This window comes from Doryrhamphus excisus, linkage group LG13, assembly GCF_037039965.1.
Source record: "Doryrhamphus excisus strain RoL-2023G ecotype Guam linkage group LG13, RoL_Dexc_Guam_v1.1, whole genome shotgun sequence".
NCBI lineage: Eukaryota > Metazoa > Chordata > Actinopteri > Syngnathiformes > Syngnathidae > Doryrhamphus > Doryrhamphus excisus.
The window spans coordinates 249476-317526 of NC_136369.1; the positions used below are offsets into that span (position 1 = coordinate 249476).

General features: G+C 48.9%; 1 protein-coding gene and 2 long non-coding RNA genes across 3 annotated transcripts; all 3 read right to left on the minus strand.

The window, feature by feature from the left end:
* Positions 1-32925: 32925 nt before the first annotated feature.
* LOC144901610 (uncharacterized) lies at positions 32926-34844 on the minus strand. The gene is made up of 2 exons (XR_013629657.1): positions 34085-34844; positions 32926-34015 (listed from the first exon to the last, which is right to left on the minus strand). It is a non-coding gene; the product is annotated as an uncharacterized LOC144901610 (long non-coding RNA).
* A 1316-nt stretch (positions 34845-36160) lies between these two features.
* LOC144901620 (extended synaptotagmin-1-like) lies at positions 36161-40421 on the minus strand. Its single transcript, XM_078795718.1, has 4 exons — positions 40407-40421; positions 40171-40317; positions 39966-40111; positions 36161-36228 (listed from the first exon to the last, which is right to left on the minus strand). Exons 2-3 carry the CDS (start codon positions 40291-40293, stop codon positions 39998-40000), a joined length of 237 nt encoding a protein of 78 aa, XP_078651844.1. The 5' UTR covers positions 40294-40317; positions 40407-40421; the 3' UTR covers positions 36161-36228; positions 39966-39997.
* Positions 40422-48110: 7689 nt separating this feature from the next.
* Positions 48111-49419, minus strand: LOC144901598 (uncharacterized). The gene is made up of 3 exons (XR_013629649.1): positions 49281-49419; positions 48819-49055; positions 48111-48381 (listed from the first exon to the last, which is right to left on the minus strand). It is a non-coding gene; the product is annotated as an uncharacterized LOC144901598 (long non-coding RNA).
* Between the last annotated feature and the right edge of the window lie 18632 nt (positions 49420-68051).

Here is a 68051-nt window from a genome sequence, read left to right on the forward strand (position 1 = left end):
CTGGCCCTTTAAGGCTGGCCCTTTAAGCTGGCCCTTTAAGGCTGGCCCTTTAAGCTGGCCCTTTAAGGCTGGCCCTTTGAGGCTGGCCCTTTAAGCTGGCCCCTTAAGGCTGGCCCTTTAAGCTGGCCCTCTAAGGCTGGCCCTTTAAGCTGGCCCTCTAAGGCTGGCCCTCTAAGGCTGGCCCTTTAAGGCTTGCCCTTTAAGGCTGGCCCTTTAAGCTGGCCCCTTAAGGCTGGCCCTTTAAGCTGGCCCTCTAAGGCTGGCCCTTTAAGCTGGCCCTTTAAGCTGGCCCTTTAAGGCTGGCCCTTTAAGGCTGGCCCTTTAAGGCTGGCCCTTTAAGGCTGGCCCTTTAAGGCTGGCCCTTTAAGGCTGGCCCTTTAAGTTGGCCCCTTAAGGCTGGCCATCTAAGGCTGGCCCTTTAAGCTGGCCCTTTAAGGCTGGCCTTTTAAGCTGGCCCTTTAAGGCTGGCCTTTTAAGCTGGCCCTTTAAGGCTGGCCCTCTAAGGCTGGCCCTTTAAGACTGGCCCTTTAAGGCTGGCCCTTTAAGCTGGTCCCTTAAGGCTGGCCCTTTAAGGCTGGCCCTTTAAGGCTGGCCCTTTAAGGCTGGCCCCTTAAGGCTGGCCCTTTAAGCTGGCCCTCTAAGGCTGGCCCTTTAAGCTGGCCCTCTAAGGCTGGCCCTTTAAGGCTTGCCCTTTAAGGCTGGCCCTTTAAGCTGGCCCTTTAAGCTGGCCCTCTAAGGCTGGCCCTTTAAGCTGGCCCTTTAAGCTGGCCCCTTAAGGCTGGCCCTTTAAGCTGGCCCTCTAAGGCTGGCCCTTTAAGGCTGGCCCTTTAAGGCTGGCCCTTTAAGGCTGGCCCTTTAAGCTGGCCCTTTAAAGCTGGCCCTTTAAGCTGGCCCTTTAAGGCTGGCCCTTTAAGGCTGGCCCTTTAAGCTGGCCCTTTAAGGCTGGCCCTTTAAGCTGGCCCTTTAAGGCTGGCCCTTTGAGGCTGGCCCTTTAAGGCTGGCCCTTTGAGGCTGGCCCTTTAAGCTGGCCCCTTAAGGCTGGCCCTTTAAGGCTGGCCCTTTAAGGCTGGCCCTTTAAGTTGGCCCCTTAAGGCTGGCCATCTAAGGCTGGCCCTTTAAGCTGGCCCTTTAAGGCTGGCCTTTTAAGCTGGCCCTTTAAGGCTGGCCCTTTAAGCTGGCCCTTTAAGGCTGGCCCTCTAAGGCTGGCCCTTTAAGACTGGCCCTTTAAGGCTGGCCCTTTAAGCTGGTCCCTTAAGGCTGGCCCTTTAAGGCTGGCCCTTTAAGGCTGGCCCCTTAAGGCTGGCCCTTTAAGCTGGCCCTCTAAGGCTGGCCCTTTAAGCTGGCCCTCTAAGGCTGGCCCTTTAAGGCTTGCCCTTTAAGGCTGGCCCTTTAAGCTGGCCCTTTAAGCTGGCCCTCTAAGGCTGGCCCTTTAAGCTGGCCCTTTAAGCTGGCCCCTTAAGGCTGGCCCTTTAAGCTGGCCCTCTAAGGCTGGCCCTTTAAGGCTGGCCCTTTAAGGCTGGCCCTTTAAGGCTGGCCCTTTAAGCTGGCCCTTTAAAGCTGGCCCTTTAAGCTGGCCCTTTAAGGCTGGCCCTTTAAGGCTGGCCCTTTAAGCTGGCCCTTTAAGGCTGGCCCTTTAAGCTGGCCCTTTAAGGCTGGCCCTTTAAGCTGGCCCTCTAAGGCTGGCCCTTTAAGGCTGGCCCTTTGAGGCTGGCCCTTTAAGCTGGCCCCTTAAGGCTGGCCCTTTAAGCTGGCCCTCTAAGGCTGGCCCTTTAAGCTGGCCCTCTAAGGCTGGCCCTTTAAGGCTTGCCCTTTAAGGCTGGCCCTTTAAGCTGGCCCCTTAAGGCTGGCCCTTTAAGCTGGCCCTCTAAGGCTGGCCCTTTAAGCTGGCCCTTTAAGCTGGCCCCTTAAGGCTGGCCCTTTAAGGCCGGCCCTTTAAGCTGGCCCTTTAAGGCTGGCCCTTTAAGCTGGCCCTTTAAGGCTGGCCCTTTAAGCTGGCCCTTTAAGGCTGGCCCTTTAAGGCTGGCCCTTTAAGCTGGCCCTTTAAGGCTGGCCCTTTAAGCTGGCCCTTTAAGGCTGGTCCTTTAAGGCTGGCCCTTTGAGGCTGGCCCTTTAAGCTGGCCCTCTAAGGCTGGCCCTTTAAGCTGGCCCTCTAAGGCTGGCCCTTTAAGCTGGCCCTCTAAGGCTGGCCCTCTAAGGCTGGCCCTTTAAGGCTTGCCCTTTAAGGCTGGCCCTTTAAGCTGGCCCTCTAAGGCTGGCCCTTTAAGCTGGCCCTTTAAGCTGGCCCTTTAAGGCTGGCCCTTTAAGGCTGGCCCTTTAAGGCTGGCCCTTTAAGCTGGTCCCTTAAGGCTGGCCCTTTAAGCTGGCCCTCTAAGGCTGGCCCTCTAAGGCTGGCCCTTTAAGGCTGGCCCTTTAAGCTGGCCCTTTAAGGCTGGCCCTTTAAGCTGGCCCTTTAAGGCTGGCCCTTTAAGGCTGGCCCTTTAAGCTGGCCCTTTAAGGCTGGCCCTTTAAGCTGGCCCTTTAAGGCTGGCCCTTTAAGGCTGGCCCTTTGAGGCTGGCCCTTTAAGCTGGCCCCTTAAGGCTGGCCCTTTAAGCTGGCCCTCTAAGGCTGGCCCTTTAAGCTGGCCCTCTAAGGCTGGCATTCTAAGGCTGGCCCTTTAAGGCTTGCCCTTTAAGGCTGGACCTTTAAGCTGGCCCCTTAAGGCTGGCCCTTTAAGCTGGCCCTTTAAGGCTGGCCCTTTAAGCTGGCCCTTTAAGGCTGGCCCTCTAAGGCTGGCCCTTTAAGACTGGCCCTTTAAGGCTGGCCCTTTAAGCTGGTCCCTTAAGGCTGGCCCTTTAAGCTGGCCCTCTAAGGCTGGCCCTTTAAGCTGGCCCTCTAAGGCTGGCCCTTTAAGGCTGGCCCTTTAAGCTGGCCCTTTAAGGCTGGCCCTTTAAGCTGGCCCTTTAAGGCTGGCCCTATAAGGCTGGCCCTTTAAGCTGGCCCCTTAAGGCTTGCCCTCTAAGGCTGGCCCTTTAACCTGGCCCTTTAAGGCTGGCCCTTTAAGGCTGGCCCTTTAAGCTGGCCCTTTAAAGCTGGCCCTCTAAGGCTGGCCCTTTAAGACTGGCCCTTTAAGGCTGGCCCTTTAAGGCTGGCCCTTTAAGCTGGCCCTCTAAGGCTGGCCCTTTAAGGCTTTCCCTTTAAGGCTGGCCCTTTAAGCTGGCCCTTTAAGGCTGGCCCTTTAAGCTGGCCCTTTAAGGCTGGCCCTTTAAGGCTGGCCCTTTAAGCTGGCCCTTTAAGGCTGGCCCTTTAAGCTGGCCCCTTAAGGCTGGCCCTTTAAGCTGGCCCTCTAAGGCTGGCCCTTTAAGCTGGCCCTCTAAGGCTGGCCCTTTAAGGCTTGCCCTTTAAGGCTGGCCCTTTAAGCTGGCCCCTTAAGGCTGGCCCTTTAAGCAGGTCCTCTACGGCTGGCCCTTTAAGCTGGCCCTCTAAGGCTGGCCCTTTAAGGCTTGCCCTTTAAGGCTGGCCCTTTAAGGCTTGCCCTTTAAGGCTGGCCCTTTAAGCTGGCCCTTTAAGGCTGGCCCTTTAAGCTGGCCCTTTAAGGCTGGCCCTTTAAGCTGGCCCTTTAAGGCTGGCCCTTTAAGCTGGCCCTTTAAGGCTGGCCCTTTAAGGCTGGCCCTTTGAGGCTGGCCCTTTAAGGCTGGCCCTTTAAGCTGGCCCCTTAAGGCTGGCCCTTTAAGCTGGCCCTCTAAGGCTGGCCCTTTAAGCTGGCCCTCTAAGGCTGGCCCTTTAAGCTGGCCCTCTAAGGCTGGCCCTCTAAGGCTGGCCCTTTAAGGCTTGCCCTTTAAGGCTGGACCTTTAAGCTGTCCCCTTAAGGCTGGCCCTTTAAGCTGGCCCTCTAAGGCTGGCCCTTTAAGCTGGCCCTTTAAGGTTGGCCCTTTAAGCTGGCCCTGTAAAGCTGGCCCTCTAAGGCTGGCCCTTTAAGCTGGCCCTTTAAGGCTGGCCCTTTAAGCTGGCCCTCTAAGGCTGGCCCTTTAAGGCTGGCCCTTTAAGCTGGCCCCTTAAGGCTTGCCCTCTAAGGCTGGCCCTTTAAGATGGCCCTTTAAGGCTGGCCCTTTAAGCTGGCCCTTTAAGGCTGGCCCTTTAAGGCCGGCCCTTTAAGCTGGCCCTTTAAGGCTGGCCCTTTAAGCTGGCCCTTTAAGGCTGGCCCTTTAAGCTGGCCCTTTAAGGCTGGCCCTTTAAGGCTGGCCCTTTAAGCTGGCCCCTTAAGGCTGGCCCTTTAAGCAGGTCCTCTACGGCTGGCCCTTTAAGCTGGCCCTCTAAGGCTGGCCCTTTAAGGCTTGCCCTTTAAGGCTGGCCCTTTAAGCTGGCCCCTTAAGGCTGGACCTTTAAGCTGGCCCTCTAAGGCTGGCCCTTTAAGCTGGCCCTTTAAGGCTGGCCCTTTAAGCTGGCCCTTTAAAGCTGGCCCTCTAAGGCTGGCCCTTTAAGACTGGCCCTTTAAGGCTGGCCCTTTAAGGCTGGCCCTTTAAGCTGGCCCCTTAAGGCTTGCCCTTTAAGCTGGCCCTCTAAGGCTGGCCCTTTAAGCTGGCCATCTAAGGCTGGCCCTTTAAGGCTGGCCCTTTAAGCTGGCCCCTTAAGGCTGGCCCTCTAAGGCTGGCCCTTTAAGCTGGCCCTCTAAGGCTGGCCCTTTAAGGCTGGCCCTTTAAGCTGGCCCCTTAAGGCTGGCCCTCTAAGGCTGGCCCTTTAAGCTGGCCCTTTAAGGCTGGCCCTTTAAGCTGGCCCTTTAAGGCTGGCCCTTTAAGGCTGGCCCTTTAAGCTGGCCCTTTAAGGCTGGCCCTTTAAGCTGGCCCTCTAAGGCTGGCCCTTTAAGCTGGCCCTTTAAGCTGGCCCTTTAAGGCTGGCCCTTTAAGGCTGGCCCTTTAAGCTGGTCCCTTAAGGCTGGCCCTTTAAGCTGGCCCTCTAAGGCTGGCCCTTTAAGCTGGCCCTCTAAGGCTGGCCCTTTAAGGCTGGCCCTTTAAGCTGGCCCTTTAAGGCTGGCCCTTTAAGCTGGCCCTTTAAGGCTGGCCCTTTAAGGCTGGCCCTTTAAGCTGGCCCTTTAAGGCTGGCCCTTTAAGCTGGCCCTTTAAGGCTGGCCCTTTAAGGCTGGCCCTTTGAGGCTGGCCCTTTAAGCTGGCCCCTTAAGGCTGGCCCTTTAAGCTGGCCCTCTAAGGCTGGCCCTTTAAGCTGGCCCTCTAAGGCTGGCATTCTAAGGCTGGCCCTTTAAGGCTTGCCCTTTAAGGCTGGACCTTTAAGCTGGCCCCTTAAGGCTGGCCCTTTAAGCTGGCCCTTTAAGGCTGGCCCTTTAAGCTGGCCCTTTAAGGCTGGCCCTCTAAGGCTGGCCCTTTAAGACTGGCCCTTTAAGGCTGGCCCTTTAAGCTGGTCCCTTAAGGCTGGCCCTTTAAGCTGGCCCTCTAAGGCTGGCCCTTTAAGCTGGCCCTCTAAGGCTGGCCCTTTAAGGCTGGCCCTTTAAGCTGGCCCTTTAAGGCTGGCCCTTTAAGCTGGCCCTTTAAGGCTGGCCCTATAAGGCTGGCCCTTTAAGCTGGCCCCTTAAGGCTTGCCCTCTAAGGCTGGCCCTTTAACCTGGCCCTTTAAGGCTGGCCCTTTAAGGCTGGCCCTTTAAGCTGGCCCTTTAAAGCTGGCCCTCTAAGGCTGGCCCTTTAAGACTGGCCCTTTAAGGCTGGCCCTTTAAGGCTGGCCCTTTAAGCTGGCCCCTTAAGGCTTGCCCTTTAAGCTGGCCCTCTAAGGCTGGCCCTTTAAGCTGGCCATCTAAGGCTGGCCCTTTAAGGCTGGCCCTTTAAGCTGGCCCCTTAAGGCTGGCCCTCTAAGGCTGGCCCTTTAAGCTGGCCCTCTAAGGCTGGCCCTTTAAGGCTGGCCCTTTAAGCTGGCCCCTTAAGGCTGGCCCTCTAAGGCTGGCCCTTTAAGCTGGCCCTTTAAGGCTGGCCCTTTAAGCTGGCCCTTTAAGGCTGGCCCTTTAAGGCCGGCCCTTTAAGCTGGCCCTTTAAGGCTGGCCCTTTAAGCTGGCCCTTTAAGGCTGGCCCTCTAAGGCTGGCCCTTTAAGACTGGCCCTTTAAAGCTGGCCCTTTAAGGCTGGCCCTCTAAGGCTGGCCCTTTAAGGCTGGCCCTTTAAGGCTGGCCCTTTAAGGCTGGCCCTCTAAGGCTGGCCCTTTAAGACTGGCCCTTTAAGGCTGGCCCTTTAAGGCTGGCCCTTTAAGCTGGCCCCTTAAGGCTGGCCCTTTAAGCTGGCCCTCTAAGGCTGGCCCTTTAAGGCTGGCCCTTTAAGGCTGGCCCTTTAAGGCTGGCCCTTTAAGTTGGCCCCTTAAGGCTGGCCATCTAAGGCTGGCCCTTTAAGCTGGCCCTTTAAGGCTGGCCTTTTAAGCTGGCCCTTTAAGGCTGGCCTTTTAAGCTGGCCCTTTAAGGCTGGCCCTCTAAGGCTGGCCCTTTAAGACTGGCCCTTTAAGGCTGGCCCTTTAAGCTGGTCCCTTAAGGCTGGCCCTTTAAGGCTGGCCCTTTAAGGCTGGCCCTTTAAGGCTGGCCCTTTAAGCTGGCCCTCTAAGGCTGGCCCTTTAAGCTGGCCCTCTAAGGCTGGCCCTTTAAGGCTTGCCCTTTAAGGCTGGCCCTTTAAGCTGGCCCTTTAAGCTGGCCCTCTAAGGCTGGCCCTTTAAGCTGGCCCTTTAAGCTGGCCCCTTAAGGCTGGCCCTTTAAGCTGGCCCTCTAAGGCTGGCCCTTTAAGGCTGGCCCTTTAAGGCTGGCCCTTTAAGGCTGGCCCTTTAAGCTGGCCCTTTAAAGCTGGCCCTTTAAGCTGGCCCTTTAAGGCTGGCCCTTTAAGGCTGGCCCTTTAAGCTGGCCCTTTAAGGCTGGCCCTTTAAGCTGGCCCTTTAAGGCTGGCCCTTTGAGGCTGGCCCTTTAAGGCTGGCCCTTTGAGGCTGGCCCTTTAAGCTGGCCCCTTAAGGCTGGCCCTTTAAGGCTGGCCCTTTAAGGCTGGCCCTTTAAGTTGGCCCCTTAAGGCTGGCCATCTAAGGCTGGCCCTTTAAGCTGGCCCTTTAAGGCTGGCCTTTTAAGCTGGCCCTTTAAGGCTGGCCCTTTAAGCTGGCCCTTTAAGGCTGGCCCTCTAAGGCTGGCCCTTTAAGACTGGCCCTTTAAGGCTGGCCCTTTAAGCTGGTCCCTTAAGGCTGGCCCTTTAAGGCTGGCCCTTTAAGGCTGGCCCCTTAAGGCTGGCCCTTTAAGCTGGCCCTCTAAGGCTGGCCCTTTAAGCTGGCCCTCTAAGGCTGGCCCTTTAAGGCTTGCCCTTTAAGGCTGGCCCTTTAAGCTGGCCCTTTAAGCTGGCCCTCTAAGGCTGGCCCTTTAAGCTGGCCCTTTAAGCTGGCCCCTTAAGGCTGGCCCTTTAAGCTGGCCCTCTAAGGCTGGCCCTTTAAGGCTGGCCCTTTAAGGCTGGCCCTTTAAGGCTGGCCCTTTAAGCTGGCCCTTTAAAGCTGGCCCTTTAAGCTGGCCCTTTAAGGCTGGCCCTTTAAGGCTGGCCCTTTAAGCTGGCCCTTTAAGGCTGGCCCTTTAAGCTGGCCCTTTAAGGCTGGCCCTTTGAGGCTGGCCCTTTAAGGCTGGCCCTTTGAGGCTGGCCCTTTAAGCTGGCCCCTTAAGGCTGGCCCTTTAAGCTGGCCCTCTAAGGCTGGCCCTTTAAGCTGGCCCTCTAAGGCTGGCCCTTTAAGGCTTGCCCTTTAAGGCTGGCCCTTTAAGCTGGCCCCTTAAGGCTGGCCCTTTAAGCTGGCCCTCTAAGGCTGGCCCTTTAAGCTGGCCCTTTAAGCTGGCCCCTTAAGGCTGGCCCTTTAAGGCCGGCCCTTTAAGCTGGCCCTTTAAGGCTGGCCCTTTAAGCTGGCCCTTTAAGGCTGGCCCTTTAAGCTGGCCCTTTAAGGCTGGCCCTTTAAGGCTGGCCCTTTAAGCTGGCCCTTTAAGGCTGGCCCTTTAAGCTGGCCCTTTAAGGCTGGCCCTTTAAGGCTGGCCCTTTGAGGCTGGCCCTTTAAGCTGGCCCTCTAAGGCTGGCCCTTTAAGCTGGCCCTCTAAGGCTGGCCCTTTAAGCTGGCCCTCTAAGGCTGGCCCTCTAAGGCTGGCCCTTTAAGGCTTGCCCTTTAAGGCTGGCCCTTTAAGCTGGCCCTCTAAGGCTGGCCCTTTAAGCTGGCCCTTTAAGCTGGCCCTTTAAGGCTGGCCCTTTAAGGCTGGCCCTTTAAGGCTGGCCCTTTAAGCTGGTCCCTTAAGGCTGGCCCTTTAAGCTGGCCCTCTAAGGCTGGCCCTCTAAGGCTGGCCCTTTAAGGCTGGCCCTTTAAGCTGGCCCTTTAAGGCTGGCCCTTTAAGCTGGCCCTTTAAGGCTGGCCCTTTAAGGCTGGCCCTTTAAGCTGGCCCTTTAAGGCTGGCCCTTTAAGCTGGCCCTTTAAGGCTGGCCCTTTAAGGCTGGCCCTTTGAGGCTGGCCCTTTAAGCTGGCCCCTTAAGGCTGGCCCTTTAAGCTGGCCCTCTAAGGCTGGCCCTTTAAGCTGGCCCTCTAAGGCTGGCATTCTAAGGCTGGCCCTTTAAGGCTTGCCCTTTAAGGCTGGACCTTTAAGCTGGCCCCTTAAGGCTGGCCCTTTAAGCTGGCCCTTTAAGGCTGGCCCTTTAAGCTGGCCCTTTAAGGCTGGCCCTCTAAGGCTGGCCCTTTAAGACTGGCCCTTTAAGGCTGGCCCTTTAAGCTGGTCCCTTAAGGCTGGCCCTTTAACCTGGCCCTCTAAGGCTGGCCCTTTAAGCTGGCCCTTTAAGCTGGCCCTCTAAGGCTGGCCCTTTAAGGCTGGCCCTTTAAGCTGGCCCTTTAAGGCTGGCCCTTTAAGCTGGCCCTTTAAGGCTGGCCCTATAAGGCTGGCCCTTTAAGCTGGCCCCTTAAGGCTTGCCCTCTAAGGCTGGCCCTTTAACCTGGCCCTTTAAGGCTGGCCCTTTAAGGCTGGCCCTTTAAGCTGGCCCTTTAAAGCTGGCCCTCTAAGGCTGGCCCTTTAAGACTGGCCCTTTAAGGCTGGCCCTTTAAGGCTGGCCCTTTAAGCTGGCCCTCTAAGGCTGGCCCTTTAAGGCTTTCCCTTTAAGGCTGGCCCTTTAAGCTGGCCCTTTAAGGCTGGCCCTTTAAGCTGGCCCTTTAAGGCTGGCCCTTTAAGGCTGGCCCTTTAAGCTGGCCCTTTAAGGCTGGCCCTTTAAGCTGGCCCCTTAAGGCTGGCCCTTTAAGCTGGCCCTCTAAGGCTGGCCCTTTAAGCTGGCCCTCTAAGGCTGGCCCTTTAAGGCTTGCCCTTTAAGGCTGGCCCTTTAAGCTGGCCCCTTAAGGCTGGCCCTTTAAGCAGGTCCTCTACGGCTGGCCCTTTAAGCTGGCCCTCTAAGGCTGGCCCTTTAAGGCTTGCCCTTTAAGGCTGGCCCTTTAAGGCTTGCCCTTTAAGGCTGGCCCTTTAAGCTGGCCCTTTAAGGCTGGCCCTTTAAGCTGGCCCTTTAAGGCTGGCCCTTTAAGCTGGCCCTTTAAGGCTGGCCCTTTAAGCTGGCCCTTTAAGGCTGGCCCTTTAAGGCTGGCCCTTTGAGGCTGGCCCTTTAAGGCTGGCCCTTTAAGCTGGCCCCTTAAGGCTGGCCCTTTAAGCTGGCCCTCTAAGGCTGGCCCTTTAAGCTGGCCCTCTAAGGCTGGCCCTTTAAGCTGGCCCTCTAAGGCTGGCCCTCTAAGGCTGGCCCTTTAAGGCTTGCCCTTTAAGGCTGGACCTTTAAGCTGTCCCCTTAAGGCTGGCCCTTTAAGCTGGCCCTCTAAGGCTGGCCCTTTAAGCTGGCCCTTTAAGGTTGGCCCTTTAAGCTGGCCCTGTAAAGCTGGCCCTCTAAGGCTGGCCCTTTAAGCTGGCCCTTTAAGGCTGGCCCTTTAAGCTGGCCCTCTAAGGCTGGCCCTTTAAGGCTGGCCCTTTAAGCTGGCCCCTTAAGGCTTGCCCTCTAAGGCTGGCCCTTTAAGATGGCCCTTTAAGGCTGGCCCTTTAAGCTGGCCCTTTAAGGCTGGCCCTTTAAGGCCGGCCCTTTAAGCTGGCCCTTTAAGGCTGGCCCTTTAAGCTGGCCCTTTAAGGCTGGCCCTTTAAGCTGGCCCTTTAAGGCTGGCCCTTTAAGGCTGGCCCTTTAAGCTGGCCCCTTAAGGCTGGCCCTTTAAGCAGGTCCTCTACGGCTGGCCCTTTAAGCTGGCCCTCTAAGGCTGGCCCTTTAAGGCTTGCCCTTTAAGGCTGGCCCTTTAAGCTGGCCCCTTAAGGCTGGACCTTTAAGCTGGCCCTCTAAGGCTGGCCCTTTAAGCTGGCCCTTTAAGGCTGGCCCTTTAAGCTGGCCCTTTAAAGCTGGCCCTCTAAGGCTGGCCCTTTAAGACTGGCCCTTTAAGGCTGGCCCTTTAAGGCTGGCCCTTTAAGCTGGCCCCTTAAGGCTTGCCCTTTAAGCTGGCCCTCTAAGGCTGGCCCTTTAAGCTGGCCATCTAAGGCTGGCCCTTTAAGGCTGGCCCTTTAAGCTGGCCCCTTAAGGCTGGCCCTCTAAGGCTGGCCCTTTAAGCTGGCCCTCTAAGGCTGGCCCTTTAAGGCTGGCCCTTTAAGCTGGCCCCTTAAGGCTGGCCCTCTAAGGCTGGCCCTTTAAGCTGGCCCTTTAAGGCTGGCCCTTTAAGCTGGCCCTTTAAGGCTGGCCCTTTAAGGCTGGCCCTTTAAGCTGGCCCTTTAAGGCTGGCCCTTTAAGCTGGCCCTCTAAGGCTGGCCCTTTAAGCTGGCCCTTTAAGCTGGCCCTTTAAGGCTGGCCCTTTAAGGCTGGCCCTTTAAGCTGGTCCCTTAAGGCTGGCCCTTTAAGCTGGCCCTCTAAGGCTGGCCCTTTAAGCTGGCCCTCTAAGGCTGGCCCTTTAAGGCTGGCCCTTTAAGCTGGCCCTTTAAGGCTGGCCCTTTAAGCTGGCCCTTTAAGGCTGGCCCTTTAAGGCTGGCCCTTTAAGCTGGCCCTTTAAGGCTGGCCCTTTAAGCTGGCCCTTTAAGGCTGGCCCTTTAAGGCTGGCCCTTTGAGGCTGGCCCTTTAAGCTGGCCCCTTAAGGCTGGCCCTTTAAGCTGGCCCTCTAAGGCTGGCCCTTTAAGCTGGCCCTCTAAGGCTGGCATTCTAAGGCTGGCCCTTTAAGGCTTGCCCTTTAAGGCTGGACCTTTAAGCTGGCCCCTTAAGGCTGGCCCTTTAAGCTGGCCCTTTAAGGCTGGCCCTTTAAGCTGGCCCTTTAAGGCTGGCCCTCTAAGGCTGGCCCTTTAAGACTGGCCCTTTAAGGCTGGCCCTTTAAGCTGGTCCCTTAAGGCTGGCCCTTTAAGCTGGCCCTCTAAGGCTGGCCCTTTAAGCTGGCCCTCTAAGGCTGGCCCTTTAAGGCTGGCCCTTTAAGCTGGCCCTTTAAGGCTGGCCCTTTAAGCTGGCCCTTTAAGGCTGGCCCTATAAGGCTGGCCCTTTAAGCTGGCCCCTTAAGGCTTGCCCTCTAAGGCTGGCCCTTTAACCTGGCCCTTTAAGGCTGGCCCTTTAAGGCTGGCCCTTTAAGCTGGCCCTTTAAAGCTGGCCCTCTAAGGCTGGCCCTTTAAGACTGGCCCTTTAAGGCTGGCCCTTTAAGGCTGGCCCTTTAAGCTGGCCCCTTAAGGCTTGCCCTTTAAGCTGGCCCTCTAAGGCTGGCCCTTTAAGCTGGCCATCTAAGGCTGGCCCTTTAAGGCTGGCCCTTTAAGCTGGCCCCTTAAGGCTGGCCCTCTAAGGCTGGCCCTTTAAGCTGGCCCTCTAAGGCTGGCCCTTTAAGGCTGGCCCTTTAAGCTGGCCCCTTAAGGCTGGCCCTCTAAGGCTGGCCCTTTAAGCTGGCCCTTTAAGGCTGGCCCTTTAAGCTGGCCCTTTAAGGCTGGCCCTTTAAGGCCGGCCCTTTAAGCTGGCCCTTTAAGGCTGGCCCTTTAAGCTGGCCCTTTAAGGCTGGCCCTCTAAGGCTGGCCCTTTAAGACTGGCCCTTTAAAGCTGGCCCTTTAAGGCTGGCCCTCTAAGGCTGGCCCTTTAAGGCTGGCCCTTTAAGGCTGGCCCTTTAAGGCTGGCCCTCTAAGGCTGGCCCTTTAAGACTGGCCCTTTAAGGCTGGCCCTTTAAGGCTGGCCCTTTAAGCTGGCCCCTTAAGGCTGGCCCTTTAAGCTGGCCCTCTAAGGCTGGCCCTTTAAGCTGGCCCTCTAAGGCTGGCCCTTTAAGGCTGGCCCTTTAAGGCTTGCCCTTTAAGGCTGGCCCTTTAAGCTGGCCCTTTAAAGCTGGCCCTTTAAGCTGGCCCTTTAAGGTAGCCCTTTAAGGCTGGCCCTTTAAGCTGGCCCTTTAAGGCTGGCCCTTTAAGCTGGCCCTTTAAGGCTGGCCCTTTGAGGCTGGCCCTTTAAGCTGGCCCCTTAAGGCTGGCCCTTTAAGCTGGCCCTCTAAGGCTGGCCCTTTAAGCTGGCCCTCTAAGGCTGGCCCTTTAAGGCTTGCCCTTTAAGGCTGGCCCTTTAAGCTGGCCCCTTAAGGCTGGCCCTTTAAGCTGGCCCTCTAAGGCTGGCCCTTTAAGCTGGCCCTTTAAGCTGGCCCCTTAAGGCTGGCCCTTTAAGGCCGGCCCTTTAAGCTGGCCCTTTAAGGCTGGCCCTTTAAGCTGGCCCTTTAAGGCTGGCCCTTTAAGCTGGCCCTTTAAGGCTGGCCCTTTAAGGCTGGCCCTTTAAGCTGGCCCCTTAAGGCTGGCCCTTTAAGCAGGCCCTCTAAGGCTGGCCCTTTAAGCTGGCCCTCTAAGGCTGGCCCTTTAAGGCTGGCCCCTTAAGGCTTGCCCTCTAAGGCTGGCCCTTTAACCTGGCCCTTTAAGGCTGGCCCTTTAAGGCTGGCCCTTTAAGCTGGCCCTTTAAAGCTGGCCCTCTAAGGCTGGCCCTTTAAGACTGGCCCTTTAAGGCTGGCCCTTTAAGGCTGGCCCTTTAAGCTGGCCCTCTAAGGCTGGCCCTTTAAGGCTTTCCCTTTAAGGCTGGCCCTTTAAGCTGGCCCTTTAAGGCTGGCCCTTTAAGCTGGCCCTTTAAGGCTGGCCCTTTAAGGCTGGCCCTTTAAGCTGGCCCTTTAAGGCTGGCCCTTTAAGCTGGCCCCTTAAGGCTGGCCCTTTAAGCTGGCCCTCTAAGGCTGGCCCTTTAAGCTGGCCCTCTAAGGCTGGCCCTTTAAGGCTTGCCCTTTAAGGCTGGCCCTTTAAGCTGGCCCCTTAAGGCTGGCCCTTTAAGCAGGTCCTCTACGGCTGGCCCTTTAAGCTGGCCCTCTAAGGCTGGCCCTTTAAGGCTTGCCCTTTAAGGCTGGCCCTTTAAGGCTTGCCCTTTAAGGCTGGCCCTTTAAGCTGGCCCTTTAAGGCTGGCCCTTTAAGCTGGCCCTTTAAGGCTGGCCCTTTAAGCTGGCCCTTTAAGGCTGGCCCTTTAAGCTGGCCCTTTAAGGCTGGCCCTTTAAGGCTGGCCCTTTGAGGCTGGCCCTTTAAGGCTGGCCCTTTAAGCTGGCCCCTTAAGGCTGGCCCTTTAAGCTGGCCCTCTAAGGCTGGCCCTTTAAGCTGGCCCTCTAAGGCTGGCCCTTTAAGCTGGCCCTCTAAGGCTGGCCCTCTAAGGCTGGCCCTTTAAGGCTTGCCCTTTAAGGCTGGACCTTTAAGCTGTCCCCTTAAGGCTGGCCCTTTAAGCTGGCCCTCTAAGGCTGGCCCTTTAAGCTGGCCCTTTAAGGTTGGCCCTTTAAGCTGGCCCTGTAAAGCTGGCCCTCTAAGGCTGGCCCTTTAAGCTGGCCCTTTAAGGCTGGCCCTTTAAGCTGGCCCTCTAAGGCTGGCCCTTTAAGGCTGGCCCTTTAAGCTGGCCCCTTAAGGCTTGCCCTCTAAGGCTGGCCCTTTAAGATGGCCCTTTAAGGCTGGCCCTTTAAGCTGGCCCTTTAAGGCTGGCCCTTTAAGGCCGGCCCTTTAAGCTGGCCCTTTAAGGCTGGCCCTTTAAGCTGGCCCTTTAAGGCTGGCCCTTTAAGCTGGCCCTTTAAGGCTGGCCCTTTAAGGCTGGCCCTTTAAGCTGGCCCCTTAAGGCTGGCCCTTTAAGCAGGTCCTCTACGGCTGGCCCTTTAAGCTGGCCCTCTAAGGCTGGCCCTTTAAGGCTTGCCCTTTAAGGCTGGCCCTTTAAGCTGGCCCCTTAAGGCTGGACCTTTAAGCTGGCCCTCTAAGGCTGGCCCTTTAAGCTGGCCCTTTAAGGCTGGCCCTTTAAGCTGGCCCTTTAAAGCTGGCCCTCTAAGGCTGGCCCTTTAAGACTGGCCCTTTAAGGCTGGCCCTTTAAGGCTGGCCCTTTAAGCTGGCCCCTTAAGGCTTGCCCTTTAAGCTGGCCCTCTAAGGCTGGCCCTTTAAGCTGGCCATCTAAGGCTGGCCCTTTAAGGCTGGCCCTTTAAGCTGGCCCCTTAAGGCTGGCCCTCTAAGGCTGGCCCTTTAAGCTGGCCCTCTAAGGCTGGCCCTTTAAGGCTGGCCCTTTAAGCTGGCCCCTTAAGGCTGGCCCTCTAAGGCTGGCCCTTTAAGCTGGCCCTTTAAGGCTGGCCCTTTAAGCTGGCCCTTTAAGGCTGGCCCTTTAAGGCTGGCCCTTTAAGCTGGCCCTTTAAGGCTGGCCCTTTAAGCTGGCCCTCTAAGGCTGGCCCTTTAAGCTGGCCCTTTAAGCTGGCCCTTTAAGGCTGGCCCTTTAAGGCTGGCCCTTTAAGCTGGTCCCTTAAGGCTGGCCCTTTAAGCTGGCCCTCTAAGGCTGGCCCTTTAAGCTGGCCCTCTAAGGCTGGCCCTTTAAGGCTGGCCCTTTAAGCTGGCCCTTTAAGGCTGGCCCTTTAAGCTGGCCCTTTAAGGCTGGCCCTTTAAGGCTGGCCCTTTAAGCTGGCCCTTTAAGGCTGGCCCTTTAAGCTGGCCCTTTAAGGCTGGCCCTTTAAGGCTGGCCCTTTGAGGCTGGCCCTTTAAGCTGGCCCCTTAAGGCTGGCCCTTTAAGCTGGCCCTCTAAGGCTGGCCCTTTAAGCTGGCCCTCTAAGGCTGGCATTCTAAGGCTGGCCCTTTAAGGCTTGCCCTTTAAGGCTGGACCTTTAAGCTGGCCCCTTAAGGCTGGCCCTTTAAGCTGGCCCTTTAAGGCTGGCCCTTTAAGCTGGCCCTTTAAGGCTGGCCCTCTAAGGCTGGCCCTTTAAGACTGGCCCTTTAAGGCTGGCCCTTTAAGCTGGTCCCTTAAGGCTGGCCCTTTAAGCTGGCCCTCTAAGGCTGGCCCTTTAAGCTGGCCCTCTAAGGCTGGCCCTTTAAGGCTGGCCCTTTAAGCTGGCCCTTTAAGGCTGGCCCTTTAAGCTGGCCCTTTAAGGCTGGCCCTATAAGGCTGGCCCTTTAAGCTGGCCCCTTAAGGCTTGCCCTCTAAGGCTGGCCCTTTAACCTGGCCCTTTAAGGCTGGCCCTTTAAGGCTGGCCCTTTAAGCTGGCCCTTTAAAGCTGGCCCTCTAAGGCTGGCCCTTTAAGACTGGCCCTTTAAGGCTGGCCCTTTAAGGCTGGCCCTTTAAGCTGGCCCCTTAAGGCTTGCCCTTTAAGCTGGCCCTCTAAGGCTGGCCCTTTAAGCTGGCCATCTAAGGCTGGCCCTTTAAGGCTGGCCCTTTAAGCTGGCCCCTTAAGGCTGGCCCTCTAAGGCTGGCCCTTTAAGCTGGCCCTCTAAGGCTGGCCCTTTAAGGCTGGCCCTTTAAGCTGGCCCCTTAAGGCTGGCCCTCTAAGGCTGGCCCTTTAAGCTGGCCCTTTAAGGCTGGCCCTTTAAGCTGGCCCTTTAAGGCTGGCCCTTTAAGGCCGGCCCTTTAAGCTGGCCCTTTAAGGCTGGCCCTTTAAGCTGGCCCTTTAAGGCTGGCCCTCTAAGGCTGGCCCTTTAAGACTGGCCCTTTAAAGCTGGCCCTTTAAGGCTGGCCCTCTAAGGCTGGCCCTTTAAGGCTGGCCCTTTAAGGCTGGCCCTTTAAGGCTGGCCCTCTAAGGCTGGCCCTTTAAGACTGGCCCTTTAAGGCTGGCCCTTTAAGGCTGGCCCTTTAAGCTGGCCCCTTAAGGCTGGCCCTTTAAGCTGGCCCTCTAAGGCTGGCCCTTTAAGCTGGCCCTCTAAGGCTGGCCCTTTAAGGCTGGCCCTTTAAGGCTTGCCCTTTAAGGCTGGCCCTTTAAGCTGGCCCTTTAAAGCTGGCCCTTTAAGCTGGCCCTTTAAGGCTGGCCCTTTAAGGCTGGCCCTTTAAGCTGGCCCTTTAAGGCTGGCCCTTTAAGCTGGCCCTTTAAGGCTGGCCCTTTGAGGCTGGCCCTTTAAGCTGGCCCCTTAAGGCTGGCCCTTTAAGCTGGCCCTCTAAGGCTGGCCCTTTAAGCTGGCCCTCTAAGGCTGGCCCTTTAAGGCTTGCCCTTTAAGGCTGGCCCTTTAAGCTGGCCCCTTAAGGCTGGCCCTTTAAGCTGGCCCTCTAAGGCTGGCCCTTTAAGCTGGCCCTTTAAGCTGGCCCCTTAAGGCTGGCCCTTTAAGGCCGGCCCTTTAAGCTGGCCCTTTAAGGCTGGCCCTTTAAGCTGGCCCTTTAAGGCTGGCCCTTTAAGCTGGCCCTTTAAGGCTGGCCCTTTAAGGCTGGCCCTTTAAGCTGGCCCCTTAAGGCTGGCCCTTTAAGCAGGCCCTCTAAGGCTGGCCCTTTAAGCTGGCCCTCTAAGGCTGGCCCTTTAAGGCTTGCCCTTTAAGGCTGGCCCTTTAAGCTGGTCCCTTAAGGCTGGCCCTTTAAGCTGGCCCTTTAAGGCTGGCCCTTTAAGGCTGGCCCTTTAAGCTGGCCCTTTAAAGCTGGCCCTTTAAGGCAGGCCCTTTAAGGCTGGCCCTTTAAGCCCTCCCCCTTAAGGCTGGCCCTTTAAGCTGGCCCTTTAAGCTGGCCCTTTAAGGCTGGTCCTCTAAGGCTGGCCCTTTAAGACTGGCCCTTTAAGGCTGGCCCTTTAAGGCTGGCCCTTTAAGCTGGCCCCTTAAGGCTGGCTGTTTAAGCTGGCCCTCTAAGGCTGGCCCTTTAAGCTGGCCCTCTAAGGCTGGCCCTTTAAGGCTGGCCCTTTAAGGATTGCCCTTTAAGGCTGGCCCTTTAAGCTGGCCCTTTAAGGCTGGCCCTTTAAGCTGGCCCTTTAAGGCTGGCCCTTTAAGGCTGGCCCTTTAAGCTGGCCCTTTAAGCTGGCCCCTTAAGGCTGGCCCTTTAAGCTGGCCCTCTAAGGCTGGCCCTTTAAGCTGGCCCTTTAAGGCTGGCCCTCTAAGGCTGGCCCTTTAAGACTGGCCCTTTAAGGCTGGCCCTTTAAGGCTGGCCCTTTAAGCTGGCCCCTTAAGGCTGGCCCTTTAAGCTGGCCCTCTAAGGCTGGCCCTTTAAGCTGGCCCTTTAAGGCTGGCCCTTTAAGCTGGCCCTTTAAGGCTGGCCCTTTAAGGCTGGCCCTTTAAGCTGGCCCTTTAAGGCTGGCCCTTTAAGGCTGGCCCTTTAAGGCTTGCCCTTTAAGGCTGGCCCTTTAAGCTGGCCCTTTAAGGCTGGCCCTTTAAGGCTGGCCCTTTAAGCTGGCCCTTTAAGGCTGGCCCTTTAAGCTGGCCCTTTAAGGCTGGCCCTTTGAGGCTGGCCCTTTAAGCTGGCCCCTTAAGGCTGGCCCTTTAAGCTGGCCCTCTAAGGCTGGCCCTTTAAGCTGGCCCTCTAAGGCTGGCCCTCTAAGGCTGGCCCTTTAAGGCTTGCCCTTTAAGGCTGGCCCTTTAAGCTGGCCCCTTAAGGCTGGCCCTTTAAGCTGGCCCTCTAAGGCTGGCCCTTTAAGCTGGCCCTTTACGCTGGCCCTTTAAGGCTGGCCCTTTAAGGCTGGCCCTTTAAGGCTGGCCCTTTAAGTTGGCCCCTTAAGGCTGGCCATCTAAGGCTGGCCCTTTAAGCTGGCCCTTTAAGCTGGCCCTCTAAGGCTGGCCCTTTAAGCTGGCCCTTTAAGCTGGCCCCTTAAGGCTGGCCCTTTAAGCTGGCCCTCTAAGGCTGGCCCTTTAAGGCTGGCCCTTTAAGGCTGGCCCTTTAAGGCTGGCCCTTTAAGCTGGCCCTTTAAAGCTGGCCCTTTAAGCTGGCCCTTTAAGGCTGGCCCTTTAAGGCTGGCCCTTTAAGCTGGCCCTTTAAGGCTGGCCCTTTAAGCTGGCCCTTTAAGGCTGGCCCTTTGAGGCTGGCCCTTTAAGGCTGGCCCTTTGAGGCTGGCCCTTTAAGATGGCCCCTTAAGGCTGGCCCTTTAAGCTGGCCCTCTAAGGCTGGCCCTTTAAGCTGGCCCTCTAAGGCTGGCCCTTTAAGGCTTGCCCTTTAAGGCTGGCCCTTTAAGCTGGCCCCTTAAGGCTGGCCCTTTAAGCTGGCCCTCTAAGGCTGGCCCTTTAAGCTGGCCCTTTAAGCTGGCCCCTTAAGGCTGGCCCTTTAAGGCCGGCCCTTTAAGCTGGCCCTTTAAGGCTGGCCCTTTAAGCTGGCCCTTTAAGGCTGGCCCTTTAAGCTGGCCCTTTAAGGCTGGCCCTTTAAGGCTGGCCCTTTAAGCTGGCCCTTTAAGGCTGGCCCTTTAAGCTGGCCCTTTAAGGCTGGCCCTTTAAGGCTGGCCCTTTGAGGCTGGCCCTTTAAGCTGGCCCTCTAAGGCTGGCCCTTTAAGCTGGCCCTCTAAGGCTGGCCCTTTAAGCTGGCCCTCTAAGGCTGGCCCTCTAAGGCTGGCCCTTTAAGGCTTGCCCTTTAAGGCTGGCCCTTTAAGCTGGCCCTTTAAGGCTGGCCCTTTAAGCTGGCCCTCTAAGGCTGGCCCTTTAAGCTGGCCCTTTAAGCTGGCCCTTTAAGGCTGGCCCTTTAAGGCTGGCCCTTTAAGCTGGTCCCTTAAGGCTGGCCCTTTAAGCTGGCCCTCTAAGGCTGGCCCTTTAAGCTGGCCCTCTAAGGCTGGCCCTTTAAGGCTGGCCCTTTAAGCTGGCCCTTTAAGGCTGGCCCTTTAAGCTGGCCCTTTAAGGCTGGCCCTTTAAGGCTGGCCCTTTAAGCTGGCCCTTTAAGGCTGGCCCTTTAAGCTGGCCCTTTAAGGCTGGCCCTTTAAGGCTGGCCCTTTGAGGCTGGCCCTTTAAGCTGGCCCCTTAAGGCTGGCCCTTTAAGCTGGCCCTCTAAGGCTGGCCCTTTAAGCTGGCCCTCTAAGGCTGGCATTCTAAGGCTGGCCCTTTAAGGCTTGCCCTTTAAGGCTGGACCTTTAAGCTGGCCCCTTAAGGCTGGCCCTTTAAGCTGGCCCTTTAAGGCTGGCCCTTTAAGCTGGCCCTTTAAGGCTGGCCCTCTAAGGCTGGCCCTTTAAGACTGGCCCTTTAAGGCTGGCCCTTTAAGCTGGTCCCTTAAGGCTGGCCCTTTAAGCTGGCCCTCTAAGGCTGGCCCTTTAAGCTGGCCCTCTAAGGCTGGCCCTTTAAGGCTGGCCCTTTAAGCTGGCCCTTTAAGGCTGGCCCTTTAAGCTGGCCCTTTAAGGCTGGCCCTATAAGGCTGGCCCTTTAAGCTGGCCCCTTAAGGCTTGCCCTCTAAGGCTGGCCCTTTAACCTGGCCCTTTAAGGCTGGCCCTTTAAGGCTGGCCCTTTAAGCTGGCCCTTTAAAGCTGGCCCTCTAAGGCTGGCCCTTTAAGACTGGCCCTTTAAGGCTGGCCCTTTAAGGCTGGCCCTTTAAGCTGGCCCCTTAAGGCTTGCCCTTTAAGCTGGCCCTCTAAGGCTGGCCCTTTAAGCTGGCCATCTAAGGCTGGCCCTTTAAGGCTGGCCCTTTAAGCTGGCCCCTTAAGGCTGGCCCTCTAAGGCTGGCCCTTTAAGCTGGCCCTCTAAGGCTGGCCCTTTAAGGCTGGCCCTTTAAGCTGGCCCCTTAAGGCTGGCCCTCTAAGGCTGGCCCTTTAAGCTGGCCCTTTAAGGCTGGCCCTTTAAGCTGGCCCTTTAAGGCTGGCCCTTTAAGGCCGGCCCTTTAAGCTGGCCCTTTAAGGCTGGCCCTTTAAGCTGGCCCTTTAAGGCTGGCCCTCTAAGGCTGGCCCTTTAAGACTGGCCCTTTAAAGCTGGCCCTTTAAGGCTGGCCCTCTAAGGCTGGCCCTTTAAGGCTGGCCCTTTAAGGCTGGCCCTTTAAGGCTGGCCCTCTAAGGCTGGCCCTTTAAGACTGGCCCTTTAAGGCTGGCCCTTTAAGGCTGGCCCTTTAAGCTGGCCCCTTAAGGCTGGCCCTTTAAGCTGGCCCTCTAAGGCTGGCCCTTTAAGCTGGCCCTCTAAGGCTGGCCCTTTAAGGCTGGCCCTTTAAGGCTTGCCCTTTAAGGCTGGCCCTTTAAGCTGGCCCTTTAAAGCTGGCCCTTTAAGCTGGCCCTTTAAGGTAGCCCTTTAAGGCTGGCCCTTTAAGCTGGCCCTTTAAGGCTGGCCCTTTAAGCTGGCCCTTTAAGGCTGGCCCTTTGAGGCTGGCCCTTTAAGCTGGCCCCTTAAGGCTGGCCCTTTAAGCTGGCCCTCTAAGGCTGGCCCTTTAAGCTGGCCCTCTAAGGCTGGCCCTTTAAGGCTTGCCCTTTAAGGCTGGCCCTTTAAGCTGGCCCCTTAAGGCTGGCCCTTTAAGCTGGCCCTCTAAGGCTGGCCCTTTAAGCTGGCCCTTTAAGCTGGCCCCTTAAGGCTGGCCCTTTAAGGCCGGCCCTTTAAGCTGGCCCTTTAAGGCTGGCCCTTTAAGCTGGCCCTTTAAGGCTGGCCCTTTAAGCTGGCCCTTTAAGGCTGGCCCTTTAAGGCTGGCCCTTTAAGCTGGCCCCTTAAGGCTGGCCCTTTAAGCAGGCCCTCTAAGGCTGGCCCTTTAAGCTGGCCCTCTAAGGCTGGCCCTTTAAGGCTTGCCCTTTAAGGCTGGCCCTTTAAGCTGGCCCCTTAAGGCTGGCCCTTTAAGCTGGCCCTTTAAGGCTGGCCCTTTAAGGCTGGCCCTTTAAGCTGGCCCTTTAAAGCTGGCCCTTTAAGGCAGGCCCTTTAAGGCTGGCCCTTTAAGCCCTCCCCCTTAAGGCTGGCCCTTTAAGCTGGCCCTTTAAGCTGGCCCTTTAAGGCTGGTCCTCTAAGGCTGGCCCTTTAAGACTGGCCCTTTAAGGCTGGCCCTTTAAGGCTGGCCCTTTAAGCTGGCCCCTTAAGGCTGGCCGTTTAAGCTGGCCCTCTAAGGCTGGCCCTTTAAGCTGGCCCTCTAAGGCTGGCCCTTTAAGGCTGGCCCTTTAAGGCTTGCCCTTTAAGGCTGGCCCTTTAAGCTGGCCCTTTAAGGCTGGCCCTTTAAGCTGGCCCTTTAAGGCTGGCCCTTTAAGGCTGGCCCTTTAAGCTGGCCCTTTAAGGCTGGCCCTTTAAGCTGGCCCCTTAAGGCTGGCCCTTTAAGCTGGCCCTCTAAGGCTGGCCCTTTAAGCTGGCCCTTTAAGGCTGGCCCTCTAAGGCTGGCCCTTTAAGACTGGCCCTTTAAGGCTGGCCCTTTAAGGCTGGCCCTTTAAGCTGGCCCCTTAAGGCTGGCCCTTTAAGCTGGCCCTCTAAGGCTGGCCCTTTAAGCTGGCCCTTTAAGGCTGGCCCTTTAAGCTGGTCCCTTAAGGCTGGCCCTTTAAGCTGGCCCTCTAAGGCTGGCCCTTTAAGCTGGCCCTCTAAGGCTGGCCCTTTAAGGCTGGCCCTTTAAGCTGGCCCTTTAAGGCTGGCCCTTTAAGCTGGCCCTTTAAGGCTGGCCCTTTAAGGCTGGCCCTTTAAGCTGGCCCTTTAAGGCTGGCCCTTTAAGCTGGCCCTTTAAGGCTGGCCCTTTAAGGCTGGCCCTTTGAGGCTGGCCCTTTAAGCTGGCCCCTTAAGGCTGGCCCTTTAAGCTGGCCCTCTAAGGCTGGCCCTTTAAGCTGGCCCTCTAAGGCTGGCATTCTAAGGCTGGCCCTTTAAGGCTTGCCCTTTAAGGCTGGACCTTTAAGCTGGCCCCTTAAGGCTGGCCCTTTAAGCTGGCCCTTTAAGGCTGGCCCTTTAAGCTGGCCCTTTAAGGCTGGCCCTCTAAGGCTGGCCCTTTAAGACTGGCCCTTTAAGGCTGGCCCTTTAAGCTGGTCCCTTAAGGCTGGCCCTTTAAGCTGGCCCTCTAAGGCTGGCCCTTTAAGCTGGCCCTCTAAGGCTGGCCCTTTAAGGCTGGCCCTTTAAGCTGGCCCTTTAAGGCTGGCCCTTTAAGCTGGCCCTTTAAGGCTGGCCCTATAAGGCTGGCCCTTTAAGCTGGCCCCTTAAGGCTTGCCCTCTAAGGCTGGCCCTTTAACCTGGCCCTTTAAGGCTGGCCCTTTAAGGCTGGCCCTTTAAGCTGGCCCTTTAAAGCTGGCCCTCTAAGGCTGGCCCTTTAAGACTGGCCCTTTAAGGCTGGCCCTTTAAGGCTGGCCCTTTAAGCTGGCCCCTTAAGGCTTGCCCTTTAAGCTGGCCCTCTAAGGCTGGCCCTTTAAGCTGGCCATCTAAGGCTGGCCCTTTAAGGCTGGCCCTTTAAGCTGGCCCCTTAAGGCTGGCCCTCTAAGGCTGGCCCTTTAAGCTGGCCCTCTAAGGCTGGCCCTTTAAGGCTGGCCCTTTAAGCTGGCCCCTTAAGGCTGGCCCTCTAAGGCTGGCCCTTTAAGCTGGCCCTTTAAGGCTGGCCCTTTAAGCTGGCCCTTTAAGGCTGGCCCTTTAAGGCCGGCCCTTTAAGCTGGCCCTTTAAGGCTGGCCCTTTAAGCTGGCCCTTTAAGGCTGGCCCTCTAAGGCTGGCCCTTTAAGACTGGCCCTTTAAAGCTGGCCCTTTAAGGCTGGCCCTCTAAGGCTGGCCCTTTAAGGCTGGCCCTTTAAGGCTGGCCCTTTAAGGCTGGCCCTCTAAGGCTGGCCCTTTAAGGCTGGCCCTTTAAGACTGGCCCTTTAAGGCTGGCCCTTTAAGCTGGCCCCTTAAGGCTGGCCCTTTAAGCTGGCCCTCTAAGGCTGGCCCTTTAAGCTGGCCCTCTAAGGCTGGCCCTTTAAGGCTGGCCCTTTAAGGCTTGCCCTTTAAGGCTGGCCCTTTAAGCTGGCCTTTTAAAGCTGGCCCTTTAAGCTGGCCCTTTAAGGCTGGCCCTTTAAGGCTGGCCCTTTAAGCTGGCCCTTTAAGGCTGGCCCTTTAAGCTGGCCCTTTAAGGCTGGCCCTTTGAGGCTGGCCCTTTAAGCTGGCCCCTTAAGGCTGGCCCTTTAAGCTGGCCCTCTAAGGCTGGCCCTTTAAGCTGGCCCTCTAAGGCTGGCCCTTTAAGGCTTGCCCTTTAAGGCTGGCCCTTTAAGCTGGCCCCTTAAGGCTGGCCCTTTAAGCTGGCCCTCTAAGGCTGGCCCTTTAAGCTGGCCCTTTAAGCTGGCCCCTTAAGGCTGGCCCTTTAAGGCCGGCCCTTTAAGCTGGCCCTTTAAGGCTGGCCCTTTAAGCTGGCCCTTTAAGGCTGGCCCTTTAAGCTGGCCCTTTAAGGCTGGCCCTTTAAGGCTGGCCCTTTAAGCTGGCCCCTTAAGGCTGGCCCTTTAAGCAGGCCCTCTAAGGCTGGCCCTTTAAGCTGGTCCTCTAAGGCTGGCCCTTTAAGGCTTGCCCTTTAAGGCTGGCCCTTTAAGCTGGTCCCTTAAGGCAGGCCCTTTAAGCTGGCCCTTTAAGGCTGGCCCTTTAAGGCTGGCCCTTTAAGCTGGCCCTTTAAAGCTGGCCCTTTAAGGCAGGCCCTTTAAGGCTGGCCCTTTAAGCCCTCCCCCTTAAGGCTGGCCCTTTAAGCTGGCCCTTTAAGCTGGCCCTTTAAGGCTGGTCCTCTAAGGCTGGCCCTTTAAGACTGGCCCTTTAAGGCTGGCCCTTTAAGGCTGGCCCTTTAAGCTGGCCCCTTAAGGCTGGCTGTTTAAGCTGGCCCTCTAAGGCTGGCCCTTTAAGCTGGCCCTCTAAGGCTGGCCCTTTAAGGCTGGCCCTTTAAGGATTGCCCTTTAAGGCTGGCCCTTTAAGCTGGCCCTTTAAGGCTGGCCCTTTAAGCTGGCCCTTTAAGGCTGGCCCTTTAAGGCTGGCCCTTTAAGCTGGCCCTTTAAGGCTGGCCCTTTAAGCTGGCCCCTTAAGGCTGGCCCTTTAAGCTGGCCCTCTAAGGCTGGCCCTTTAAGCTGGCCCTTTAAGGCTGGCCCTCTAAGGCTGGCCCTTTAAGACTGGCCCTTTAAGGCTGGCCCTTTAAGGCTGGCCCTTTAAGCTGGCCCCTTAAGGCTGGCCCTTTAAGCTGGCCCTCTAAGGCTGGCCCTTTAAGCTGGCCCTTTAAGGCTGGCCCTTTAAGCTGGCCCTTTAAGGCTGGCCCTTTAAGGCTGGCCCTTTAAGCTGGCCCTTTAAGGCTGGCCCTTTAAGGCTGGCCCTTTAAGGCTTGCCCTTTAAGGCTGGCCCTTTAAGCTGGCCCTTTAAGGCTGGCCCTTTAAGGCTGGCCCTTTAAGCTGGCCCTTTAAGGCTGGCCCTTTAAGCTGGCCCTTTAAGGCTGGCCCTTTGAGGCTGGCCCTTTAAGCTGGCCCCTTAAGGCTGGCCCTTTAAGCTGGCCCTCTAAGGCTGGCCCTTTAAGCTGGCCCTCTAAGGCTGGCCCTCTAAGGCTGGCCCTTTAAGGCTTGCCCTTTAAGGCTGGCCCTTTAAGCTGGCCCCTTAAGGCTGGCCCTTTAAGCTGGCCCTCTAAGGCTGGCCCTTTAAGCTGGCCCTTTAAGCTGGCCCTTTAAGGCTGGCCCTTTAAGGCTGGCCCTTTAAGGCTGGCCCTTTAAGGCTGGCCCTTTAAGGCTGGCCCTTTAAGGCTGGCCCTTTAAGTTGGCCCCTTAAGGCTGGCCATCTAAGGCTGGCCCTTTAAGCTGGCCCTTTAAGGCTGGCCTTTTAAGCTGGCCCTTTAAGGCTGGCCCTTTAAGCTGGCCCTTTAAGGCTGGCCCTCTAAGGCTGGCCCTTTAAGACTGGCCCTTTAAGGCTGGCCCTTTAAGCTGGTCCCTTAAGGCTGGCCCTTTAAGGCTGGCCCTTTAAGGCTGGCCCCTTAAGGCTGGCCCTTTAAGCTGGCCCTCTAAGGCTGGCCCTTTAAGCTGGCCCTCTAAGGCTGGCCCTTTAAGGCTTGCCCTTTAAGGCTGGCCCTTTAAGCTGGCCCTTTAAGCTGGCCCTCTAAGGCTGGCCCTTTAAGCTGGCCCTTTAAGGTGGCCCCTTAAGGCTGGCCCTTTAAGCTGGCCCTCTAAGGCTGGCCCTTTAAGGCTGGCCCTTTAAGGCTGGCCCTTTAAGGCTGGCCCTTTAAGCTGGCCCTTTAAAGCTGGCCCTTTAAGCTGGCCCTTTAAGGCTGGCCCTTTAAGGCTGGCCCTTTAAGCTGGCCCTTTAAGGCTGGCCCTTTAAGCTGGCCCTTTAAGGCTGGCCCTTCGAGGCTGGCCCTTTAAGGCTGGCCCTTTGAGGCTGGCCCTTTAAGATGGCCCCTTAAGGCTGGCCCTTTAAGCTGGCCCTCTAAGGCTGGCCCTTTAAGCTGGCCCTCTAAGGCTGGCCCTTTAAGGCTTGCCCTTTAAGGCTGGCCCTTTAAGCTGGCCCCTTAAGGCTGGCCCTTTAAGCTGGCCCTCTAAGGCTGGCCCTTTAAGCTGGCCCTCTAAGCTGGCCCCTTAAGGCTGGCCCTTTAAGGCCGGCCCTTTAAGCTGGCCCTTTAAGGCTGGCCCTTTAAGCTGGCCCTTTAAGGCTGGCCCTTTAAGCTGGCCCTTTAAGGCTGGCCCTTTAAGGCTGGCCCTTTAAGCTGGCCCTTTAAGCTGGCCCTTTAAGGCTGGCCCTTTAAGGCTGGCCCTTTAAGGCTGGCCCTTTGAGGCTGGCCCTTTAAGCTGGCCCTCTAAGGCTGGCCCTTTAAGCTGGCCCTCTAAGGCTGGCCCTTTAAGCTGGCCCTCTAAGGCTGGCCCTCTAAGGCTGGCCCTTTAAGGCTTGCCCTTTAAGGCTGGCCCTTTAAGCTGGCCCTTTAAGGCTGGCCCTTTAAGCTGGCCCTCTAAGGCTGGCCCTTTAAGCTGGCCCTTTAAGCTGGCCCTTTAAGGCTGGCCCTTTAAGGCTGGCCCTTTAAGCTGGTCCCTTAAGGCTGGCCCTTTAAGCTGGCCCTCTAAGGCTGGCCCTTTAAGCTGGCCCTCTAAGGCTGGCCCTTTAAGGCTGGCCCTTTAAGCTGGCCCTTTAAGGCTGGCCCTTTAAGCTGGCCCTTTAAGGCTGGCCCTTTAAGGCTGGCCCTTTAAGCTGGCCCTTTAAGGCTGGCCCTTTAAGCTGGCCCTTTAAGGCTGGCCCTTTAAGGCTGGCCCTTTGAGGCTGGCCCTTTAAGCTGGCCCCTTAAGGCTGGCCCTTTAAGCTGGCCCTCTAAGGCTGGCCCTTTAAGCTGGCCCTCTAAGGCTGGCATTCTAAGGCTGGCCCTTTAAGGCTTGCCCTTTAAGGCTGGACCTTTAAGCTGGCCCCTTAAGGCTGGCCCTTTAAGCTGGCCCTTTAAGGCTGGCCCTTTAAGCTGGCCCTTTAAGGCTGGCCCTCTAAGGCTTGCCCTTTAAGACTGGCCCTTTAAGGCTGGCCCTTTAAGCTGGTCCCTTAAGACTGGCCCTTTAAGCTGGCCCTCTAAGGCTGGCCCTTTAAGCTGGCCCTCTAAGGCTGGCCCTTTAAGGCTGGCCCTTTAAGCTGGCCCTTTAAGGCTGGCCCTTTAAGCTGGCCCTTTAAGGCTGGCCCTATAAGGCTGGCCCTTTAAGCTGGCCCCTTAAGGCTTGCCCTCTAAGGCTGGCCCTTTAACCTGGCCCTTTAAGGCTGGCCCTTTAAGGCTGGCCCTTTAAGCTGGCCCTTTAAAGCTGGCCCTCTAAGGCTGGCCCTTTAAGACTGGCCCTTTAAGGCTGGCCCTTTAAGGCTGGCCCTTTAAGCTGGCCCCTTAAGGCTTGCCCTTTAAGCTGGCCCTCTAAGGCTGGCCCTTTAAGCTGGCCATCTAAGGCTGGCCCTTTAAGGCTGGCCCTTTAAGCTGGCCCCTTAAGGCTGGCCCTCTAAGGCTGGCCCTTTAAGCTGGCCCTCTAAGGCTGGCCCTTTAAGGCTGGCCCTTTAAGCTGGCCCCTTAAGGCTGGCCCTCTAAGGCTGGCCCTTTAAGCTGGCCCTTTAAGGCTGGCCCTTTAAGCTGGCCCTTTAAGGCTGGCCCTTTAAGGCCGGCCCTTTAAGCTGGCCCTTTAAGGCTGGCCCTTTAAGATGGCCCTTTAAGGCTGGCCCTCTAAGGCTGGCCCTTTAAGACTGGCCCTTTAAAGCTGGCCCTTTAAGGCTGGCCCTCTAAGGCTGGCCCTTTAAGGCTGGCCCTTTAAGGCTGGCCCTTTAAGGCTGGCCCTCTAAGGCTGGCCCTTTAAGACTGGCCCTTTAAGGCTGGCCCTTTAAGGCTGGCCCTTTAAGCTGGCCCCTTAAGGCTGGCCCTTTAAGCTGGCCCTCTAAGGCTGGCCCTTTAAGCTGGCCCTCTAAGGCTGGCCCTTTAAGGCTGGCCCTTTAAGGCTTGCCCTTTAAGGCTGGCCCTTTAAGCTGGCCCTTTAAAGCTGGCCCTTTAAGCTGGCCCTTTAAGGTAGCCCTTTAAGGCTGGCCCTTTAAGCTGGCCCTTTAAGGCTGGCCCTTTAAGCTGGCCCTTTAAGGCTGGCCCTTTGAGGCTGGCCCTTTAAGCTGGCCCCTTAAGGCTGGCCCTTTAAGCTGGCCCTCTAAGGCTGGCCCTTTAAGCTGGCCCTCTAAGGCTGGCCCTTTAAGGCTTGCCCTTTAAGGCTGGCCCTTTAAGCTGGCCCCTTAAGGCTGGCCCTTTAAGCTGGCCCTCTAAGGCTGGCCCTTTAAGCTGGCCCTTTAAGCTGGCCCCTTAAGGCTGGCCCTTTAAGGCCGGCCCTTTAAGCTGGCCCTTTAAGGCTGGCCCTTTAAGCTGGCCCTTTAAGGCTGGCCCTTTAAGCTGGCCCTTTAAGGCTGGCCCTTTAAGGCTGGCCCTTTAAGCTGGCCCCTTAAGGCTGGCCCTTTAAGCAGGCCCTCTAAGGCTGGCCCTTTAAGCTGGCCCTCTAAGGCTGGCCCTTTAAGGCTTGCCCTTTAAGGCTGGCCCTTTAAGCTGGCCCCTTAAGGCTGGCCCTTTAAGCTGGCCCTTTAAGGCTGGCCCTTTAAGGCTGGCCCTTTAAGCTGGCCCTTTAAAGCTGGCCCTTTAAGGCAGGCCCTTTAAGGCTGGCCCTTTAAGCCCTCCCCCTTAAGGCTGGCCCTTTAAGCTGGCCCTTTAAGTTGGCCCTTTAAGGCTGGTCCTCTAAGGCTGGCCCTTTAAGACTGGCCCTTTAAGGCTGGCCCTTTAAGGCTGGCCCTTTAAGCTGGCCCCTTAAGGCTGGCTGTTTAAGCTGGCCCTCTAAGGCTGGCCCTTTAAGCTGGCCCTCTAAGGCTGGCCCTTTAAGGCTGGCCCTTTAAGGCTTGCCCTTTAAGGCTGGCCCTTTAAGCTGGCCCTTTAAGGCTGGCCCTTTAAGCTGGCCCTTTAAGGCTGGCCCTTTAAGGCTGGCCCTTTAAGCTGGCCCTTTAAGGCTGGCCCTTTAAGCTGGCCCCTTAAGGCTGGCCCTTTAAGCTGGCCCTCTAAGGCTGGCCCTTTAAGCTGGCCCTTTAAGGCTGGCCCTCTAAGGCTGGCCCTTTAAGACTGGCCCTTTAAGGCTGGCCCTTTAAGGCTGGCCCTTTAAGCTGGCCCCTTAAGGCTGGCCCTTTAAGCTGGCCCTCTAAGGCTGGCCCTTTAAGCTGGCCCTTTAAGGCTGGCCCTTTAAGCTGGCCCTTTAAGGCTGGCCCTTTAAGGCTGGCCCTTTAAGCTGGCCCTTTAAGGCTGGCCCTTTAAGGCTGGCCCTTTAAGGCTTGCCCTTTAAGGCTGGCCCTTTAAGCTGGCCCTTTAAGGCTGGCCCTTTAAGCTGGCCCTTTAAGGCTGGCCCTTTAAGCTGGCCCTTTAAGGCTGGCCCTTTGAGGCTGGCCCTTTAAGCTGGCCCCTTAAGGCTGGCCCTTTAAGCTGGCCCTCTAAGGCTGGCCCTTTAAGCTGGCCCTCTAAGGCTGGCCCTCTAAGGCTGGCCCTTTAAGGCTTGCCCTTTAAGGCTGGCCCTTTAAGCTGGCCCCTTAAGGCTGGCCCTTTAAGCTGGCCCTCTAAGGCTGGCCCTTTAAGCTGGCCCTTTAAGCTGGCCCTTTAAGGCTGGCCCTTTAAGGCTGGCCCTTTAAGGCTGGCCCTTTAAGGCTGGCCCTTTAAGGCTGGCCCTTTGAGGCTGGCCCTTTAAGTTGGCCCCTTAAGGCTGGCCATCTAAGGCTGGCCCTTTAAGCTGGCCCTTTAAGGCTGGCCTTTTAAGCTGGCCCTTTAAGGCTGGCCCTTTAAGCTGGCCCTTTAAGGCTGGCCCTCTAAGGCTGGCCCTTTAAGACTGGCCCTTTAAGGCTGGCCCTTTAAGCTGGTCCCTTAAGGCTGGCCCTTTAAGGCTGGCCCTTTAAGGCTGGCCCCTTAAGGCTGGCCCTTTAAGCTGGCCCTCTAAGGCTGGCCCTTTAAGCTGGCCCTCTAAGGCTGGCCCTTTAAGGCTTGCCCTTTAAGGCTGGCCCTTTAAGCTGGCCCCTTAAGGCTGGCCCTTTAAGATGGCCCTCTAAGGCTGGCCCTTTAAGCTGGCCCCTTAAGGCTGGCCCTTTAAGGCTGGCCCTTTAAGGCTGGCCCTTTAAGGCTGGCCCTTTAAGCTGGCCCATTAAAGCTGGCCCTTTAAGCTGGCCCTTTAAGGCTGGCCCTTTAAGGCTGGCCCTTTAAGCTGGCCCTTTAAGGCTGGCCCTTTAAGCTGGCCCTTTAAGGCTGGCCCTTTGAGGCTGGCCCTTTAAGCTGGCCCTTTAAGGCTGGCCCTTTGAGGCTGGCCCTTTAAGCTGGCCCCTTAAGGCTGGCCCTTTAAGCTGGCCCTCTAAGGCTGGCCCTTTAAGCTGGCCCTCTAAGGCTGGCCCTTTAAGGCTTGCCCTTTAAGGCTGGCCCTTTAAGCTGGCCCCTTAAGGCTGGCCCTTTAAGCTGGCCCTCTAAGGCTGGCCCTTTAAGCTGGCCCCTTAAGGCTGGCCCTTTAAGGCCGGCCCTTTAAGCTGGCCCTTTAAGGCTGGCCCTTTAAGCTGGCCCTTTAAGGCTGGCCCTTTAAGCTGGCCCTTTAAGGCTGGCCCTTTAAGGCTGGCCCTTTAAGCTGGCCCCTTAAGGCTGGCCCTTTAAGCAGGCCCTCTAAGGCTGGCCCTTTAAGCTGGCCCTCTAAGGCTGGCCCTTTAAGGCTGGCCCTTTAAGCTGGCCCCTTAAGGCTGGCCCTTTAAGCTGGCCCTTTAAGGCTGGCCCTTTAAGGCTGGCCCTTTAAGCTGGCCCTTTAAAGCTGGCCCTTTAAGGCAGGCCCTTTAAGGCTGGCCCTTTAAGCCCTCCCCCTTAAGGCTGGCCCTTTAAGCTGGCCCTTTAAGCTGGCCCTTTAAGGCTGGTCCTCTAAGGCTGGCCCTTTAAGACTGGCCCTTTAAGGCTGGCCCTTTAAGGCTGGCCCTTTAAGCTGGCCCCTTAAGGCTGGCTGTTTAAGCTGGCCCTCTAAGGCTGGCTGTTTAAGCTGGCCCTCTAAGGCTGGCCCTTTAAGCTGGCCCTCTAAGGCTGGCCCTTTAAGGCTGGCCCTTTAAGGCTTGCCCTTTAAGGCTGGCCCTTTAAGCTGGCCCTTTAAGGCTGGCCCTTTAAGCTGGCCCTTTAAGGCTGGCCCTTTAAGGCTGGCCCTTTAAGCTGGCCCTTTAAGGCTGGCCCTTTAAGCTGGCCCCTTAAGGCTGGCCCTTTAAGCTGGCCCTCTAAGGCTGGCCCTTTAAGCTGGCCCTTTAAGGCTGGCCCTCTAAGGCTGGCCCTTTAAGACTGGCCCTTTAAGGCTGGCCCTTTAAGGCTGGCCCTTTAAGCTGGCCCCTTAAGGCTGGCCCTTTAAGCTGGCCCTCTAAGGCTGGCCCTTTAGGCTGGCCCTTTAAGCTGGCCCTTTAAGGCTGGCCCTTTAAGCTGGCCCTTTAAGGCTGGCCCTTTAAGGCTGGCCCTTTAAGCTGGCCCTTTAAGGCTGGCCCTTTAAGCTGGCCCTTTAAGCTGGCCCTTTAAGGCTGGCCCTTTAAGCTGGCCCCTTAAGGCTGGCCCTTTAAGCTGGCCCTGTAAAGCTGGCCCTCTAAGGCTGGCCCTTTAAGCTGGCCCCTTAAGGCTGGCCCTTTAAGCTGGCCCTCTAAGGCTGGCCCTTTAAGCTGGCCCTCTAAGGCTGGCCCTTTAAGGCTGGCCCTTTAAGGCTGGCCCTTTAAGGCTGGCCCTTTAAGCTGGCCCTTTATGGCTGGCCCTTTAAAGCTGGCCCTTTAAGGCTGGCCCTTTAAGGCTGGCCCTTTAAGCTGGCCCTCTAAGGCTGGCCCTCTAAGGCTGGCCCTTTAAGGCTGGCCCTTTAAGCTGGCGCTCTAAGGCTGGCCCTTTAAGGCTGGCCCTCTAAGGCTGGCCCTTTAAGGCTGGCCCTTTAAGGCTGGCCCTTTAAGGCTGGCCCTTTAAGCTGGCCCCTTAAGGCTGGCCCTTTAAGCTGGCCCTCTAAGGCTGGCCCTTTAAGCTGGCCATCTAAGGCTGGCCCTTTAAGCTGGCCCTTTAAGCTGTCCCCTTAAGGCTGGCCCTCTAAGGCTGGCCCTTTAAGCTGGCCCTTTAAGGCTGGCCCTTTAAGGCTGGCCCTTTAAGCTGGCCCCTTAAGGCTGGCCCTTTAAGCTGGCCCTCTAAGGCTGGCCCTTTAAGCTGGCCATCTAAGGCTGGCCCTTTAAGCTGGCCCTTTAAGCTGGCCCCTTAAGGCTGGCCCTCTAAGGCTGGCCCTTTAAGCTGGCCCTTTAAGGCTGGCCCTTTAAGCTGGCCCTCTAAGGCTGGCCCTTTAAGCTGGCCCTTTAAGGCTGGCCCTTTAAGCTGGCCCTCTAAGGCTGGCCCTTTAAGCTGGCCCTTTAAGGCTGGCCCTTTAAGCTGGCCCTCTAAGGCTGGCCCTTTAAGGCTGGCCCTTTAAGCTGGCCCTTTAAGGCTGGCCCTTTAAGCTGGCCCTTTAAGGCTGGCCCTTTAAGCTGGCCCTTTAAGGCTGGCCCTCTAAGGCTGGCCCTTTAGGACTGGCCCTTTAAGGCTGGCCCTTTAAGGCTGGCCCTTTAAGCTGGCCCCTTAAGGCTGGCCCTTTAAGCTGGCCCTCTAAGGCTGGCCCTTTAAGCTGGCCCTCTAAGGCTGGCCCTTTAAGGCTGGCCCTTTAAGGCTTGCCCTTTAAGGCTGGCCCTTTAAGCTGGCCCTTTAAGGCTGGCCCTTTAAGCTGGCCCTTTAAGGCTGGCCCTTTAAGGCTGGCCCTTTAAGCTGGCCCTTTAAGGCTGGCCCTTTAAGCTGGCCCTTTAAGGCTGGCCCTTTAAGGCTGGCCCTTTAAGGCTGGCCCTTTAAGCTGGCCCCTTAAGGCTGGCCCTTTAAGCTGGCCCTCTAAGGCTGGCCCTTTAAGCTGGCCCTCTAAGGCTGGCCCTCTAAGGCTGGCCCTTTAAGGCTTGCCCTTTAAGGCTGGCCCTCTAAGGCTGGCCCTTTAAGCTGGCCCTATAAGGCTGGCCCTTTAAGCTGGCCCTTTAAAGCTGACCCTCTAAGGCTGGCCCTTTAAGCTGGGCCTTTAAGGCTGGCCCTTTAAGGCTGGCCCTTTAAGGCTGGCCCTTTCAGGCCAGAAACATGTAGCAACATGTCAGTCCACTTTACAAAATTTACCGGTAAATAATCCAACACTTATACATCCAATTCAAGATGGCCATCCTTCATAGTTGCAGTAAAAGTTCACTATTGGCATTCATCCCACTCTACTGTCTAGCAATGTGTTTAGCAGTTGAAATATGCATGTGCTGGAAATGGTGTGTTCCTAACGTCCGAGTGTACTCGGAAGATGAAAACTTGAGCTTTGTTGTCCTTCACATTGTCCCGGAACACATTGGGAGCGTTGTCTCCGTCAAAGGCAATATTAGCGACATCTGGTGGAAGAAGGAAGGCAAAGCAATCTCGCTACAACGAGTGAAAGACAGATCGCCATTACAAACAAAAATGCTTTAATTAGTTCATGTCATTAACAGTTCAATTGCTTGGTGGTCATTATATGCACAAGTTAGCGCCAAAATAACCAGTCCGTTTCAATGCGCGCTGTGACATAAGATGCTCATGACGTCAGCGGTCACGTGATGAAATGGTCACCATTTGGAAGCAGTGTGACTCAGGAAGACTTGACACACTTCGAGGCTTCGGGCTCATTTCACCATCTCTACTAAAAACAAATAGTTGATGGAAAAGCAGAAATCATGAAAATAATGCGTGTAACATCTATTCGCCTTCTTACAGTGTGCATGTTCATCGTTTCGTCGCATGCTTGAGCTTCATGGCCAATTTTTACACGGATTTACGCACCACATTTCCCAAAACGGTGGAAACTTTGGGTCTTGGGAGTTAACTCGGAGTTATGAGGGTGTTAGCGGAGCAATGCTGTCACCTAGTGGCGTTATGGCAGTACTGCAGTGATTTCAAATTGTCACTTTGTTCCAACGATTGAGGGAAGGTTGTCATGTAGCTATGATACCTATTAAGTATCCTCCCTGCTGCGTTAGGAACCTTGGGGGCTGGTCTACAATTGGGTGTGGAGGGGGTGAGGGGTTTCCTTGGGGCTACTCCTTTGCCCTCGGCATGGTTCTGGCTCGGTCACCCTTCTATTTTAACCGCACTAGATACAGGCACGGGACCCACCATAGCCCAGCTGTCCTCCACCTTGAACTACTTGACCAACCCATATATTCATACCGTATATAAACCACATAGAGGCCAGCCCTTTGGAGTGGGTCTCTTTAGTTGACTTATTTTTTATTGCATAATATACACAATGCCATTTCATCACACACATGGGTGAGGCGGGCTTGGCTGGGGTTCCAAGCAGCAATTGAAGACAAGGACAATCCTCCATGTCCAAAGCAGGGATGTCAGAGAGCGGGCGGCAGCAAAGATACGTCCAACAGTTGAGAGTCAGTGAAAGGGCTGCTGGAGTACACGACATCCTCGTCTGAGTTTGCAGCAGAGTCGTACAGCATGGGGTCCACGTCGAGATCCAAATGAGTCTCTAGGATGTCATCGCTCAGTCCTGAACCAACCACAAGAAAGACAGAGGAAGCAAAGTGCACAGTACGGGTCAAAGGTCACAACAACTAACCTTACATGAGACGTCACACGTTTGTCTCCATGAAGGTACAGTGCATCCGGAAAGTATTCACAGCGCTTCACTTTTTCTACATTTTGTCATGTTACATTCATGTTTTGAATATATTAAAAATAGAAAACCAAAAAAATCACATTTACATAAGTATTCACAGATCTTTCTACAGCTCAATTGGAGTCCACCTGCAGTAAATTCAGTTGATTGGACATGATTTGGAAATACAATAACTGTCTATATAAGGTCCCACAGTTGACTGTGCATGTCAGAGCACAAACGCCAAGCATGAAGTCAAAAGAACTGTCTGTAGACCTGCGAGACAGGATTGTCTTGAGGCACAAATCTGGGGAAGGATACAGAAACATTTCTGCTGCTTTGAAGGTCCCAATGAGCACAGTGGCCCCCATTATTCGACTAGTCAGGATAGAAGGAAAAATGAATGCAGCAATATATAGAGATATCCTGGATGAAAATATTGTGGGACCTTATATAGACAGTTATTATATTTTCCAAATCATGTCCAATCAACTGAATTTACTGCAGGTGGACTCCAATTACGCTGTAGAAAGATCTCAAGGATGATCAGTGGAAAAAAGATGCACCTGAGCTCAATTTTGAGCTTCATGGCAAAGGCTGTGACTACTTATGTAAATGTGATTTTTTGTTTTCTATTTTTAATAAATTCAAAAAAGTAAAAAAAATACTTTTTCACATTGTCATAATGGAGTATTTTGAGGTAAGAGATTAAATTAATACAATTTGGAATGAGGCTGTAACTTGACAAAATGTGGAAAAAGTGAAGCGCTGTGAATACTTTCCGGATGTACTGTATGTGCCCTGGGATTGGCTGGCCACCGGTCCAGGGTGTACCCCGCCTCTCGCCCCAAATCAGGCTCCAGCATACCCCCACCCTAGTGAGGATAAGAGACATAGAAAATGAATGAATAACTAAACCATGTTGGTGTCATTCAACAGCTGTACTGTAATCTTACCTTGTCTAAGCTGTTGGGACCAAATTCTTGAGCGTCAACATCCTTCAGTATTCTGTTAAATGGATGGAGAATGCTGCACATGTAATTCATGTGGCAGCCAGAATATCTGTATTCATTAGTGCAGTCCAAAAAAGAAAAAGCAAGGCGATGGGGGCAGAAGGCATACCATGGAGCAGTCCAGAGACAAAAGAACTCCCAAAAACAGCTGGAGGAGGTCGCGGTCCACTGGGCAGTACACTGAAAAAAAATTTGGAGTGCCATTTACTTGAGAAAAGCTAGGTAACAATTTGCACGCACAATTCCCAAGCAACTTTTCCTTGGGAAATACTCTGGTCAAATTTACTTTTTTTGAATGAAAGAGGTACTCTTTGCTAGTAAATTTGACCCCAAACTACCTTTGAATCTACTTCAAAATCCATATAAATGTACTCGCTTTTCAGGATTGTTTAACTAGTTTTCCCTGACTTTATTTGGAGCAATTTATAAGTAATATTTACATGATTTAAGATACCACCTACACCACTTTTCTAATATGATTGTGTAGTATTTTTTAAGATGGCCTTCTTTGAATGAAATGATCTTAACACATCTTCTACAAAACATTATTTCAAACCAGAACAGCTTCACTGCATTTGTACTAAAGCTGTATTTACTTCCAGATGACGGTGCACAAAAACGCAACACAGCCACAGGTTGAGGTACCTGTGAAATTAATTCAACATTTCATAACTAAACCAAAGACCTGGGATTTATTCCCTTAATTGGGAATCGTATTATTAGAATGATTATTTTTTGACTTCCACTTTCCTCATGCAGGTATGGACTTCCCACACTAGTGTGCCAGTCGCCTCCTTCTGGACGTTTGGTGTCTACTATACACTCAATTGGAGTCCACCTGCAGTAAATTCAGTTGACTGGACATGATTTGGAAATATAATAACCTTTTTCACATTGTCATAATGGAGTATTTTGAGGTAAGAGATTAAATTAATACAATTTGGAATGAGGCTGTAACTTGACAAAATGTGGAAAAAGTGAAGCGCTGTGAATACTTTCCGGATGCGCTGTATGTGCCCTGGGATTGGCTGGCCACCGGTCCAGGGTGTACCCCGCCTCTCGCCCCAAATCAGGCTCCAGCATACCCCCACCCTAGTGAGGATAAGAGACATAGAAAATGAATGAATAACTAAACCATGTTGGTGTCATTCAACAGCTGTACTGTAATCTTACCTTGTCTAAGCTGTTGGGACCAAATTCTTGAGCGTCAACATCCTTCAGTATTCTGTTAAATGGATGGTCAAATTTATATCTGGCCCTAACGAGCCCTAGCCAGCCCTAAAGAGCCCTGGCCCCAACTCGCCCTAGCCAGCCCTGGCCCCAACTCGCCCTAGCCAGCCCTGGCCCCAACTCGCCCTAACTCGCCCTAGCCAGCCCTAAAGAGCCCTGGCCCCAACTCGCCCTAGCCAGCCCTAACTCGGCCCTAAAACCCTCCTCCAACCATAGCCCTAAAACCCTAACCCAAACATTCAAACGAGATCTATGTTGACTACTTACCCAACGGCGCAGCGCAGACTACTCATGTTTCCTTCGGTTAGCTGGTCCGTTGATACCACCATTCTCTGCCAGTCTGTCTTCTTCCTCTTTTGTTTCAACGCTCCAAGGCGTATTACTGCCCTCCACAGGTTGGGCACAAGTGTAAGAAGGCTGGGGGGGCTGGGGCGAGGGAGTGGGGGGCTGGGGTGTGGGACGGGGGAGGCTGGGCCTAAATGTAGAAGGCTGGGGGGCTCGGGGACTGGGGTGTGGAAGGCTGGGCCCAAATGAGGAAGGCAGGGGGTGAGGGAGGGGGGAGGCTGCTATTTCTACTTGCTATGTACTGCCAACTAGGGGTCACTTTAAAGTAATGCTATTCTACTCGGTAAATACCACCATCTCGTGGTCACTTTAATGGACTGCTGCTTCCAACAATGCAATCTCAATGGGCGACGTTTTTCGCCAGTAACTCCCCAACGAAAGGTCGTATAAACATAGAACCGACTTCTGCCTACACAAATTCAGCTGCAAGCTTTCCGTTGAGACCCCCAAGCCAAACAAACTTGGGTGCCCTCATTCCATCCCAAGACCTGCAAAACATCCTTACCGCCAAAGGACAAAACCCCTGAGACTCCAGCGCTACCCCCTGGGTCAGCACCCAGCGCAAACGCACGAGGAAAGAGAAAAACCTTGACCAAGGTCAGCCACCGGGAGAGGAATCCGGCGATTACGGTGACCAGCTGTCCCTGCTCTTGGATCTGATGGCGCGAGGGGAATCGGTTCCCCCCACTCCCCCACCAACCCGGGCCACAGAGGCCCTTCGGCGTTGGGAGTCAGAATTCGCTTTCTGTTGAGAACCCTAAGAAATTGAAAAATAGAATCCAGGAATATGAACCTGTAAAACCTGTAAAACCTCATCCCAAGACCTGCAAAACATGCTTACCGCCGAAGGACAAAACCCCTGAGACTCCAGCGCTACCGCACGAGTAAAGAGAAAAACCTCGACCAAGGTCAGCCACCGGGAGAGGAATCCGACCATTACGGTGACCAGCTGTCCCTGCTCTTGGATCTGATGGCGCGAGGGGAATTGGTTCCCCCCACTCCCCCACCAACCCGGGCCACAGAGGCCCTTCGGCGTTGGGAGTCAGAATTCGCTTTCCGTTGAGAACCCTAAGAAATTGAAACCTGTGAAACCTGTGAAACCTGTGAAACCTGTGAAACCTGTGAAACCTGTGAAACCTGTGAAACCTGTGAAACCTGTGAAACCTGTGAAACCTGTGAAACCTGTGAAACCTGTAAAACCTGTAAAACCTGTAAAACCTGTAAAACCTGTAAAACCTGTAAAACCTGTAAAACCTGTAAAACCTGTAAAACCTGTAAAACCTGTAAAACCTGTAAAACCTGTAAAACCTGTAAAACCTGTAAATCCTTATCCCAAGACCTGCAAAACATCCTTACCGCCGAAGGACAAAACCCCTGAGACTCCAGCGCTACCGCACGAGTAAAGAGAAAAACCTCGACCAAGGTCAGCCACCGGGAGAGGAATCCGACGATTACGGTGACCAGCTGTCCCTGCTCTTGGATCTGATGGCGCGAGGGGAATCGGTTCCCCCCACTCCCCCACCAACCCAGGCCACAGAGGCCCTTCGGCGTTGGGAGTCAGAATTCGCTTTCCGTTGAGAACCCTAAGAAATTGAAAAATAGAATCCAGGAATATGAACCCTGTGAACCCTGTGAACCCTGTAAAACCTGTAAAACCTGTAAATCCTCATCCCAAGACCTGCAAAACATCCTTACCGCCGAAGGACAAAACCCCTGAGACTCCAGCGCTACCGCACGAGGAAAGAGAAAAACCTCGACCAAGGTCAGCCACCGGGAGAGGAATCCGACGATTACGGTGACCAGCTGTCCCTGCTCTTGGATCTGATGGCGCGAGGGGAATCGGTTCCCCCCACTCCCCCACCAACCCAGGCCACAGAGGCCCTTCGGCATTGGGAGTCAGAATTCGCTTTCCGTTGAGAACCCTAGAGAAATTGAAAAATAGAATCCAGGAATATGAACCGACATTGCTTCAAACAATATTATGTGTGTTAGCCTGTTAAACTATTCAATCTGCAACATTTTACACACACACTGAATGTTGAACCTGAATTTGCCAACAAATAGTTTAACGTCTGTCACCCCCTTGTGACAGCTCTTAGTTTTCCTCAGTTCCTCGTTCATGCCCTTGTTTTGTATTTCCTTCCTGTGTTGCTCTGCTGTGTTTTCAGTTGATGTCCATTATCTCCCGCACCTGTTTCTCATTATTTGTGATGCCTATTTGGTTCAGGTGCGCGCTCCTTTCTTTGTTGGGTCATTGATGTTGTTTTCTCTGTTGAACATGCTAGTGCGTTGGTCTGCTGCATAGTATCAACAATAAATGCCTTTTTACCTGCTATTGGGTCCTCATCTCTGCATCCTGGGGTCGTGCCGTAAAGCTCCCAAGCCGGAACGTGACAACCTCTCTGTGCTAACCACAAAAAAGAAAAATAATTATCTAACCAGATCATTTAACTTTGAGACAGACAACATGTGGTGCTAAAGTTAGCTTTCTGCTTGTTTAAAGCATCGGCAGCTTACCGGAGCAAAGGTAGCTTAACACACAGCCAGTGCAATCCTAGCCTCAAGAGGCTGACACTGCACTTCCTGCAAGCCCTCCAAAATGCACGCCAGGTCCTCAACAACCAACCCCGCTGCAAATTAAAACAACCATGGCTGCGGTCACATGATGCACCGTCACCGGTACACGCCCAGTAATTTTATGCCTACCTTTCACATACGCTGCTGATGGCACGACAGACCAGAGCCCGCCACCGGAGCGCGCCAACACAGCCTCGACAGGTGAACAGCAAGGAACAATGAGCGCCCCGGTGACGCCAAGACCCATCAATAACCCTGGCACCGCCTCGCAATCGAGCCCCAACAGCTGATGCCAATTCAGGTGGAAGCGCAACAACGCTCAACCTACCAAAAATGCTGCACATGTAATTCATGTGGCAGCAAGAATATCTGTATTCATTAGTGCAGTTCATTAATGGAGTGGAGTATTTTGAGGTAAGAGATTAAATTAATACAATTTGGAATGAGGCTGTAACTTGACAAAATGTGGAAAAAGTGAAGCGCTGTGAATACTTTCCGGATGCACTGTATGTGCCCTGGGATTGGCCACCGGTCCAGGGTGTACCCCGCCTCTCGCCCCAAATCAGGCTCCAGCATACCCCAACCCTAGTGAGGATAAGACATAGAAAAGAGTTTCTACCGGAGTGTCCACCAAACTTGACCTAAGAACCCAATGTAGCATGAAAACCAAATAAGACCTGAGACTAGTGTGCTTGGATATACGCAGCGCTCACTTTTGCATCACATCTGCCTCCCGTTTCTGCTGCTCAGTCGAGCGGTCGGAGTCTTTGGAAGTGAATTTAGCCTCATGATCACCACGAGGACATTTGCTCGGAATCAGCATCTGCAACAATTGCATGTGAAGTCTGGTGCGAGTTAAGACTAGAATGAGAGATCGCCTACCTTGAGTTCAGCTCGAAGAAGAATCTGACTCTCTGGGGAGGCGCCATCCAGATGGAACCACTGATCCAGGACCAGTTCTGGTTCCGAGAGCAGCTCTCTGATTGGGACGACTAAGGAACCCATGGGCAACGTCCAGCTGTGAGAGAGCTGGAGAAACAAAGTGTAAAGGTAGTAATACAAGTCAAGTTTGTTGATATCACATGGTGGAAATACTAAAAATAATATTGTTAACTTACCTTGACAACAACATTCTCTTCTCTAGGGTCATGAACCAGGAAGCAGAACGCCTCATTCCACTGAGGTGATGTCGTGCGATCACACACCTACAGCAAAGATGGACGTGTTAGTCCCGGATGCCAATACCCTGGTTATTATTTGGCTAGTTGCCACGCTTAGTAGTCTCACAGTAGTTTTGTGGGATGTTTTTCCAAGAAGCATATCCGCTCCCACTTTTGGCTCTTTTCCACTCTTTTCCACCTGTTGACACGCCACATGGGTCATAATAAAACACAGATCATGCCTCCTCAGTAACTCCTCGACTCACTTACTGGTAAACCATCTGCTTGTTCGATGAAGACAAACAAAAGTCCCACAGATGGAACGGCTTTGTTCTGGTAGGACTGCCTGGAGTAGAACTTGAGAATCTGAAGAGAATGGTTCGATATTAGTATTTTTTATAGTTGAATGAAGCATTAGTACGCTTTTTCTTCTTCTGGAAGCACCCCCCTTATCCAGTTGGTCTGCCTCCGAGGCTGTTGGAAGCCATTCCAGGATCAGGTGAACGCGACCTGACTTGACATCACTGAGCGTGTACTGATACACTGATACATAAAACACACACAATCCTTTGAATGCTTGAACAATTCAATGACAATAATATAAGCCGTTTCCATACCTGATCCGTGTACTGAGAATCAATTATGTCCTTCAGTTTGACCTTCAGCCTGCATGTTGAGAAACATGACAATTATTTCAACCACTTGATAATGGAATGGATTTCTTTTCTCTAATTCATGTTTATTTTTATTTATTTACACTGCAATATTTGATATTTATACATATATATTTAATATCATTTGCGTTCTACATGAATGTTCTAAATGATTCCAACCATATCAAATTCTACAACCTGTCTTTAATATACTGTAAGTGTGTGACATAATTTTTCTTGTGAATCGGACAATAAAGTGTAGATAAAGGAGGATGGCGGTGCTCTTCTCAATACTGGCATCGCTGCGCTGGAGGTAGTAAGCAGTATTATCAAGCAGTTGCAGTATGTGACAGTATCGATAATAACAACACTACTAATGTGTACTGGAAGCAGTACCTTCCCATAAAGTCATCCTTCATGTCCATGTCTTTATCAAACACCTCCAGATGTAACCTGATGGAGCAACAAAACTCATCATTTATCATCTGGTACATGTATTCATAATGTGACGAGTTGCTACTTTACTGTGGCCAGCAAGCTTTCTACAAATGGATTAAGGATTAAATATTCTAAAACAAAAGATGCAGATTGGGCATTGATACTTTTATGTTGAAAGAACTCAATTGTACATCAATAACTCCTGTAACCACAAATCTCACTCTCTCAATTTCTGCGGCAGTTTTTCCTTGTGTATGGAAGGCATCAGCTGTCATTCAATATATAAGAACGTAGATCCTTGTCCGTTTCCAATTTCAAACCAATCTTCGACTTGAAAAAAGGTTTTGACACTGTAAAGCATAGAATAACCTAAACCATGTTGGTGTCATTCAACAGCTGTACTGTAATCTTACCTTGTCTAAGCTGTTGGGACCAAATTCTTGAGCGTCAACATCCTTCAGTATTCTGTTAAATGGATGGAGAATGCTGCACATGTAATTCATGTGGCAGCCAGAATATCTGTATTCATTAGTGCAGTCCAAAAAAGGAAAAGCAAGGCGATGGGGGCAGAAGGCATACCATGGAGCAGTCCAGAGACAAAAGAACTCCCAAAAACAGCTGGAGGAGGTCGCGGTCCACTGGGCAGTACACTGAAAAAAAATTTGGAGTGCCATTTACTTGAGAAAAGCTAGGTAACAATTTGCACGCACAATTCCCAAGCAACTTTTCCTTGGGAAATACTCTGGTCAAATTTACTTTTTTTGAATGAAAGAGGTACTCTTTGCTAGTAAATTTGACCCCAAACTACCTTTGAATCTACTTCAAAATCCATATAAATGTACTCGCTTTTCAGGATTGTTTAACTAGTTTTCCCTGACTTTATTTGGAGCAATTTATAAGTAATATTTACATGATTTAAGATACCACCTACACCACTTTTCTAATATGATTGTGTAGTATTTTTTAAGATGGCCTTCTTTGAATGAAATGATCTTAACACATCTTCTACAAAACATTATTTCAAACCAGAACAGCTTCACTGCATTTGTACTAAAGCTGTATTTACTTCCAGATGACGGTGCACAAAAACGCAACACAGCCACAGGTTGAGGTACCTGTGAAATTAATTCAACATTTCATAACTAAACCAAAGACCTGGGATTTATTCCCTTAATTGGGAATCGTATTATTAGAATGATTATTTTTGACTTCCACTTTCCTCATGCAGGTATGGACTTCCCACACTAGTGTGCCAGTCGCCTCCTTCTGGACGTTTGGTGTCTACTATACACTCAGTTGGAGTCCACCTGCAGTAAATTCAGTTGATTGGACATGATTTGGAAATATAATAACTGTCTATATAAGGTCCCACAGTTGACTGTGCATGTCAGAGCACAAACGCCAAGCATGAAGTCAAAAGAACTGTCTGTAGACCAGCGAGACAGGATTGTCTTGAGGCACAAATCTGGGGAAGGATACAGAAACACTTCAGCTGCTTTGAAGGTCCCAATGAGCACAGTGGCCTCCATCCCTACAGTGAAGCATGGTGGTGGCAGCATCATGCAGCAGCAGCAGGAACTGGCAGACTAGTCAGGATAGAAGGAAAAATGAATGCAACAATATATAGAGATATCCTGGATGAAAATATTGCTGCATTCATTTTTCCTTCTATCCTGGCTAGTCGAATAATGGGGGCCACTGTGCTCATTGGGACCTTCAAAGCAGCAGAAATGTTTCTGTATCCTTCCCCAGATTTGTGCCTCAAGACAATCCTGTCTCGCAGGTCTACAGACAGTTCTTTTGACTTCATGCTTGGCGTTTGTGCTCTGACATGCACAGTCAACTGTGGGACCTTATATAGACAGTTATTATCTCAAGGATGATCAGTGGAAAAAAGATGCACCTGAGCTCAATTTTGAGCTTCATGGCAAAGGCTGTGAATACTTATGTAAATGTGATTTTTTTGTTTTCTATTTTTAATAAATTCAAAAAAGTAAAAAAAAAAACTTTTTCACATTGTCATAATGGAGTATTTTGTGTAGAATTTTGAGGTAAGAGATTAAATTAATACAATTGGGAATGAGGCTGTAACTTGACAAAATGTGGAAAAAGTGAAGCGCTGTGAATACTTTCCGGATGTACTGTATGTGCCCTGGGATTGGCTGGCCACCGGTCCAGGGTGTACCCCGCCTCTCGCCCCAAATCAGGCTCCAGCATACCCCCACCCTAGTGAGGATAAGAGACATAGAAAATGAATGAATAACTAAACCATGTTGGTGTCATTCAACAGCTGTACTGTAATCTTACCTTGTCTAAGCTGTTGGGACCAAATTCTTGAGCGTCAACATCCTTCAGTATTCTGTTAAATGGATGGAGAATGCTGCACATGTAATTCATGTGGCAGCCAGAATATCTGTATTCATTAGTGCAGTCCAAAAAAGGAAAAGCAAGGCGATAGGGGCAGAAGGCATACCATGGAGCAGTCCAGAGACAAAAGAACTCCCAAAAACAGCTGGAGGAGGTCGCGGTCCACTGGGCAGTACACTGAAAAAAAATTTGGAGTGCCATTTACTTGAGAAAAGCTAGGTAACAATTTGCACGCACAATTCCCAAGCAACTTTTCCTTGGGAAATACTCTGGTCAAATTTACTTTTTTTGAATGAAAGAGGTACTCTTTGCTAGTAAATTTGACCCCAAACTACCTTTGAATCTACTTCAAAATCCATATAAATGTACTCGCTTTTCAGGATTGTTTAACTAGTTTTCCCTGACTTTATTTGGAGCAAATTATAAGTAATATTTACATGATTTAAGCTACCACCTACACCACTTTTCTAATATGATTGTGTAGTATTTTTTTAAGATGGCCTTCTTTGAATGAAATGATCTTAACACATCTTCTACAAAACATTATTTCAAACCAGAACAGCTTCACTGCATTTGTAGTAAAGCTGTATTTACTTCCAGATGACTGTGCACAAAAACACAACACAGCCACAGGTTGAGGCACCTGTGAAATGAATTCAACATTTCATAACTAAACCAAAGACCTGGGATTTATTCCCTTAATTGGGAATCGTATTATTAGAATGATTATTTTTTGACTTCCACTTTCCTCATGCAGGTATGGACTTCCCACACTAGTGTGCCAGTCGCCTCCTTCTGGACGTTTGGTGTCTACTATACACTCAATTGGAGTCCACCTGCAGTAAATTCAGTTGACTGGACATGATTTGGAAATACAATAACTGTCTATATAAGGTCCCACAGTTGACTGTGCATGTCAGAGCACAAACGCCAAGCATGAAGTCAAAAGAACTGTCTGTAGACCTGCGAGACAGGATTGTCTTGAGGCACAAATCTGGGGAAGGATACAGAAACATTTCTGCTGCTTTGAAGGTCCCAATGAGCACAGTGGCCCCCATTATTCGACCAGCCAGGATAGAAGTAAAAATGAATGCAGCAATATTTTCATCCAGGATATCTCTATATATTGTTGCATTCATTTTTCCTTCTATCCTGACTAGTCTGCCAGTTCCTGCTGCTGAAAAACATCCCCACAGCATGATGCTGCCACCACCATGCTTCACTGTAGGGATGGAGGCCACTGTGCTCATTGGGACCTTCAAAGCAGCAGAAATGTTTCTGTATCCTTCCCCAGATTTGTGCCTCAAGACAATCCTGTCTCGCAGGTCTACAGACAGTTCTTTTGACTTCATGCTTGGCGTTTGTGCTCTGACATGCACAGTCAACTGTGGGACCTTATATAGACAGTTATTATCTCAAGGATGATCAGTGGAAAAAAGATGCACCTGAGCTCAATTTTGAGCTTCATGGCAAAGGCTGTGAATACTTATGTAAATGTGATTTTTTTGTTTTCTATTTTTAATAAATTCAAAAACGTAAAAAAAAAAACCTTTTTCACATTGTCATAATGGAGTATTTTGAGCTAAGAGATTAAATTAATACAATTGGGAATGAGGCTGTAACATGACAAAATGTGGAAAAAGTGAAGCGCTGTGAATACTTTCCGGATGCACTGTATGTGCCCTGGGATTGGCTGGCCACCGGTCCAGGGTGTACCCCGCCTCTCGCCCCAAATCAGGCTCCAGCATACCCCCACCCTAGTGAGGATAAGAGACATAGAAAATGAATGAATAACTAAACCATGTTGGTGTCATTCAACAGCTGTACTGTAATCTTACCTTGTCTAAGCTGTTGGGACCAAATTCTTGAGCGTCAACATCCTTCAGTATTCTGTTAAATGGATGGAGAATGCTGCACATGTAATTCATGTGGCAGCCAGAATATCTGTATTCATTAGTGCAGTCCAAAAAAGGAAAAGCAAGGCGATGGGGGCAGAAGGCATACCATGGAGCAGTCCAGAGACAAAAGAACTCCCAAAAACAGCTGGAGGAGGTCGCGGTCCACTGGGCAGTACACTGAAAAAAATTTGGAGTGCCATTTACTTGAGAAAAGTTAGGTAACAATTTGCACGCACAATTCCCAAGCAACTTTTCCTTGGGAAATACTCTGGTCAAATTTACTTTTTTTGAATAAAAAGGTACTCTTTGCTAGTAAATTTGACCCCAAACTACCTTTGAATCTACTTCAAAATCCATATAAATGTACTCGCTTTTCAGGATTGTTTAACTAGTTTTCCCTGACTTTATTTGGAGCAAATTATAAGTAATATTTACATGATTTAAGCTACCACCTACACCACTTTTCTAATATGATTGTGTAGTATTTTTTTAAGATGGCCTTCTTTGAATGAAATGATCTTAACACATCTTCTACAAAACATTATTTCAAACCAGAACAGCTTCACTGCATTTGTACTAAAGCTGTATTTACCTCCAGATGGCGGTGCACAAAAACACAACACAGCCACAGGTTGAGGCACCTGTGAAATTAATTCAACATTTCATAACTAAACCAAAGACCTGGGATTTATTCCCTTAATTGGGAATCGTATTATTAGAATGATTATTTTTGACTTCCACTTTCCTCATGCAGGTATGGACTTCCCACACTAGTGTGCCAGTCGCCTCCTTCTGGACGTTTGGTGTCTACTATACACTCAATTGGAGTCCACCTGCAGTAAATTCAGTTGATTGGACATGATTTGGAAATATAATAACTGTCTATATAAGGTCCCACAGTTGACTGTGCATGTCAGAGCACAAACGCCAAGCATGAAGTCAAAAGAACTGTCTGTAGACCTGCGAGACAGGATTGTCTTGAGGCACAAATCTGGGGAAGGATACAGAAACATTTCTGCTGCTTTGAAGGTCCCAATGAGCACAGTGGCCCCCATTATTCGACTAGCCAGGATAGAAGGAAAAGTGAATGCAGTAATATTTTCATCCAGGATATCTCTATATATTGCTGCATTCATTTTTCCTTCTATCCTGACTAGTCTGCCAGTTCCTGCTGCTGAAAAGCATCCCCACAGCATGATGCTGCCACCACCATGCTTCACTGTAGGGATGGAGGCCACTGTGCTCATTGGGACCTTCAAAGCAGCAGAAATGTTTCTGTATCCTTCCCCAGATTTGTGCCTCAAGACAATCCTGTCCCGCAGGTCTACAGACAGTTCTTTTGACTTCATGCTTGGCGTTTGTGCTCTGACATGCACAGTCAACTGTGGGACCTTATAGACAGTTATTATATTTCCAAATCATGTCCAATCAACTGAATTTACTGCAGGTAGACTCCAATTGAGCTGTAGAAAGATCTCAAGGGTGATCAGTGTAAAAAAGATGCACCTGAGCTCAATTTTGAGCTTCATGGCAAAGGCTGTGAATACTTATGTAAATGTGATTTTTTTGTTTTCTATTTTTAATAAATTCAAAAAAGTAAAAAAAAAACTTTTTCACATTGTCATAATGGAGTATTTTGAGGTAAGAGATTAAATTAATACAATTGGGAATGAGGCTGTAACTTGACAAAATGTGGAAAAAGTGAAGCGCTGTGAATACTTTCCGGATGCACTGTATGTGCCCTGGGATTGGCTGGCCACCGGTCCAGGGTGTACCCCGCCTCTCGCCCCAAATCAGGCTCCAGCATACCCCCACCCTAGTGAGGATAAGAGACATAGAAAATGAATGAATAACTAAACCATGTTGGTGTCATTCAACAGCTGTACTGTAATCTTACCTTGTCTAAGCTGTTGGGACCAAATTCTTGAGCGTCAACATCCTTCAGCATTCTGTTAAATGGATGGAGAAATCATTTCAATTATGGCAACTACAAAATCTAAAATCATCACAATGGTTAGTAGTCCAAACGACAAAGCTGCTTGACAATATTTGTTGGGTTTTTTTTTTGTTTTTTTTTTTTTAAACAAAACACTCAAAATCAACTTAGTTCTTAACCCTAAGATGCATGAGTGACTGGACCCTACACTCTTCCATAAGAGTCCATATTTCTTGAAATGTATAAAAGCTAAGTTAAAAATTTGAATGGTATTATATTGAAAACATGTTTTTTTCGGAATAACTGGAATATGAAATGATAAAAAAAAAATTCATTATGAAGATATTTCAAGAAAACAACCTGACTGGGTCATTTTTGACCCACTTATGCATCTATGGGTTAATACACATTTTTCATCTGTGTCTTGAAACCTAACCTAAACAAAACTCTTTTTTCCTCACAACGGGATATCGTTGAGGAACTCCATTATCCAACTCTTTAAATCAATAAAACTTAAAAGGCTAAACTGCCATTTCCAGATTCAAATAACCATATACATATTGTAATGTTACCTTCTGTAGGGGTTGGCCACCTTGACCCCGGCGGCGGCCTCTCTGTGGCGCGTCCTTCACCCCAGGTGTCTAGAGATCGTGTATGTGTATAGGTGAAATTAAAGTTCCAAAATTCACTTCCATGGAATACTTGTCACAAACAAAAACTCCCGCTCCCCGATGGTATCCACAAGACTCAGGTCGCTAGCATACTTCAACAAATGTTTGCGCTACACGCGGTTCCCATGGCTTAGAGGACACTGCTGCTGCCAAAATAATCACATAACATATATAAAAGGGACGAATCCTTACACATTTAATAAACATAAAAATCTCCTGTTCTGCAACCGAAAACAGCTCGCAGTTGATAGCGAGCTAGCTAGCTAGCTAGCTAGCTGGCTGGCTGGCTGGCAGGCTAAAGGTAAGCTAATGCTAACGTCGCGTATGTCACATTATGACACTGACGTAAACATTGAACAGGAACAGGAAAGGTGACAGAAAACAAGTCAGATAAGCATATGACCTACCCATATGGCTCCACATCGATGAATTTCCTTGTTAAACGACTGTCCACGTCGTCTTCCATTGTCTTCCCGTGAAAACATGGCGCCCTCGAACTTCGTCTTGGGAAGTCTGAGCTCAAACGATCCTCTGACGCATGCGCAGAATGGCATGGCACAAGGTGGCCATGTTCACTGTTAGTAGCTGCTGCAATCAATTACAGGTGTGACCGGTGGACCAGCCTCCTGCCATAGAAGGGAGTTCTGTAAAACAAAAAAAGGAGGGAAAGCGCAGTCAATATGCTTTCAAACTATATAGAATTCAGCCTGCTGTCTGCTTTAGTTTTTTGAATATGAGCCTCTGACGTTGAAGGCCGTGTGCTACTTAAGCTAGCTCAATGTATGCCGTTTAAAGGTCACTTAAAGCCATTTAACAATTATAATGTTTTAATAGCGTGTACAAAGAGTACAGAGAGTTTGCGTACTTACTACTCACACTTGTTCAATTTTCTTCAAAGTGCGTAAGAAGCAGGTTGCCCTCAGGCCGTCCCTCTTTTATTTGAAACCGCTCTATAGCGTGCCGGGCGGGGCTTCCGGCCGTCCGTGCTTCATCTGAATGTTGCGACCATCGTTTCCGGAAAGTGCGTCATGGCCCTTTAAGAAAAATGGCATTGTGGGAAGTCTGTGTGCTGTAGTTCTGCGTTTTTGGCACTAGGTGTCTCTGTTCTGCTTGTACACAGTGTGAACGCACTTAAGTGCAAGTATGCAAGTGTATGTTAAAAGTTGGCTTCTGCATGCATGTGCTTCTAGCATATAAGACCATTCACTCGGGAAAGAGACGCCCACAGGAGGACTGAGGCTTCCAAAAGAAGACTTTGACTTTGTACCGCCCATAAGCGAGATAGGTCAGAGTCATCCAAGCTCTCGCCCACCTGTTATTTTTGGAGAAAAGGTCTCTGATTTGCTGTGCTAACCCACTGTTCTTTTAAGGAGAAGGACCTTTGGTCAAGCAACTTTTTCCTACGGAGCGACAAATTCTTGGAACTCCGCACCAAGTGCCTGATCTACCCACTATTGCTTCATTTTCCAAGCATCTTCAACTTTGGAAAATCAAACCCGTTGCCACTGATTGTGATCATTTTTAACTTGTCCACTGCTGCTGATTTGTTGTGTGTTATTATCTATTGTATGTTATAATGTTGCATTTTTACATAGTTGGGTAGCCACAAATTATAACTGCTAATTCATTATTGTAGTATGTCATAAGTCTGTAATTCTGTCATCATTTATCTTTTATTCTTAGGCAGGAGAGCAACGTGCAATTCAACAAGCACTTTATATTTCTGTTCTATACACTCTAAAAAAAAATATAGTGGCTCAGCTTAATTCAATGAAGGTAACAATTTGCGTCAATCTTTTTAAGAAATTCCAACTAAAACCTTTCAGTAAATCCAACAAGTCTTTTAATGTTATTAACTAAGTTATTTAAGGACAACCGACATGATTTACTTCATCCTGCAAACAGTTAATTAAGGTGAACCAACTTCATTTTAATAAAATGGTTCAAGTTCAATTCAGGTGAACCAACTCAATTTTAATAAAATGGTTAAAGTTCAATGAAGTTGTCAATATAATTAATTTAAGCTATTCCAGCTCATTTGTTTTTCATTCCTCATCACAAATATTTCAAATTGTTTTCTCAATTGTTTTTTTTATCAATAACATTAATTTTATGAACATAAATACAGTTCAGTCAGTTTAATGGTCAAACTTGTTTATTACATATAATCAGTGGTGGAAAGTAACGGAGTAAATTTACTTGAGTACAGATTTTAAGGATTTGTACTTTACTCGAGTAGAAAATTGATTTCATACTCTTACTCGAGTAACATTTTGACAGAGCTACTTTTACTTGTAGTGGAGTAAATTTGACAAGGAGGATTTGTACTCTTACTCAAGTACTGAAGTCGTGTACTCACTCCACCACTGCATATAATGGCCAACTTGTCCAACTGTTTACCATCAAATAAACATGGAGGAGCTCCAAATGAAGACATGAAATCAAATATTACATATTATACATATTTCTTCCTGAAGAATATTGAAACATATTTTACATAGCAGTCATACTTCTTCCAAAAAAGAACACAGAATATATCAAATGTGTACGTATGTATGTAGGTCTAAATATTGACAGCTAACAGCTCAAAAGTAAAAAAAAAAAATGACAAACTAGTCTTCAAAATGATCCTTCAAAGAAATGACTTGTATTAAACTGCATTAAACATAACAGTGAAATTAGAATGCAGCCTAATTTTCAGTGCAGCAGTTTAGCTTTTAGAGACATTACCTTGGGACTTGCTCTCAGAGCATCCAGCTCAAGGAATATCTTTTGAAATACCTCAAAAGTGCTTTTCAGGTAACTCTTTTGGGTAACTCAGGTTGAGTGCATACATTAGTCCCATGAGCAAGGCACATGCTCTTGGGACAGTCAGGCCATCCAGGACTTCTGCTCCCTCAATCACCACTGTTGCGTTGGCTGGTTCAGATGCCCCTCTGCTCACAACAATCTTCATCACTTCATCACCATTCTGGCATAAGTAGATCAGAGTCAACATCAGTGTTTTTTGTCTTATGTAAAAACAAGAATAATGTACAGTGAATCTGCACTTGGGTTAACTTCAGGATTTAACGTGGGCTTTGGGGACGGCTGTTTAGTAGCAAAACAAACATTTTTAATGACATACTTTTGACAAACAAACGCTGCCCATAAAGTTCTGATAAAACGTAGAAAACTTTCACTTTTCACCAAACTTCCTGAATATATCACTGATGGTCCTGATTTTGGTTCCTATCATTCAGTTGCACCCAGTCATTCAGTCTGCCACCCCTAAATACTGCCCAGGTTAAATCCTTGAAGTTGAAGTGTTGGATTACTTAGCAGCTGTTCTTTAAAGAGATCCTCCTCCTGTTCTCTCAGGTACACGATTAGGCTACGGATTGCAGCTTCTCTCCTACTTTCTACCGACTGGTCCTGTAAATAAAATAATACAAGAAAATGAAACAATCTTTAAAAAGATGAATTTATGATTTATTGATTGAAATATTTATTTAACTAACCCATCAACACCTCCTAAAAATAAAGTGATTTTTCTTTCTATTTGAAATGAACCTTGTTACATTTATTTATACCTCTAGCAGCATGTTCTTTATGTGCTGAATCTCCTCCTCTTGAGGACACCAGTGCCATTATTTTTGGGGTATACTGGTCCAGTTTTGCCATGAATGTTCTCTCAAGGCAACCAGCGGTGATCCTTCTGAATTCTTCATTTATCTGTGTAAAATACAAATAAAAAGGTGCAATTTGTTCATGTAGTAAATTGACTGACATAGCACATACTGCAAACCATTTTATAAAACAAGATTAACCTGAGTTGCATCGAAAAGAGCCGGCCATCGGTCTCTTATGTCACAGATTTGTGGTGCTTGTGGTGCAACTTCCTGCCTGCGAATGGAGAAAGTCTTTGCCATTTTCTCACTGATGACCTGGCAGTTGTTCCTCTTCTTTACTTCATCAAGGAGCTCCAAAGTTCCTTCTGTTTCTCCTTGTGGGTGAGGAGGTAAATAGTTCACCTCTGCCTGCCCTTCTTGGCTTTTTTTTTGGATATTCTTTGCAGGGGCTTTCTCATGCTCTATGCTCGCTTCTTTCTGAGAGAGTTCACATCAAGCTCAGGGCATCCTAGCCCTCTCCATTTAGATCTATAGCTGGCCATTTTATGTTTTAGTCTTTGTTGCCATGCGTAGCATCCATTATATGACCCTGGTTCTTTAAGGCAAGGATGCTTCTGAATCAGTGCCTCAGCAACATGGTTAAACTGCGCACTAGTGGGGTAAGATGCTTTCAGCCAGCTTCTCAAGGATGTCTGGAGGCAAAGGATTGTGGCAAAGTTGAGCTGAATTCCATCCTTCTTGAAAACTTCATTTCCTGAGGCCAGCACAAGCTCTGTGTCGTAAGCAAAATTAGGTACAGGAAATGTAGTGGGCCAACACTGTGTACGGTGAGTAACCTGTTCAGGTGATGAAAGTGTGATCAGTGTGTCCTGCGATCCAGAGGAACAGCTGCTGCTAGCAGGATGGACAGAGGTCTCAGAATTAGGGAGCGAGGCTACTGATGCACTTTCAAAGGAACTGTCAGTACCCATCAGTAAAGGTCAGAGTAACTGTAGGAGGTTCAACAATGTGAACCACCTTAATGGTATCCTTGTCCTTGGTGTCACTTGTTGAGGTAAGAGAAAAATATTCCTCTCCAAAGTCAGCATCCTTATAATGCAAGGTAAAGTTCCCATCAAGCCCAAATTTCTCCCTCACAATAGACTCAAGTTCATCAGGGATTCCATCCGGTAAGTCCAGTTTGCCAATTTCACGGTCCTGAAGAATGATCCCAAGTTTGGCTTGAGGAGACATCAGGGTATCTATTAGAGAAAACATGACATCAGTTTGGGTTCTAGAATACATGCAGACACATCATATAATCATCATCATTCAGTATGGGAGAAGAATATGACCACTAAAAATGACTCTAGATAAATAAAAGCTTTGGACTTTGAATTTTCATCACATTTATCATATAGTAAACTAGTATGCTGACAAGTACTGGTTGATTCAGTCTCCAAGAAATTTGACATCACACATCCGTGACATTTCCTCATCATCAAACTTCACACCAAGTCTTAGATTTGTGTCCATAAGTATACTTCTACAAAAGCCAATGCAAAGAATCCTATATGCCTGCTTATACTATGATTAAATGTTGAAGACTTTTATTTCTGTGGCAAAGACAAGGATAGGAACAAAGCTTTGTTCACTTGAACATTTCCCCCTGAAGAATAATGTCATAAAAGTCAAACTACAAAGATCTTGTACCATCTTGTTGTCCATCTCGTGTCAGTATTATGGAGCTCATATTTACAACTACTACTAATCATAATTTCAGATCTCCATATTGGCATAGTCATCAAGAGCCTAACATCCTCTCCTCAGCGAGAATCAGTGTGGTCTGGGTTTAAAAGTCTTACCATGCTTCTGGCAAATTGACAAACTAATATTGTCTCATGTTTGATTATAGGTTGAACATTATCACACTTCATCACAAAAATATGATTGGAATACACACATTCAAGGAGTTGTATATTCTCACTACACCTGCAAGTGAAAATGATCATTTGTGCTCAAGTGTGGGGCAAGCACGTTCATTGAAAAAAAACAACAACTTTGTTTTTGTAATGAGACAGTAACCCCATATACAGAGAGGATGATGCCATTTTTGAGGTCTCTCCTATAAACTCAAACAAATGATGAGTTATACTGACCCCTTTGCAATCTATGGTACATTCATGTAGCACTTCTGGGTCACCATACGCTTCCCTGCAACACCGTATGCTGCCATGGGGAAGATGTCAAACAACTCACGAGGCTCAATGAGCTTGAAAACACTTGTTGTGTTTCTAAGATGCTCAATATACCATGAATTGAAACATTTGACAATGAAGCCAACCTTGCCATTTATGACAACAAGCTGCATCAATTCTACAAAATCTGGCAGACCACCTGTTGAACCATGTGCCAAGATCATGCCAGTGGAATAACTGGTGCCACTGTAGCACACTGTGTTTGCCATGTGGACAAATGATTCACCAGGGAATTTTCATTCCACTGCTTTCTTAATGTCTTCCCTCAGCACAGTCAAATCCACTGTTGACACTTTTGCTACTTGTAGAGACTGAACAATTTTACTGCCATGTAGATGGTATGCAATCATTAACTGATGCTTCACTGCAAGAGACAACAGAATGTTTCGGAAGCTATGCGTATGTCTGACCACACGCTTCAAAAAGCTGTGCTTAGCTTCAAAGCGCATAGTCCACAAAGTGAACCAAATGAACCAAGTGGACCAAAAGCTTTCATCTGGCTGGTGTGGGTAGTGTTCAAGAAAATGATGCTTTCCTGAGGGAAAACCTCCAGGAATCTGTGCCGATGCTCAGAAATCTTGCTTTCAAGGAAACAAACAGTGAGGTCTGTGTGAACAGGAGAAAGGACAAGTTCAACTATGTCCTTAAGGTTCAGAAGGATCAGCCATGCTGGTTCATTCTCAGGGATTCTTTCTCCAACTATCAGGGGAAGGAGGCGAAGCAAAGCCCAGTTTTCATGGGCATTTCCACCAACAGTTTTTCTTGCAGCAAAAGTCAGTGGAACTGGTTGCGGTGCATCCGTTCTATCTGTCCATCTGTATGGGAACTCTTTGATTCATTGATTTCATTCCTCGAGTGTGAAATATTTCTCTTTGATGAACACATTTAGGCATAGTGCTAACTCTAAAGGCACAACGCCTTCAAAGAGATCATGTAGCAAATCAGGTGGATAGCCAGATAAAACATTGAAATATTTGAGTTTGTCAGTCAGTGGGCACTGTCTCTTTACTCCATAACAATGAGAAGAATGCACTTGTATCTCTCTGTGCTGTCTGAACATGCAACCTGTGCTCTTGTGTTGTTCCTGTTTTAACTTCACTCACCTGGAATTGAGATCTTTCTCCAAGACAGAACCTGCAGGTGTGTGTACTTGTGAGACGTGAGAAGCTCTCCACAAACCCTCCAATAGAGTGGGCACCAAGGTTATCTGCAACGACACAATACACAGTACCTTTGACTCGTAGACCTATTGAAGGAATGTAAAGTCCTTCTTCTTCTAGGCTGGCAAGGAAGGTCCTTAAGCAGTGGTTCTAACACAGCACTATAGCCAAACTTTTGAACATCATCAGCCTTGCAGAGAATGGCAAGGTAGATTGATGTGAGCGAGGATCTGAGCAATGGTGGCACATTGGCTAAAACCCAATACACAGCAGTCATTTTGTGTTTTTTTCTTGATGTGCCAAGTGGATTACACACTTCAAAATCATCCACATACAGAATGAGAGAAATGGCTGGATTCTTTTCTCATAGCAATTTATTGTTTTTCAAATGTATGCCATCATGAAATGAATTGTAGTGAGTGTCAGAGCTGCTGTCTGCTTCAGAGCTATGTTTGAGCAAATCCTGGATCTCTTTTTTTCTTCAAAACCTCATGCAAGGACTTTCAAATTGGTACATGTTGGAAACTTTTCTTCTCCCTGAGAAGAACTGAGAAGACATGATTAGATATTCTGTAGGTTCCACCATGGAAAAATGCTCCCTTCTTTTGTAGGTGGAAAGGTGGAAAGAGGAGCAGTATGTCCTAGAGCTAATGTCATTGGCTTAGACTTGCACAGATAGGTCTGTCGCCATCTCTGAGATGATCACATCATCAACTTTTCATCAACAATTATGCCTCTTTAAGCATGACTGTAAAATATCTTTCAAAAGAGGACCTGAAGCTGATGAAGAAATAAAGTGCAGTTCTTCCACTAACTCATGAATACACCTTTGTGGTACATTGAATATGCTTTCCATTTTCAACAGCAGGTGGGCTACATTTTTTTCAATGAAGTTGCAGTGGCAGTTCTCTCATTTCTTCATCTTCAGGATCTTCACTCACTGTAACCTCCATATCCTCGTCAAAAGGATCATATCAAAAGGACCCCTGTATTTGAAAGATGAACATACAGTACCTCTGCAAGAGCTCAGGCTTGAAGTCATCCAGGGAATGAGGAGTGTGTTTCCGGCTCCTATGAGAGGCAAATGTTCCAGAAATGTTTGTTTTGAGAGCAAGAGCAATTTTCAAAAACACAAGACACTGTTTCCTGCTTTTTTAAATGACGGCCAATGTGTTCAAAGTATTCTCTTTCTGTGGAGATGGTGTTTAAAGAGCAACATGAACATTTCAAAGACAGAACTTCTCTGCGTGTCCCTGTCTCACGAGTTGAATGGCTTCTTGACAGATGGGTTCTCAGGCTGCCCCATGTTTTAAACGAGCAATAACGCTCCCAATAACGCTCCCAATGGAGGCAAGGGAGAAGTTCTCCACCATGGCCACCATGGTCTAAGCCTATAATGCTTTCAAAGATCACTTTTTCTTGACACAAGTTTACAGGTCCAATTCATTTTTAAAACTAAACAAAGCTCTATTTAAACGGCTTTGAATTTTTTCATGACATTTGGAATTGTTTAGTGATTCATAGCTTTAGTGCTTACAGCGTGTGCAGCATGACTTGGAAAAATATATTGCCTATGATGTGTTTCTAAATTGAAGATGGAAAAAGTGTGAAAAATGTGCTTGCAACCAACTGCACAAAAATGATCCTTTGTCTTGGGTTCTAAAGGATTTGAAATATGGTTGAACTGCTTCACAATATTTTGGACTTTTAAAGTGAGCTAAATGAGAAAAAAAAAACACTACACACCACTATACACACATTTTGTGTGTATACATTCATTCCTAACTTCAGAAAATGCCACCTGTCTCAATAGCAAAAGAGAAAAATAGCCAGGCCTACTGCAGCCTTACTAAAAGGAAACTTGTTCTATGGCGTATCTACAACTAATGTGGGTGCCTTAACCTCTCATAGACACACACCAACACGTCACTTAAAACAGAAACTACTAGCTGGCCAAACTTCATCAATGTAGTCCAAACTTGGAAAAAATGTGAACAAAACAATACACTCATTTCTCTTACCTTGATAAGAGTGATATACTAACTAACGTTTACCGCTAATTCAAATCGTTCGGCTGCCACAGACGTCTTTGTCTGACGATAAACGGTCGAGGGGCGGCGCTGGGCGAGAGAGCGCGGGCAAAAGGACATTTATGAACAGCTTCAGTTCTAAAGTTTTGTAACATGCAGTTATAGGCAGCTATGAAGCTACCATTTTACAAAATGGCTACATTAGCTTCATTTCAATGATGTCTGCGTTAACACGAATTAGTGCAACATTTGCTGATACAGTTAGTAGCCGTTATGAACAAAATAAAGCAAAAACAGTTACTTACCTCGTATTGCTCCATAGAAACTCTTGTTTTTTTCTTGGGATTTTGGGGATTTTCCAACAGGCATTAATAGCAGTCGCAGTCTGGCTCCTCTCTGTACGTGATTGCAGGATAAAACCAGAAGCAGGAGCAGGAGCAGAGCAGCTTCTGAAAGCTGTTGAACATTTGGCTCTAGCTGTGGGAATATGTCATTTCATCAAGTTTTAACAACCTTTTAAGTGAGAATGTGACCCTGTAGCTTACCTTCATCCAGAAAATTCGGAGAAACGTTTGGTCCTGACATCTCGGAGACATCGTACAATAGAACGTCTTCCCTGTTTTTTTCAAAATAAAAGCTCCCATTACTATGAACATGAAACATGAGCGGTGCTCTTGTTTTGAAACGGCATGTTTAATGTGGCCTTTGAATTACCCCTGGGGACAGATAAAGTTTTTGTATTTGAATTTGTTCAAAAGTTTGCTTCAAAATATACATACATATTTAAGTTAACATTTCTATTTTTCTATTTTCAGCTGGGCCAACTTCTTCAAATAAGTTAACAACTTGTTTTAATAAGTCAGTGACACAAGTTTATCGTTTTATGTTGAAAAAGCTCTTGATTTTAACTCAACTCAACTAACTAAGCCCATATTTTCAGCTGGACCAACTTCTTCAAATAAGTTACCAACTTGTTATAATAAGTCCATGTAACAACCTTATTCTTTTATGTTGAAAAAGCTCTTGATTTTAAGCTCAACTAACTAATCCCATGAATCATTTTTAGAGTCTAGTTCTCTCAGTATTATAAAATGACCATTGTTGGTATTTCATGATTGTAAAATGTTTGGAGAATTGTCAAATGAAAATAGCACTTTACAGCATCTAGTGTGCACTTGGGCAAGTTGCAATATAGTAATACGCATGAAACACATAACCTTGCATGTTTTATGAATAATGTGATTTATATGTTCAAAACCAAGCTGCCAATGGGAAGTGCAAATTAGCCATACGGCTATCATCTCCCATGTCCCATTTTTTCAAAAATCAATCAATCTACACATTTCTTACATATAGTACCTTTAAGACTGACAGCACTCAGTCTGTGACCATCGCTGTCTATGGTCCTGAAGTCTCAGACAGGTCACAGCCCAGAAGGTCCTACAATCAAACACATAGGATTTCTGAACATTTACACCTCTGATCACAACAGTCATAGTACATAGTACATAGTACATAGTACATAGTACGGCTGACTTGGGGGCGAGAGGCGGGGTACACCCTGGACCGGTGGCCAGTACACCACAACGGTAATGTATTACAGTAAGTATTACAATATCAAATTGCATTTTGTGAAAATGTAGCATATACGTATGAGAAATGCAAGAAAAGGTCAAGATGAATTAAATACAAGTACGGACTAGCTCAGAAGATCTATGCTCGGCTCTAGGGAGGTTGAGGTACAGTAATATCACACAAGACACAAAATGTACTTTTAAGTGGCTTGGTGCCTTATTATTTGCTTTAAGTGCAAACAGTGACAAATTATTGACAATATTTACAAACGGCAGTAAAATGGTATAGAGGTTTTGGGAATTCCTATAGCTGTTTGATGAAGTGCACTTCAGTCTTTCAATCTAGTTCATTTGTTTCTTACAAATAAAGAAATCACAATTCAACAGTGGTTCAGCACAGTCCAGGGTGTAAACGCCCTTCAAATCACACAAAGCACAAAATCACAGTATTCACAATAAAGGGTCAGTGGCCACAACAATGTGTGGAGCGAATGTCCATCTCATAGGAACCCAGAGTCCATGGTATATGTGGAAATTGTCCATGATCGCGCGCAACAGAGTTCATATGTGAACAGATAAAGTGACCAGTGCATAGGTGGGAGAGAACTGGCTGCCAACACCCCTACCAGACCGCAGGAGGATGTTGAAGTGGTTCGGTTCTCTTTGGGTCTAGCTCGCCTCGGGGTCCCCAACCAGGCACACCTGGCCTGTATATCACAGACAGGACCACTATCAGTAAATCAGTCATAATTATCATCAGCTAGCTCAGTGTACACAAATCAATGAATCAGTATGCAAAATCAGAATATAAAAATACATTTTCAATGATCAACCCCGGTTTAGCTTTAAAGAGGATTGTTTTAAAATGCAATTTAAGGTGCATAACATTCAGAATACACAGTAATCAAAAGCAGTGGCTCAATATTTAAACAGTTAATCAAGTTAAAAAGTTTGATTATCGTTTTGGGGGTTAGCATAACAATGAATCGCATTACAGCAGCGAAGTTGGTTGCCGATCGCATTGATATGCTAACGCTACATAAGCTAACCACACGCAACAATAGCATCCAGACTCACCGATTCCCTCGTAATTCAGTCCCCGCTAGAACCCAGATGTCTGCAGCGACGGCACGCGGCTTCTACAAGTTTTATAATGCACAAAGTTTTAGAGAACGATCAACAATATATATAAGTTGAAGTAGTTTGTTCGAGACTAACCGTGTTAGCAGCGTCCTGTAGCCTGTCTCCTCACCAGTGTGTGTGAGGGAGAGCGCACCGGTGTATTTGATTGCGGCCCTGGCGAACCTGATTGGCTGAGACGCAGCGCAAGCGGAAGAACGTTCCGTCTTCCGTCATGTGACTGGGTTGCATTCACGGACGTTATAAAAGACCGGGGAATATTTTTATATGATAGAAATATTCATCATCATCATTTGATTATAAAATATATTTTCATTATTTTCCAAGGATGCATAACTTCCATGTGGGTTACAAAAACAAACTAAATGATGCTGTAAATAGTACAGGCTATAGACATTAAGCAAAACATCACATTAAAACATAACCATCTCAAATGATCCTTACTAATAACAATTCATGATTGGCAATGTTTACAAACATTAGGCCTAGCGTGCTGGAGGCTCCTAGCGTACTGCATAAGAGAGAAAAATGCAACATGGACATGTTTGACAATCTAGCGGACTCAAAGGTAGCACCAAACCAGTGGTATTATATGAATCTTGAGATTTCAACCAATCCATTGACACCAAATACATCATGCTTGCTGACCGGGAAAGGAGTGAAAAGTTGTTGCAAAGTTGAACTGTTTTACCGCGACGTGACCATAGACTTTTATTTCAACTGTATGTGGTGCAGCTAATTGTTTTGGAGTATCATGCTGTATAAGAGGAAAAAAATACAAGAGTGACACTTTTGACAATATAGCGGACTGAGCTTTAAAACTACTGCCAAACCATCATATATCTTGAGATTTCAATGAATTCATCCATACAAAATACATCATGCTGACTTACCGGGAAATGAGTGAAGCTTTACGCAAACCCGGAAGACACCGGACTATTATTATTATTATTATTTACCCCCCCTCAAATCACTGACTAGTGAAACGAGAATGCCTAGTGGGAGAAGCAATACACGGGACAAAGATAAGGACACGGCAGCAGCTGACGACATGGAAGAGATTAAAAAAGCATTGAATTTTATGTCTGGTGAGCTTGCAAAGCTAACATCACAACAGGAACGACTAATTGGACTGGTGGAGGAAGTAAAAACCTTGAAGGCTATGCTAATGGAAAAAGACAGAAGGATTATTGTGCTGGAGCAGAGGGTGGACGAATTGGAACAATACACGAAAAGAGACAACTTGGTACTAACAGGTCTGGAAACGCGACACCGAACTTACGCACGAGCTACAGCTAACTTGGAGACAACAGAAGATGCACCACGGGAAGAACTACTGACACTGGAGCAACAAGTAGTGGGATTTCTGCACAGTAAGAACATAAGCATTCAAAGTGCTGATATATCTATCTGTCACGTATTACCCAGAAAGACAGAGAAGGAGAAACCGGCTATCATCATAAGATTTATCAGTAGAAAGCATAGGAATGAACTGTTAATGCAAGCAAAGAAACTTAAAGGTACAAATGTATACTTAAATGAGCACTTGACAAAGAAAAATGGGGACATTGCACGAGAGGCAAGGATACTAAGAAAACAAAAAAGCATTTTCGCAACATGGACCAGAAATGGCAACATATGGATAAGAGAACAAGAAGGGTCACAGCCGAGGATGATAAGAGACTTGAAAGACCTTGAACAACTTAGAAGAAGGAAATGAACAATTGTTGTTATAATTGATTGAAAGACAGGCTATGGACAATATGTTGTGGTGGGATATAGAAAATGGGCATATATTAGAACATGGATGCATATATAAATATAGATATTGATATTATGAGTGAAATATATGAGGTAAATGAGGGTATGAACAAAAGTGCATTTATCCCAAATTATAACTGTGTTTATATGATACACTATGATGCCAATAATGGAACTGAACAATGAATATAGACTTCCCTTCAGTGATTTAGACGATGATGGACTGATTGAGACTGTGGCAGACAGCGTGAGCAGTGAACATCATGATTTAGAACAGCTGAATTTGGAAACTTTTGCATACACTGAACACAAGATGTATGATATAGACAATAGTATTGATTCAGAAAATCATCATTATAACACAATTAACTGTAGCTGTGACTACTACACAGATGAGACATTTACAGAAAAAAAATTAATGGATGGAACCTTTTCAGTCATACACTTCAACAGCAGAAGTTTGAGTAGAAACTTCACCAAAATCAGGGACTATTTAAAACAAATTCCTACCTTTAACGTGATTGCAATATCAGAGACTTGGTTGGACAGTGAGAAAGAAGCTGATGTTAGTTTAGATGGGTATGAATTATTTACCACAAATCGGAGCAATAAGAAGGGAGGAGGAGTTGCCCTATTTGTGAGCAGTGATTTCAAGTATAAAAAAATTGAGCATATGTCAGTGCAAATAGAAAACATCATGGAATGTGTCACAATAGAAATAGATATGGGGAAAACCAGTAACATAATAATAAGTTGCATCTACAGAACACCAGGATCTTGTATAGATGTATTTAATGATAAACTTATTGAAATGTATCATAAGATGAATGATAGAAAAATGGTAATTGTCTGTGGTGACTTTAACATAGATCTATTAAACCCACATAAACACAATAAGACAAAAAGCTATATTGAATCACTGTACAGTGTAAATTTATTTCCTACCATATTAAAACCTAGTAGAATAACAACAGACACTGCAACACTAATAGATAATATATTTACCAATGCAATGGAGAAAAAAATAGTAAGTGGACTTCTTCTTAATGACATCAGTGACCATTTACCTGTATTCATAACAGTACAATGTTCATATGACACCCAAACACAGGCAAACTCTGATACCTACAACATAAGATATAGAACAACTGAATCCATAGAAGCACTTAAGAAGGACTTAAAAGAGCAAAGATGGACAGGTATTTACTCAAACAATGACCCTAATAAAGCATACGAAGAATTTCTGGCAACTTTTACCAAATTATATGATAAACATTGTCCCATTACAACAAAAAAGAAGAAAATACAATGTGAAAAGCCTTGGATGACAAGGGGTTTGGAAAATGCGTGTAAAAAGAAAAACCTACTTTACAAACAGTTTCTGCAGTCAAGAACAAAGGAAGCTGAGAATAAATATAAAAAATATAAAAATAAATTAATTAGCATATTGAGAACCAATAAGAAGGATTACTATCATAGACAATTAGAAGAGCACAAAAATGACACACAGAGTTTATGGAAAGTGCTTAATACTATTATTAAAAAAGGAGTTACTAAATTATATTATCCTAATTACTTTACTAAAGAGAATCAGCCACATATAACCAAAGCTAATGAAATTACAAATGGCTTTAACAACTATTTTGTGAATATGGGCTATGACTTGTCAAAAGAAATTGTACACCCAACAGCAACTCAAGATGTAGATGAGAATATTATTAAGGTAAATCCAAATACCATCTTCCTCAAGAAAATAACTGAAAGAGAACTTGTGGATGTGGTAAATACATGTAAAAACAAAAAATCAGTTGACTATACTGGCATTGATATGCAATTAGTAAAAGAAGTTGTAGATTGTATAGCTACACCTCTGACCCATATTTGCAACCAGTCATTTCAAACAGGCATATTTCCTAATCAAATGAAAATAGCAAAAGTCATTCCAATATATAAAACCGAAAATAAACATATATTCGCTAATTATAGACCCATCTCTATACTTCCACAATTCTCCAAAATTTTAGAGAAACTTTTTAACCATAGACTTGATCACTTTATAGAAACACAAAAAGTACTAACTGAACATCAATATGGGTTCAGATCAAAGCGATCTACGACATTAGCAGTCATGGAACTTACAGAAAAAATAGCGACAGCAATAGATAATAAGGAATATGCAATTGGTATTTTTATGGACTTACAAAAAGCATTCGATACTATTGACCACAACTTATTAATAAAGAAGCTGGAAAGATATGGGATCAGAGGTATAGCACTAAGGTGGTTACAAGATTATTTAAATAATAGACAACAATATGTGCAACTAAATGATAATAAATCTGATCTACTGAATGTGACATGCGGGGTACCACAAGGTTCTGTGCTGGGTCCTAAATTATTTATTATATATATGAATGACATCTGTAAAGTGTCTAAGCTGTTACATTTTGTTTTGTTTGCCGATGACACAAATGTATTATGTACTGGTGGGGATCTGGAACATCTCCTGGTTACAGTGCAGAGGGAGCTCGGAACCATAAAAAGATGGCTCGCCACAAATAAATTATCATTAAACCTACATAAAACCAAATATATTATATTTGGAAACTATAAAAAAATAAAACAAACACAAATTAAAATAGAGAATACGGAAATTGAACGCGTAAAGGAAAGCAAATTTTTAGGAATTATTGTAGATGACAAACTCAACTGGAAATCACATATAAATCATATAAAAAACAAAATATCAAAAGTAATCGCAATACTATATAAACTAAAGTATATCCTCAATAAACACTCTCTACAATTACTATATCGAACTTTTATAGAGCCATATATTGTCTATGGCATTGAAATCTGGGGACACACCTACAAAACCATTGCAAAACCAATTTACATGATGCAAAAGAGAATAATAAGGATAATCAATCAAGCTGCTTACCAAGCACCAACAAGTAAATTCTATTTACATTCACAAATTGTAAAATTTTATGACCTAGTTGATTTCAAAACTGCGCAAATGATGTTTAAGGTAAATAAAAACATGCTCCCAAATGTTGTCCAGGGGATGTTTCAGATTCGTACTAGTCAATATGACCTACGAGGAATGAGTGTGTATACAAAAGGGAAAGTACGAACAAATGTAAAGCAAAGATGTATGTCAATCAACGGAGTAGATATATGGAATAATTTAGATTTAAAGATGAAAACTTGTGATACGCTAAATAGATTTAAACAACTATTTATAAACAATCTTATGAGTAAATATGAAAGGGAATCATGAGTACCAGAAAGCAAATTGTAAACCGCATTGTATAGATTACATAACAGTTGCTGTGAGCCAAGTTGCAACAAATCCAGTTGTTATGTTTACATCATGGTAACATCATTTATAGGCAGACAACATGAGGGGGGGGTGATGTCGGGCATCTAGGTGAAGCTCTGGGAAGGGCGGGAGTGTGCTGTGGCCTCGTAAAGTGGACCCTGCCTTGTCTGGCCTCCCCTGGCTACTGGGGGTGTGAGTCTGGGTCTCAGGTGCTTCAGCAGCTGCTTGCTGCTCTCTGGCGGGGCTGGGGCCTCAATAGCCGCAGATGGCGCTGTGGGCGCCCGGGCTTGGTGGGTGCTTCTTATGGGAGCATTCCGTGTGGCCTCACAATAATGAGGTAAATGATGGTTGGACATCGGGTGTCACGTTGACCACATGTTGGTAACATGTCTGTGGCACGAGGAAGAGGTCTGTTGGATAACAGAACAAACAATCCATCCAAATGTAGGCCCGCCCAGGGATCACACATACTTGTGGGTTCAGCCAAAATGGCGTCTTATTGGAGGGCAGCGGGGTGTGCGGGGACTGCTGGGGTGCTGGGCACTCGGTGGGTGCACTCAGGGGCTAGGGGGGTCGGGGCCAGGTGGGTTGACTGGCGGGGTTGGTGGTGTGCTTCAGCAATGTTCTGGGGTTTTGCTGGGGTGTCCGATGTTCCCACTCTTCTTTTGTTGTTTTGTCATAAGTGTGGAATAAAAAAGCAAACAACAAAAAAAAAAAACTTATTGAATTGGTAACTGCTATGGCGTGGAGAAGGGGTAGGATTTAATAAGCTTTGCTTCTTCCTGCTCCTTTTCAGACATGTGTAGTAATGAGGTGTTGTGTGTATGCATGTATGTGTATGTGTATATATGTATATATGTATGTATGTAGATATTTGTGTATGTATATGTATGTATATATTTGTGTATGTATATATATATATATATATATATATAAATAGATATTGTAAGTGCATATGTGAGAAAGAATAATGTAACATAGTATTCATGTCTGAAATAAATTAAGAAGAAGAAGAAGAAGAAGGGCCAGCTTAAAGGGCCAGCCTTAAAGGGCCAGCTTAAAAGGCCAGCCTTAGAGGGCCAGCTTTACAGGGCCAGCTTAAAGGGCCAGCCTTAAAGGGCCAGCTTAAAGGGCCAGCCTTAAAGGGCCAGCCTTAAAGGGCCAGCCTTAAAGGGCCAGCTTAAAGGGCCAGCCTTAAAGGGCCAGCCTTAAAGGGCCAGCTTACAGGGCCAGCCTTAAAGGGCCAGCTTAAAGGGCCAGCCTTAGAGGGCCAGCCCTAAGGGGCCAGCCTTAAAGGGCCAGCCTTAAAGGGCCAGCCTTAAAGGGCCAGCCTTAGAGGGCCAGCTTAAAGGGCCAGCCTTAAAGGGCCAGCTTAAAAGGCCAGCCTTAGAGGGCCAGCTTTACAGGGCCAGCTTAAAGGGCCAGCCTTAAAGGGCCAGCTTAAAGGGCCAGCCTTAGAGGGCCAGCCTTAAAGGGCCAGCTTAAAGGGCCAGCCTTAAAGGGCCAGCTTAAAGGGCCAGCCTTAAAGGGCCAGCTTAAAGGGCCAGCCTTAGAGGGCCAGCCTTAAAGGGCCAGCTTAAAGGGCCAGCCTTAAAGGGCCAGCTTAAAGGGCCAGCCTTAAAGGGCCAGCTTAAAGGGCCAGCCTTAGATGGCCAGCCTTAAGGGGCCAGCTTAAAGGGCCAGCCTTAAAGGGCCAGCCTTAAAGGGCCAGCCTTAAAGGGCAAGCCTTAAAGGGCCAGCCTTAGAGGGCCAGCTTAAAGGGCCAGCCTTAGAGGGCCAGCTTAAAGGGCCAGCCTTAAGGGGCCAGCTTAAAGGGCCAGCCTTAGAGGGCCAGCTTAAAGGGCCAGCCTTAAGGGGCCAGCTTAAAGGGACAGCCTTAAAGGGCCAGCCTTAAAAGGCCAGTCTTAAAGGGCCAGCCTTAGAGGGCCAGCCTTAAAGGGCCAGCTTAAAGGGCCAGCCTTAAAGGGCCAGCTTAAAGGGCCAGCCTTAAAGGGCCAGCTTAAAGGGCCAGCCTTAGATGGCCAGCCTTAAGGGGCCAGCTTAAAGGGCCAGCCTTAAAGGGCCAGCCTTAAAGGGCCAGCCTTAGGGGGCCAGCCTTAAAGGGCCAGCTTAAAGGGCCAGCCTTTGAGGTCCAGCCTTAGAGGCCCAGCCTTAAAGGGCCAGTTTAAAGGGCCAGACTTAGATGGCCAGCCTTAAAGGGCCAGCTTAAAGGGCCAGCCTTAGAGGGCCAGCTTTACAGGGCCAGCTTAAAGGGCCAGCCTTAAAGGGCCAGCTTAAAGGGCCAGCCTTAAAGGGCCAGCCTTAAAGGGCCAGCCTTAAAGGGCCAGCTTAAAGGGCCAGCCTTAAAGGGCCAGCCTTAAAGGGCCAGCTTACAGGGCCAGCCTTAAAGGGCCAGCTTAAAGGGCCAGCCTTAGAGGGCCAGCCCTAAGGGGCCAGCCTTAAAGGGCCAGCCTTAAAGGGCCAGCCTTAAAGGGCCAGCCTTAGAGGGCCAGCTTAAAGGGCCAGCCTTAAAGGGCCAGCTTAAAAGGCCAGCCTTAGAGGGCCAGCTTTACAGGGCCAGCTTAAAGGGCCAGCCTTAAAGGGCCAGCTTAAAGGGCCAGCCTTAGAGGGCCAGCCTTAAAGGGCCAGCTTAAAGGGCCAGCCTTAAAGGGCCAGCTTAAAGGGCCAGCCTTAAAGGGCCAGCTTAAAGGGCCAACCTTAGAGGGCCAGCCTTAAAGGGCCAGCTTAAAGGGCCAGCCTTAAAGGGCCAGCTTAAAGGGCCAGCCTTAAAGGGCCAGCTTAAAGGGCCAGCCTTAGATGGCC

What these genes read in the sequence shown, in the direction of transcription:
- LOC144901620 (XM_078795718.1), bottom strand. Translation starts at nt 40,293, where the DNA reads ATGGGTTCCTTAGTCGTCCCAATCAGAGAGCTGCTCTCGGAACCAGAA. An exon ending in TTCTTCGAGCTGAACTCAAG is followed by an intron (nt 40,112 to 40,170) that starts GTAGGCGATCTC and finishes CAATTGTTGCAG; the next exon opens with ATGCTGATTCCGAGCAAATG.